Here is a 72,089-nt window from a genome sequence, read left to right on the forward strand (position 1 = left end):
CCTCTTGGAGCTTCCTTCACCTGGATCTTGCTTCTAGCCTATTAAGGCTTGCTGAGGCTTGGTGTAGGCCTTCTTTGGCCCCCATTTGTGTTCCCTTTGGGCCCCATTGTTGACACATGGGACAGCAGACCCCCCAGCCAGCTCACGTTTTTTTTTGCGCTTGTTTCAAAATCTAGCCCAAAAATCACTCTTTTTGTCATATCTCGGGCATTCGGAACCTGATTCAGGCAAGGCAAGAGTTTAGCTTGGGGATTTGGCACGCTCCGGACACAATGGTGATGTCGGATTTGCCAAATTATGATGACAAAATATTCTACAATAGATTTCAGGTCTGAGGAGATAGCATGTATTTGTATGCCTATGGCTTATGTGATGCTTCTACTGATGTCTATTGATACCGGATCACTTGTGGATGTTATGCCTCTTATGTGAGATGCATTTGGAGCTGATTTAGCTCAACCATTGATTGTTTTGAACAATCCCAGATCTGTCCAAAACAAGGCAGCCACCTATTACTTCAATTTTATACTTACAGGTCTTGGTATTTGATGCCCGATTATGCTCGGTTGGTGCCTATACATACGGGAATGTATGTCTATGGTTTGCCTATGGATTTGAGCTTGGATTGAGCACTGATTTGCTTAGTTTAAAAAGGTTATATGCTACTAGAAACTTCAGGGCTAAAGCTATTTGTGCTACAATTGGGTTATGCCTATTGGTCACGGGGTGCTGCCGGTTACTCGGTATAATGTCATGATGTATTTGGACTATGCCACATGTCTTGTTTATGCTCCGAAATGCTTTTGAGCTGAGATTAGAGCTCGATTTGGGTTTGGCTGTCACTTCTTTGCAACTGGCATTTTATCTATGACATGGTTTATGCCTAGGCTACCCAGTACGGGTTATGATGTCTTGGTGAATGCTTTATGCTTTGGCTGTGGATGGCAGTTGTTTGAGCTTGTCTCGCCATTCATTTGAGTATTCCCTTGAGCAGTTAGACATTGACTGGATTTTTCCATTATGACTTGGTTTTTTCCATTACGACCTTGGGTGCTATTGAGGCATTGTCTTGGTTACCTGTCTTTGGTACTTTGACTTGGTTTGCTTGACCTATTGAGCTCGTTTAACCACCTTTTGAGCCATTGGGAGCATCTTGTATGCTTGACCAACATTGAGCAGGAGGTTTATGCTATTTTGAGCATTTTGCAAATACTTGAGACTTTGGGATCTCTTACACTTAAATGTTGCATGGTTCATGCACTAATATCTTGGAGTTGCTTTTAACCTGAGCTTGGGCTTTGCACTCTTGTGAGCATACACCTACTAGTGTCAGGTCTTGCCAGTGTTATGTATACTTTGCCCTATTGTCCAGGGGGTATGCCTACTCACTGATGGATGCTTTGGTGACATGTTTGGGTGTTTTCTCAGGGTCTTGATGACTCTTTGGTGCTGATTTACGCCTGCTTATGATTGGTCATTTCTTGGCTGTCATTTATTGACTTGGTGCAGTGATTTGGTCAGCAATTGACTCTCACAGTACCCTGCTATCATTTATTATAGCAAGCATATAACTCCGAACTGACATGGATTTTTCATGCTGAAATATTCTGAAACGATGTATTTTCGCTAGTACTTGGTGGGCAGCAGCTTTGATGACACTTTTCTTGCCATTTTTCTCTCGATTTTAGTGATTTTTTGGTCATTTTCTGTAGTAAACAGCAAGCAGTTTTAAACTGTCTGCAATCTTCCAGCCTGCATTATGGCGAGTTTGTCCACTGATCATGCTATTTTCAACATCATAAGCTTGATGGTATGAATTACTCTTATTGGAAAAGCCAAATTTGGCAGGTGTTGGTGCAAAAATCGCAGATCAAACCTTTGAGGTTGAGCAGGCATCCGCCTGCAACTATGCTAGATGAGGAATGGCTTGAGCTTGATGAGTTATGCAAGTCCACTATTGTATTATCTCTCACAAAACATGTTCATTACAATGTATTTGAGGAAGAACAGAGTGCATGGCAGTTGTGGGATAAAATCAAGAATTCCTATAACAAGAAAAGTCCAGCGAGTCAGATGTATTGGTTGAAGCAGCTTATGGATCTGTGCATGAAGGAGAATGTGACAATGTCTGCTCACTTGAGCCAGTTCCATGCTATACTCAAGAACTTGACTTTGAAGGACATCACTTTTGCAGAGGATGTCACTCCTCTGTTCTTTCTTGGTACTCTTAATGAGTCATGGGATGTATTTCGCACTACATTATGTGCCTCTACTACTACCTTGAAATTATCTGATGTTGAGAGTACTCTTTTGCAGGAAGAGGTTAACCTTAAGAATTTGGATGCCTCTTGTGGTTGCATGCTATGATAGTTAGAGGTAGGAATGATGGATATGGAAAGCATGGTAGTTGTAGTGGCTGTGGACAGGATTCTCAGAAATCTCGGTCCAAGTCTCGTGGGAAGTCACGTAGCAAATCTTGTGGCATGAACGCAGATGTTACTTGTCACCATTGTGGGAAAAAGGGCCATATTAGGCCACAATGCCATGAATTGCACAATGAAAGGCGCAAAGATAAGGGGAAAGACAAAGTGCAGGATAAGTATTCTGATCGTAGCATAGCGCCTGCAAAGTTTAGTGTTAAAATTGAAGAGATCAATGTTATGCAACTTGAGGATATTGATGATGATTATATCCTTGCAGCTTCTTCTAGTGCTTCGCAGATGATAGAGATACACTCTATGTATGCACAATGTTGGCTCTTGGACTCAGGTGCGTCCTTTCATGTGACACCTTGCCGAGAGTGGTTTCATTAATACCGTACTATTTTGGGTTCTGTGCGCTTGGGTGATGACAGCTCTCTTGATATTGTGGGAATTAGTGATGTTAGGCTGCAGTTTCCTTTTGGCAGCAGTTTTGTTATGCAGAATGTATGTCATGTACCTGCTTTGACATGCAGTCTCATGTCAGCTAGACAGCTTGATGATGCAGGTTATCATGTATCTTTTGGAGACTCTCCATGGAAGATCACTCGTGGCAGACTTGTGATTGCGAGAGGTACTAAGGCTAGCAGCCTCTATCCCTTGATTGCATCCACTTCTTCCCTTGATCATGTTTTGTCTGTGGGTTCTATCCCACATGTATCTCTTTGGCATGCCCGTTTGGGCCATATGTCTTTAAAGGGAATGAAAATGCTTTCTGGTTTGCAGTACTTACTGCCCCTTGATTATGCATGTTTTGATTCATGTGAGCATTGTCTTTATGGCAGGTAGACTAGGTCTATGCATAAGAAGTCTCGTAGGCCACGCATGAGTGAGCCCTTGGCATTGGTACATTCGGATGTCTGTGGGCCCATGCCTTGTCAGTCTATGGGTGGTGCAAAGTATTTTTTTACTTTCATAGATGATTTTTCACGGAAAGTTTGGGCTTATCCCATTAAGTTGAAATCCGATGTTCTGGCTGTGTTTTAGAGATGGCTTGCATTGGTTAAGAACCAATCTGAGTATATGCTAAAATGCCTAAGGATAGATAATGGGGGTGAGTATGTCTCACGTGCTTTTGAGCAGTTATGTGATGATAGGGGTATTAAGCGCCAGTTGACCACCCCCTACACCCCCCCCCAGAATGGTTTGGCTGAGCGGATGAATAGAACCATCCAGGAGCGTGTACGCAGTATGCTTAGCCATGCAGGCCTACCACTGAGCTTTTGGGCTGAGGCAGTTAGTACAGCTGTGGATATCATAAACAGATCACCTTCTAGTGGTTTGGATTTCCAGGTTGCCGAGGAGGTATGGACTAGAAAACCTCCCTCTTATGCGCATCTCCGTGTCTTTGGATGTGAGGCATTTTGCCATGTGCCCAGGGACAAGAGAAGTAAGTTGGATCCTAAGAGTGTCAAATGCATTTTCCTTGGTGATGGGGATGCAGGCAAGATGGTTACCGTTTTTGGGATCCGCAGGCATGGAAAGTCATATGCAGTCATGATATAGTCTTTCATGAAGACAAGGTGCATAGGCAGCCTGAGAGAGTTGTTGAGATCCGCATGGTCATATTTTAGGAGGAGCCGAGAGCTCCAGCACAGCCAGTTGGACAGCCTACAGCTACAACAGATGCTCATGGTCAAGGTGTTGGACAGGCAGCTGGGCAGGCAGCAGAGCCTACCGTGAGACGGTCTACTAGAGACAGACATCCACCTGATAGATTTCAACCCTCGATGCATTATGTCTTGGTTATAGATGCAGGAGAGCCTTTCACTTGTGATAAGGCTATGCGCAGGGGTGATAGTCACTCCTGGGAGAGGGCTATGCAGTCTGAGATAGACTCCTTGCATAAGAATGACACTTGGAATTTGGTTTCCTTGCCTACGAGTAAGAAGGCTTTGCCATGCAAGTGGGTGTACAAGCTGAAAAGTACCCCTGGACACCCCAAGCCGGCATACAAGGCTAGATTGATAGCAAAGGATTTTAAGTAGGAGCATGGTGTGGACTTTGATGAGGTCTTTTCTCTTGTGGTTAAGATGACTACCTTGTGCTTAGTCTTGGCTTTGGTTGCTCAGCTTGACTTGGATTTATACCAAATGGATGTCAAGATGGCTTTCTTACATGAAGACTTGCATGATGAGATTTATATGGAGCAGCCTAAGGGCTTTGCAGAAACTGGCAGGGAGGAGCACCTAGTGTGCAAATTGAAGAAAAGTCTTTATAGCTTGAAACAGGCACCTAGGGAGTGGTATCATAAGTTTGATGCCTTTATGCAGTCACAAGGCTACAGCAGGAGTGCTATGGATCCATGTCTTTACATGAAGAAAGCTTGTGATGATTCTTTATTGATTTTGGTACTCTATGTGGATGATATGGTGATAGTAGGGAAAGCTCATGATGAGCTAGATACTCTTAAGGCTCGGCTCAAAAAGAGCTTTGAGATGAAAGATCTGGGATAGGCCTCTCACATACTTGGTATGCGCATTAGATGCGACAGGCATCAGGGACTCCTCTACTTATCACAGAGGGAGTACATTCATAAAGTCCTTGAGTGCTTTCGCATGTAGGACGTAAAGCCTATTGGTTGTCCATTGCCTTCTTATGTAAAGGTATCACAGGATGATTGTTCGCAGACAGATGAGCAGAGGGCCGAGATGACCAAGATTCCCTATGCATCCACAGTGGGTAGTCTTATGTAGATGGATGTGCAATCACACTAGTTTATACATCACTAGCTTTCAATCCATGTTATAAATTTTCATAAGGAGGGATTGAACCTTTGCATGTGTCTACTTGTCGTAATCAACCAAGTCCTTCTCTAGCACCTAAATGTGCTCTTGAAACTCTACAATCTATTGTTCCAAAAGTTAAACAGCTAGATTGGCTAAAGACTCTCCCACATTCTCTAATTCACATAGACCTTCACCTCCATCTTGGTTAGAATAGGGTCCTCATCACTATTATTATAGACACTTTTTTTCTTTGCAAACTTCTCTTCCCCTACCTCATCTTCCAAAAAAATGCATGAGTACTCAATTGACAAGATTGGGAGTTTGGGTACCAATGGATATCAAAAGATGCTAAGTATCTTGGGCAATAGACAATTTTATAAATACAAATTTGGGTCAAAGTAGGCACCATTGAAGTTGGTTGAGAGGGCCTTATTAATGCTTGAACTAAGGGATTGCATCAAGGTCTTGATTCGGGAGTCGAGGGCCATGGGGAAAGAGTAAGGATATTTCATGATAGCATGGAAACACTAAATTCATTTCTCTTAGACCATGCAAATATATTGCACTAAGGACTAAATCATAAAACATTCAACTTCATCAAGTTGTCCTCATTCATAGTGTAAGACATCAGGAGAGCAAGGCACAAAGGATGCTTATGTTAGAACGGGGTTGAACAATATCATCCTACACTTGTATAGTAAAATCCACTTATGTCTGCACTACCTCCTATGAATATCCCTACTGTAATTGAACTTTGGCCTCTCAACTTGGGCCAATCTAGTTTGGAGTTTCCCAACTTGCCTTTAAGACTAGGCTAGTGTAGAACTCAAAGCCAATGTATGGCCCCATGTCTGTCTAAAAACCCTTTCCAAGGAAGCCCAACATATGGCATGTTGCATGCACTAAGAACCTATCAAGACATGCAACTTGTAGCTCAAGAGTAGGGAAGATTTGGATGAGGGTAGTCAATGCTATTGTTGTGCCAAGCATTATGCTTTTTTCTTTGGACAAAGTAGGAAGAGGGATACAAGGATGCATGGGAGCCCAGCTCTCACTCTCCAAAATTGCTAGTTTGAACTTAAAGTCAGATTTCCTCCTCTTTGTCAATCTTCTCTTTAGGTTTGAGTTTTTGCAACTTTTTCTTGCTCTTAATATGTAATCACTTGATAAAGTCATAAGAGTAACATATTTTGATCAAAGGGAGATAACTTCAAGCACTTGTGTAATTCCTTTTTATGTTTCTTGTACAATAAATAGTGTATGCTTATTTTCAAAATTTTGGAATTATTTTTTCATAAGAAAGAATGGGTTTTCATACGTATACAAAACACATTCTACTTAAGAAAGAAGCCATTGATAAAAGATTAGATTGTATTGAAGAGAAACATATACATTTGTCATAGGGTTGAATAGCTAGCTAGATGATATAGCATAGAATTCCCTAAACAAATGGCCTATGCTTAGCCTTCTAGTCACGTGTATTTCTTTCTCAATCAAGATCTCATCCAATAGAGAATGGCTCTTTATATCACGTGACCTTTGTCATCGTGACTTGAAATCCATTCTACTCAAATTAAGCTCTAAGATCATACCATGTTTTCAAGCATAAGAATGTGGTGTTTTGTGACTGTTGGTCTAACTCCTTGATCTCTCTCTCAATATGAATTGATATTGGTTTTTAATGAAATGGGAAGTCATGCACCTTTATTTGCATTCTCGGTTTGGATATCTTTAATTCCATCTGTTGTTTTTTATTTTTCCCGGGTAACTAAATGTATGCTTGTATTCCTTTCAACTATTGGACATAGCCTTGATTCCAAGGTAGCAGCATTTAAGAAAGTATATTGTTATGCTACCAAATCGAATAAAGCTATCCAATAATTGGAAACATTTAACTGTGTCTAAACCCAACTTGCTTGTCATCACCCCTGCTACTTCAAGCATAGATCTCATTTTACGTATTTCTTTTAAACCAGTAGGAAGTTGAGGTTTCAATCAACTTACCTAATGAATTTCATCTCATCAATTATCTTAGTAGATGCACTTATTTTGGTTGAGGATCATCCACCATCTTCTTTCTTCTTGGTTTCTTATTTCATCAAAGGATTGGTAGGGTGACTATTGTTTTGGTTCCACAATTTGATGGGATGTGCTCAAGATTTCTTACTTCTATGTGGAGGAATTCATAGTAGGGTGAGGTTATTGTGGTTATAAATCCACCTTCTTATCATTCTTTTTTTCCAATGTTTGTTTGAGGCTATTACTTATTGTGAATCCTAAGTTGGCAAGCTCTTTGGTTTGTAGATGACTAATGCTTTTCATTCTTCTACTTGTTGAAGTTAGTGACTATCTTTTTAGTTGGATTTTCTACTTATTCTTAAGGTTTAGATGGACGCTTTGATTTTGACATTGTATCCTTGATAGATTGCACTAGAGATCTTGCAAGAGATTCTTGTTAACCTAGCTTGGCTAGCTAGAGTATCCAATATATATGGTAGTATCCTTGAGTTCAAGGTAGAGATTTTGGCCCCCATGTTGGCATTGTACTCCATCTCTTGTAGTTCCTGCCCCTTCATATGGGTCTCCTTCCTTCTCTCTTCTTGAATTATTTGGTATTTGGGGGTTGTTATTTAGACTTGATCAACCTCCATTATTTGTTGTATTTCCATTTTTCCTTGCTAGCAAGGATAATGACTTACCTAAGAGGCTTTAAGTCATTCTCATTTATATTCTTTAGGTTGAGCACTAATTGTTTTACCCTTGCTTGGTGATGTTGATTGTGTGGTTGGTTTTCTTGCTTTGGTGAATTTTAAATGGGGTTTTTCATTATGCTTTAAAGCCAATGTAAAACCCATTAATGCTCAATAATGTAGTGGATATTTATATGTGGTATAAAGTAAATTAAGAGATAGTATCAAGTGCACTCTTATTGTGGTATGGTCCATATTATCACTCACTTATGTCTTGAATGGTCTACTAAGTACCACCTCAAATCCAACATTTCGCAATGAGGCAAAACATAAAACTTTGTAAAAAGATCCCAGATTTCTATGGTCATCATGATCTTACACATTCCTTTCAATGTGAGTAAGGCTTACCCTCATACTAATTGACATTGGTATTGGTTGGCATAAGCTCAAGTTTTCTAATTAGGGTCTAAGCTTTGTAGATAAACATGTTCTTGTTTGCTTCTTGTAGGGGGTTAAACTCTACTTGTGCCTAGCTACCTACATTTATCTTTACTTCTTTCCCACACTTGTACATTGCAAGTGGCAACCACCCATCATTGTCACCTTATTCTTTACTCTTTCTATCACAACGGAATAAGGAAGGCAAGTCACATGTTGTGATGATTGGAGTTTCCAAATACAAACTTTCTCTCTCTTCTTGCTCCAACCTCGATAGCTCTTACTTGCTTCTTCCGTTTTTATGCTCTCATTCTTGCTCTGACCTTCCACCTTTCAATTGGTATCAGAGTAGGTGTTTGAGGAGTCTCATTAACCTTCACTTCAGCCCAAAAAGAAAACTTCAATTGTAGGTATTTGAGGAGTCTCATTAACCTTCACTTCAGCCCAAAAAGAAAACTTCAATTATAGCTTTCATGGCAACTAGTCATTGAGGTACACATCAATCTCATTGCTTTTTGATCAGCTCCACACCTTCTAGCCTTGATTAGAACCTTCCCTAGCATTGTTTGAACCCCCCAAGTGATCATTGAGCTTCATAGCAACTAGCAAAGGCCCCATGAGTAACCTCACAATTTTCCATGCAAATTTAGGACTATTCATTGCTCCTCCTACCTCAACAATTGACTCCTAAAACTCTTGCTACTCATTGCCCAGCATTTGGCGGTCCTTTCTGGCTTCTCTAATTCCATCTCAAGCACTCTTTAAAGAGATATTTCTCAACCATTGCTTCATAGTTTAGGGTAGATTGTTGTTACTATTTGGGGTGGCATATATTTGATTATTTAGTGCTCTATTGATGCTTGTGGGGCAAGCTTGTGATGCTTGGACGATGTATTGATGCTCAGGAAAGCTTATTGGAGAAAAACAAGCACATTACAAAGGTGGCATGGGCCTTCTTGATTGAGAAAAATATGCCAAAATAGTATTGAGCCAAAGCATATTGAATTGTTATTTGTATTATGAATAATATTCCCACCAGTACAGTTCATGGTATGACTCCCAAATAACTCTTTACAAGCAGAAGCCCGATGTATCACATTTGAAGGTATTTGGTTGTATTGAATATGTTTGATGTGTCTAGTGAGTTGAGGAAGAAACTTTATCAAAAGGCTTAAAAATGCATCTTTATTGGATATTATATTGAGAAAAAATGGTATCACTACTATGGCATTGTTATTAGTGAGTTCATAGTGAGCAAGGATGTCATTTTTAATGACATGAGTAGTTGGTATGCATCCAATAATGATGCATTGGCTGATGACGATGATCATAATGGTCATGTGCAAATAGAAAAGTGAGAATTGCACACACTTAGTGGACTAAAGACATTATCTAGTAGTGGATATGTAATTAGCCCTTGATTTGGGATATTAATGAGAAATTCCACACCTGTAGGGGTATCTTCAATGGTAGTTGGAAATGTGAAAAGACCAACCAATGTGGACAAAGGAAATAATAAAGTTTTTGATGGAAATGATGCATCTTCTAGAAATCCATTCCTTGATGGAGAGTCTAGTAGTTCTATCTTTGGATGAGCTTGGTATCCTTACTATTAGGACATTAGGTGTGCAAAGATTGCATGAAAATATAAAGACTCCAAATGAGTGATCCCATGGTACATAAGTCTAGTAGTTTCAAATACTCTATTAAGAGATTTGGTTTTGAAGGTTACCCATCTCACCATAAAGTTATTGAGGATGTAGATGTTGCATGTTTTGAGGAGTCCTTTGATCATGTACATCAAGATGCAGCTATGGCTACAATAGAGGCCACAAAACATGGGATTTAATGTCATTACCTAAGGGCAAGAAAGTTATTGACTATAAATGAGGTTTATAAGATAATGCATATGGCCAATTGGGGTTTAGAAGATAATGCATATGGTTTTGTTACCAGATATAAGGCAAGGATAGTTGCTAAAGGCCATGCTCAAACATAGGGCATAGATTATGAGGAGACATTCAATCCAATTGTTATAATGGCAACCACTAGACGTATGATTTCATGATTAATCTCCAAAGGTTGGCATTTACATAAGATGGATGCGAAGAATACCTTCTTGCATGAGGGCTTGTGTTAGACCTTTATATTATTGTTATACCTTAGTCTTACATCTTGAGCATATGTTAATATCATTAAGTCTCATATAATTACTTTGTTCACAAGTTGTTTTAGACATGTTGTTGCATATAAAGATTGCATTCTTGATGAGGAAATATGTATTGGAAAGAGTAATGAATCAATATCATAAATGCACCTTGAATTGTATGCCTATCTTTCATTCTATGTCATTATTCTTGTAGTTTGCTTTCTCTATGTTATTTCATAGTGGCGTTTAGTATATTTTCTCAAAAAAATCTGTGGTTTACCGATAAAAGAAATGCAATCTTATAACTCTACTACAAAAATGAGATTGTTTAGTGGTGGCTAAATTCTAAAAGTCTGGCAAATCTTGAAGCCATGGCATACCATGATGCTCGTTAGAGGACTGATTTTGCTTCCAATGTGTGTGCTGGATGAATACCCTCATCCATCCATTATTATATTGACCAAAAGCAAATGTAGAGATTTGAGAGAATTATTGGCAAAAACAAATGGCAAGAGTCATAGCAAAATGATGAAGGAGAAACAAGAGAATCTATAACCTTGGATGAGGAAGGAGATGCAAATACCTCTGGAGGAGTACCCTCGATGTATCATTCTCCTACAAGTTCTACTAATAAAGAGGAAGCAATACCTCTATTTCCAAACCTAACTAGTAGCTTATGAGGATATGGAGCATCGCATATATGTGTGTAGGTTGGAAAATGCACTCTATGGTGGACAAACAAAGACCTAGAGCATGGTCAAACAAGATTGAGAAACACTTATGTTTCAAATGCAGATCTCTCACTTTATAAAGGGAAGGATACTAGTCATTTGTGTGGATGATGCGATTATGTGAAGTGATAGTGAGAGTGGGATTGCTAATGTTAAGGGGTTTTTGAAGTTGAAATTTGAGATGAAAAGCTTGGGTGAGTTATAGTACCTTCTAGGCATTCAGATGATAAGATGTCTTGATGGTATATGGTTGTCCCAAAGATGATATGTCCTGAATACATGATCAAAGTATGGTGTGACAGTATATAAGCCTATTGGAGTGCCATTGGAGTAGAATGCAATGTTGAGTGATGAAACTAGAGGTGAGATAGCAGGCCCTACCATGTTCATTCCAGGGAGTTTGATTTACATGGTTGTCACAAGACAAAACTTGAGTTACATACTTGGGCTTGTTAGTTAGTCTATGCAAGTACATTGACTCGTCATTTATTGTAGAGCATGACTCAAAATTATATTTAATCGAAAATAGATTTGAACAAAACATAGCATTAACATGAAAAGTAAACAACTGAAAACATTGCAAAACTAAAGAAAAAGGAGAAGAGGAATACATCTCTATACGAGCTCACCAAAGCCTTCCACATATGACCTCCTACCTAGATGTTGGTTAGGCACTCCTAGGTTGGTAAAAACCAATTGAAATCATAAGATCCCCAATGAAGCACTTGTGGGGGTGTTAACCTATAAGTTTTGTTTGGCATCTCAAGCATGGACTTTTGTTATAATATCCTCAATTAACAACTCAACCAATATTCTATGTGATGCTAATTGTCATTCTTTCCAACACAATTTGATAGAATGTTACTACCACCATTCTTTGCAAAAACATTTATCTCAAATATGAGAGTATGAAACTGTGCTATCTTCTCATTATTTAATCCTAAATTGTATTGGCTACAAAAGTGTTGTTTCCCTACTGGCTAGTCTTTTGTTCTGCATTCTCTATATTCTCTAAGTATCAATTTAATTGGGTCATTAGAGCATCCTAAATACATTGTTTCTTATTCGAATGTTACACTATATTTATTGTCACCATTTATCAAAGAGTGTGAGTTTAATTTTTTCCAACTTGATACTTGCAGTAGTGTCTTCACGTTTTCTAATACTTTGTTGCTATTTATTTTACTACAATTCCACCTAAATTTAATAAAATTTTGTTGGTTTTCCACCATTATTGCTATTTATTTTACTACAATTCCACCTAATTTTAATCAAATTTTGTTGGCTTTCCACCATTATTGCTATTTCTCTTTCTCTTCTATCTACCACCATTTCTAATTCTCTTTCTCTAAATTATTTTATTTCATTATAAATCGGTAAATTTTCCTATGGTCCTTAGTTCACCATGATTAATGGGATTTATTTGCCTTTATAAAAAATGGTTTTTTCAACAAATTTGCTTCCTTTAAAAAACCAATCACCAACTTGTTATTGCCTATAAATTCCCAAGAATTTATTGGTCTCTCCATATTCATTGTGATCAATGAAAGCTTGCTAAATGAAAGAGGAAGACCCCATCCTCATCGATTGTGTTTAATTAGATGACTTTATACATTACCTTAGGTTTCTAGTTACTGTTAGTCTTACTTCTCAACTACTTTAATATTGGCTTTGATTGAATTGTGATCCATAACATTTTTCCATCCATTGATTTTAGTGAAAGAGGAGACCTCACAAGCTTGAACAATATCTTCTATGTTCTATGTAGAAGCATCTGAGTATATTAGGTCACTTATAATTAGATTTGTGCCACATGTAAGTAATTTTTACATGCATTGGTGATATTGATTGTCAAATTCGAAGGGAGAAGCCCAAGTGAGAGCATGAGCAATGGAGGCGTGAGCTATGGCACAAATGGAGCAAGAGAGCAAGCGAGAGAGACTCAAGATATGGGAACTTTAATAGTCACAATGTGTAACTAGCCTCCCTTATTCTATCAGTCTCACTAAAAGAATAAAGAATGAAGTGACAATGATGGGTGCTCAACTTGAAATGTACAAGTGTGTGGGTACTCTCAATGTAGTGAATACATGGGTGACATAGGCACATGCACCTTTACCTCCAATAACCTCCCACTTAAAGACAAATGCACTTCTAATGATGGAAGAACAAGAAAAAAGTGATAGAGTTCAAGTGTACATAAAGTACAACAAGATGAGGAAATATGCCATCTCATCCAATGCCTATCATCTTCTTAAGGGGAAGGAAAAATGCTTCGTTGAGAGACTTTTAGTGAGCAAATTTGCAGGATTTTGATAAGTTGAGATCTGATAACAAGCTCAACGGGCTTGTTTTCAATGACCTCTCTGATAAAGTGGTAACACACTTCAATGTATATTGTCTTCACATGGACGATTGGGTTCTTAGCCAATTGAATGGTACTCATAGAATCTGAATGCAATGTAGGGACCATATCAATAATATCAAGGTCTACTACTAGACAACCTAACTAGAGAGCCTCCTTGCGAGCCTTAGTGGCTATAATTTTCACTGTCTCTATAGTAGAGAGAACCTCTTTGCAAGCCTTTGTGGCTATAGTATACTCTACCTCTATAGTAGAAAGGGTTGTGCATTTCTACACCTTAGACATCCAAGAAACAATACCTCCAATAAAGATAAATATGTAACCAGATGTGCGGACTTCCTTTTGTCTACATGTCCTGCATAATTAGAGTCAATGTATCCCACAATTCTTGTATCTTGGCCACCATAACATATGCAAATATCTGTTGTGCCATTAAGGTACCTCATGATACCCTTCATGGCATTCCAATGTCGTTAGCCAAGTGTAGCCATATAGCATGCCACAACTCCTACTACAAATGCTTTGTGAAGGGACAAGTGGCTAGCATACCATATATCAAACTATCCACTACATATGCGTAAGGAATCTTGGCCATCTTGGACTTCTACTCATCATATTGCAAACAATCAACCTAACTAACCTTAATTTGAGAAAGTAAAGGATAGTCAATTGGCTTCACATCCTGCATATGAAATCACTCGAGGACCTTCTGGATGTAGTCCTTATGGTGACAAGTAAAGGAGCCCCTTAGAGTGATTGCGTGTAGTGCACATCCCAAGGATATGTGAGACATGTCCCATGTCTTTCATCTCAAAACTCTTCTTAAGTTGACTCTTCAAAGCATCCAACTCATCATGAGCACCCCTAGCAATCAACATATCATCCACATAGAGTACTAAGATCATAAGGCTACCATCACATACCTTCTTCATATATAAATACGAATCCATATCACTATAGATATATATGTGTGAATGCATGAAAGTATCAAATTTGTGATACCATTCCCTAGGTGCCTACTCAAGGCCATGAAAGCTCTTTCTCAACTTGCACACTAGGTGCTCCCTGCCTTTTTCTTCAAAGCCCTTAGGTGCTGCATATAAATCTCATTATGCAAGTCCCATGCAAGAAAGCCATCTTAATATCCATTTGATAGAGGTCAAGATATACCTGTGCAACAAAATCCAATACCAAGTATAGGGTAGTCATCTTGACTACAGGAGATAAGACTTCATCAAAGTCAACACCATGCTCTTGCGTAAAACCCTTAATCCAATGCCAAGTCATTATCCAATCAAACAGATCTTGTCATGTTGTCATAGGAGTGGAACCACTCTCAACGAGGGGCAACATGAAATGAAGCCCCTACAAGGCATTGGTCAATTGTGAAACATCAAGAGAAGAAGCTACAAGTATGAAATCATCATCAAAGTCAGTGTACATGACATTAATCTCTTCAATCTTGATGCTGGACTTGTTATGAATAATGTTGCGATCATCATTATTTTCTTGCACTTTTCCCTTTCCCTTTTCCTTATACTTGTCATCATGCATATTATGGCACTGCAGCCGAAAATGACACTACTTCCCACAATAATGACAAGTCAATGTAGACTTATGGCCATGGGATCTACTACAAGACTATCCATGGGATTGAGAACAAGACTTCTAAGATTCTCTCCCAAGGCATCATTATTACCACTCTTAGCATTATTGCCTCTCACTATCAAATAATGAGAGCTATGGAAAGCATCAACATTCTTTTTGTTAACCTATTCATTCAATAATGTATCCTCTACATCCTATAATTTCAGTCCATCAATACGCACATTTTCACACATAGTAGTACAAAATGTATCCCATGATTCAGGCAATGTAACCAGCAAGAGCAATGGTTGAAGATTGTCCTTAAAGTTGACCCCTTAGTTATGGCTTTGCTTTTCCACCATTGATTTGCTTATCAAAAAGCATAATCTTTCTTAATGATTTTTACCAAATTGAAGGTGCCATGCAACAACTTGTAAAACAAGGTGAACATTTTGGGGCTACCTCTAGTACCACTTCAGACTAGTACTTCTCTTTGTCGAAGGTCTTTAACTTTGGGCCACTTACATCCTAGGAAAGGTCATGTCACATGGCAAACAACATTTAAGTGTAAACTAACTTCAAATATCTAGACAATTGATAAATACATACAAAATAAATTTCAGCATAAACATTGATAGATAAGTCCCATAAATACATAGATGAATGGCACTAATAGACATTTGGTAAATTTTTAACCTATAAACACGGAATTATGTGATGTCACCTTGCCCCCCAACCCCCGTTAGCCTACTTTCAAGCTTGACAAGGCGACACATTCGATAAATTTTTAACCTACAAACACAGAATCATGTGATGTCACCTTGCCCCCCCTCCCCACCCAAAAAAAAAAAAAAAAACCCTTAGCAAGAGCCAGATGTGGTAAGCTGCTTTCAAGCTTGACAAATCAAGACATCAACTTGCTCTTGTTATTTTTCTAGTAATAAGATAATTAATTGCCAGTCAACATCCTTTTTCTCTAAAAATCCTTTCTAATTACATGTTGTCAAAGATCCACTCAATGTTATTATAGTCTATAGGCTACTAAATCAACATTCTTTCTTCCTAATAATTCCTCCTAATTATATATTACCCAACATTCCACATAATCGTCTAATTATAAGTTGTCAATGAATGTTTATTTGTAACGTTTCTCCAACATTCATTAGGTTTGATTAACAGTGTTCGTTTCTAATCTATCTTCCAATGTGCAAAAAGATTACCAACATTCCAACCCAATCTTCTTTCAAGGTTCTAACCTTTGCACTATAAAAGCGAGCCCTGATCCTAGGGCCTTCTTTGCATTGGTGCACATTACCTCTTATTTGGCTCTTAGAGCATGATGTCGGTGCATGGTTGTGATTTGAAGCTGAGCATATCATCAAATAGATGATAATCTCAAAGCTTGTCTAAAAATTTTCAATAATTATTGTCTCAATCTTCTTTTGTGTGTAGGTGTGATTATGACTGCAATGTGCAACATGAAGGCATGCTTACACATATTCAAACCCACGTATCAAGACACATATACACATATATCTCTCTTCTTATATCTCTTTGATAATTGATGCATCCCTTGTTGTTGTTGTTGTTCTTCTTCTTTTGGGTTGGTAAGTACTACGGATAAAACCAATCTCAACTATTTCATTCCCAAGTTGATTATGAAGAGAATGTTCTTTATCAAATTACGTTCTCACAATCCACTTGCCATCCATTCTCAAACGCTCATTTCTCAATGCCACCCCCATGGCTTCATGGTTATGTTGAAATTTGCCTCACCTACCTCATCTTCTTCTTTAGAACTCTCTCTTCAAGCTTGGCTCCTAAGTTGTCGAGCCCTTCCCATCAAGCACCTTCATCTACACCTCACACCACAGCGAGTGGTCATAGTCCCAACCCTCCACATTCTCAACCCTCAAAACCCCATGCCAAACTTTCAAAGAAAAAGTCCCTAGAGCTCGATAACAAAGTGTGAAATGGTGCTTCATCCAAGAAACAATGTTTTGCAAAGAAGAGGGTGTATTGAACCCCCCGTCGACAATAATGACTATGACAACAAAGGCAAAGGCAAGTGGAAAGACTTTTGGGTGGACCAATTCATTTATGTTTGTGGCAACATGAGTAAGAAATTTGGAAATCCTCAAAAACATGGAGTGAACCATTGGGAAGTGGCATACAAATTGTCATCAACTTACCATGATTTTGACAAAGATGTTGAAGCATGTCAAAACAAGTGGGTTGTAGTATTAGGCGAATGTAGGATATATAAAGCTCACAATTCAATTTTAGGAAATGATGTTAAATTTTACGGTGGTGCTAGAGGCACAAGTATGATGTTAGAGGCACATAACCCATAAGCACAAAGGGAGATGTGTCTCCAAGCTAAAAAGCTATAAAACAAAGTACTTGCAACCCTCAAAATCAATCGAGTCTCTTTCATGCCAACATGATTCCTCGTTCTTCTTCTTTCCCCCATAATATCCTTCTATTCTTGCTAAACCATGTTTTGCAACAAATAACATGTGACACCCTAGCAAGTAGCATGACATAGTTCATGAATACTACCACAATAGGGCATCCATCAATTGTGTCTCCCATGCTACATCTACTACCTCCAGTTGTAATATGGGTGCTTTGGGGGGAGAGACAACTATTGATGGTTGGAGATGCCCAAGTAGACTAAAGCAAAGCTCAACAATCTTTGTCTTCATCTTGCCATAGCACTTCAAAATGTGAGGACTCTTTGGCCAACATGGTTGAAGTTGGTCAAGCACTTCTTGACCATTTTAGTCCTCACTTTGATAAGAGGCCATTGAGACTAAGCATTTGAATATTCTTGCACAATTCCAAGGCTACCATGGCTAGATTTCTTAATCGTGCTAAACGAATTCAGTTAACTTGTAATATTCTTCACTAACATAGATGTGCGCATGTAGGTTGTAATGGCAATCTCCAAAAGGATGGTTTGTTTTGTGCAAGGTTGTACTCCTTGGTAATCACAAAGCTGCTTGCATTTGACTAGATGCACAATTGAGCAAGCTTTATGTTGAAGGCAAGGTTTTGTATATTGTTTAATAGATGTGACATGGATCTACATCATGTGCTAGATCTTGAAGTTGCTTGTGTTGTGTTACATAATAATTTCATATGCCATAGTGATGCTTTTGACATGAAATGGGTACGTGAGGTTGAGGCAAGATTGCAACGTGGGAGATCCATGGAAGAGTATCAAAGAGTAATAACAAGCACAATTGTTGAGATACAAGTAATTCATCCCATACAAGCCAAATACATAATTGAGCGAGCATAAAGAGATGCTAAAGGTGGTGGTGGAGCTATACGGAATGGCATTGGTTTCGAGGCTGATTAGCCCAACAGTATTGCAAAATCTATGTAAAAGAAAATGCAATGAGAAAGTACATCAACTCTTTGGTGACAACATTTTGGAAATGGATGTATCATGATCATTAAAAAATGTGTTACTTCATGTATTTCTCAACTATGGTCTTTGTTAGTTGATGTACTCTCTTTTTCTGAATCATTTTTGTGATAAGAGTTCGTTACATATTTTTCTAGCTTGAAAGTTATCATGTGACTTATTAATAAGCTTGCTTTTCAATTCTTCACAAATTGCACACATATATCAAATAAAAAATCTTGTTTGTTGAATGTTTCACTACCATTGTGTGAACATAAGGGCAATGGAACATTGAAAAAGTCTATTTTGCTTATCTTGTGTGAACTTAAGTCAGATGGCATGGACACTTTTGGATCATAGCCCCCTTAGAAATGCATTTCCTAATCATTAACTTCCATTGTCGTCTATGAACCTAAGCCTTGGGCGGGTTTCATAGAAGTCCATATGACTTTGGTGTACATGAGTTTGAGTTGACCTATCATGCATAGAGGCATTCAGAATGTTGTATGCATGAAAAAAATGATTGACATATCCATGCCACCTAGGCAAATTTTTTACAATCAAATTTGCTAGTAGAATTTGAACTCATAGGTTGCATGACACATGGAAGCTAAACTTTCATTGAGCCAATCATGTTTTGGCGAAATCTATTCGAATTGCAAAGTTTGATTTACATCACTTTGGCGTTTATGAAAACATAATATTTGTTTTAAAAAAGGGCATCTAGTTCGTCTTGAGTTTGGACTAATGTGCACTAGGCCTTAGGTTCCCATGAGGAAATATTTGGGTGTTGGCTTCCCTATGATGTCACTAATGTGGTAAGCCAATGTTGTAATGGTGTAGGGTAGATGGGCCAATGGATTGGCACCTACAAAGAGGCAAGGTGGTCTTCCTCCATGAGAGCTCAAATGCTAATTTCTTACACCGAGTGCAATTGCACAAACCCCCTCGACATCCTAAAAATATATATTTCACATTTGATCCACTCTCACACCCAATCAAAGCAAAAAAGGGAAAAAACGTTGTTGATAAATAGCCATCAATAACGTGACTGCGAGAAGCTTGGAAAAAAATGCAAGATAGAGCCAAAAGATTGGTGGTGAATTTAATCGTGCATAGCCAATCAAAAGGCTCATTTGCCTTCATGCTACCCACTTAAACCCTTCACTCCTACCATGTTATGGGATCTCGACTACTTTTTAAAATTATTACTCTTTTGGGGTTCCCCAAGTTATAGGCCCCTATATGGTTAAAGATACTATCTCATAACTTTGGTTCCATAATTTGAAGTTATGATTGTGTCTAGTGTATCATTAGCTAACAATCCAATTTCAGTGGTCATAGTTGCTTAGGAGGAGACCCGAATCACTTAAAGATTTTCAGTCTTTTGCTCTAACCAACTAAGATACCTAAACTGGTACATGAATGGTAGATAAACCATTGATATTATTATCTAAGATTACTCAACAAAGCATGTATTAATGATTAAAGCTAGCCTAATAGGTTATGAAATTAGTTTGTGAAAAGGACTTTAAACTAGGATCTAGATAGCTCCAGGTTGGGTATTGGCTTCCCCAATGATGTCACCAGTGGGAAGCCACTGTCGAATCTAGATTGGTCGAGGTCACAACTTACCGGCCAACCACTAGATTGCTGCCAGCCCACCAAATGTAAAGTGCAATCATGAAAGGGCATATGTTCTGAATTTTAATGTGAAGCTGCTGCTGGCGGATCTGTTTGCCTGGTCTCGGGAGGGAGACCGATCTGTCTGGTCTGATAGAGAGAGAGAGAGAGGAGGTCGCGATCGCCATAGCTGCTCCGTTCCTGCAGATCGTCCTGTTGTCTTCATCGCATCTCAGCTCGCTACAGGTAACAGATCGCGTGCGACAGAACAGGGAAAACAGATTTCTTCTCCACCTCAGCGAGAGGTGCGGCGGTAGAGAGAGAGAGAGAGAGAGAGAGAGAGAGAGAGAGAGAGAGAGAGAGAGAGAGAGAGGATGAGTTCGCGCAGATCGGAGAATACGCAGAGGGCAGCTGCACCTCTGGCGAGCTATGAGTTCGACTTTGGATTGGGCTCTGCATTCAACAACAGATCCTCTTCCAACTCTCTCAACGCCCAGAAGCAGCAGCGTCCCCCTTCTTCTTCCTACTCTTCTTTCTCGGGGGGAGGGGGAGCAGGAGCAGGGGATGCTGCAAGAACAGGTGGTGGGAATGCCAAGCCTGCGTACGTGTACTCTTCATCGACATCAGCCTCCTACTCGTCATCTCCAGCTGCTGCAGCATGGTCCTCCCAGAATGCCAGCCTCAATGCCCCAATGCGCTCCATGGTCGGTGACATCTCTGGCAAGAGCTGGGCATCCATGCCTGCTCCACCCCCCCAGAACACGAGTACCACGGAGAAATCTGGCCTGGTTGGGGGCCTAAGCCGCGGTGCCACACCTGATCTGTTTGGTGATCTTCTCATAGGGTCAATGAGCAGGTCCTCCGCCCCTATAAAGCATGCCTCACCATCAGTTTCCTTTAACATGGATAGCATGATGGCCTCTCTACCCAGAGGAGCGGCAATGAAGGATGCCATGAAAGCGAAAAGTGCTGATCCCTTGTCATCCTCCGAAATGGGGGATTTTATCTCTGGAAGCACAAGCATAAGTGCCACTGCTGCTGGTACAGCTACCTCTTCACAATCCAAGGACACTTGGAGCACATTTGCTTCTGGACCACCGCCTCCTGTGAAACAGGTCACCAAGGGAAATGAAGATCCTTTTGGTGATTTTCAGGCAGCTCCAACTGGGAAGCCTGCAACTGTCAGGAGCACTCCCCAGGATCCATTTGCAGCTTCTTCCCAAGTTAATGTGGATCTATTCAGTAGTTTCAGTAATCCGTCAGGATCAAATTCTACTGATTTTTTCAGTGTTCCACCCCAAGCAGGCTCCAGTAATGCAACACAGAAAGTGGATAGTAATGCAGATCCGTTCTCTTTCTTAAATGTAAGCAAAAGCAGTACACCCACACGGCACAATTCAAATGGATCAAATGCTGCAGATCCCTTTTCTTCTCTTCTCGGCAGCAGTGTGTACTCAAATGCTGCAGCGGATGTGTTTGCCTCCAGATCATCAAAAATAGAGGACCCGATTGATAAACTCTTCTCATCTACGAAACCTGAGACTGCTGTTTCTTCTCAAAACTTTGAGACATTAGCAGATGATTGGGGCATGGAAGCAGATTTTGGGGGGGAAGAGACTGGCAATACAACAGAGCTGGAAGGTCTTCCTCCTCCTCCTCCAGGTGTTTCTGCTATGCTGGCAAAACAGAAGGGACTAGAGAACTACAAGCAAGGTCAATTTGCAGATGCGATTAAATGGTTGTCATGGGCAGAAATGCTACTGGATAACAGTGGAGATAATTCTATGGTGATAGAGGTGTTGAGTTGTAGGGCTTCTTGTCTAAAGGAAGCTGGGGAATACAAGAAAGCGATCGCCGACTGTAGCAAGGTAATATCTTTCCATTTGGCACAAGTTTTTAAGGTTGGACCTTTTTCCAGTATTGAGTATCAGAAACTAAATAGCAATCTGACCTGGTGCTAATCATTGTTTGGTGTGGTCCCATCATCTAAGCATTTGGAATGAAAGTATATGGTTTCAAGAGAGATGATGACAGGTGGAATTGTTGAGCTAGCCTTTCATAAGGAAGGTACTCCTTTTAGTTTTATGTGGAGGGTATCGCAGTTATAAAAATATGTTATTCATAAACAATAAAAGCAGTCAATCTGCAATGGCTGGAGGATCAATGATAATGGTGTAAATGAATGTCCAACTTTAATGTGATGCGAATTTCACCATTCATGTATCCACGAAGATGCTTTGTTGACTTAGCTGAAACATGTATCACATTACGGGCATAATATTGCATTACACAATGCATGCAGTACAGAGGACTTAAGTTTTAAGCTTGTTCTTGGAGCACAACCACCCTCAAAGATACCGTGCTGAATGAGGAAGGAGTAACTTGAGCATAGATCAAGGACCTCTTAGAGCAGGGACTGGTTCAGGTCCTCTCTGTAAAAAATCAGTATGGCAAACACAGAGAAACATAAAATGTCCCATGACATGATGAACACAATTCATGGAATGCTCAAGGACAATGAGTTTGTTGAAGATAGCACAGTCATCGACTGCAGGTACCTATCCTTATGTTTGGACCAGGATCTTGAATTTATGGATCACTTCTACAACTTTATTGCTTGTAGAGCCTTTCTCAGTGGAGATTGAGGCTTCTTGATGACACTTCTTGGATGGTATTGTGTGACATTAATGTGACATTAAAGTGATATTTAATGTGACATTAAGGTCACAAATATTGAATGTGACATTAAAGTGTCATTTAATGTGACATTAAGGTAAATCAAGGGGAACACGCACGTGGATGACCGTCCGGGCTCTTGGGTGCCCGAACGGGGTTAAGGGGGGCCTAGAACTAAAGAGAGTCCAAGAATAGTAGGACTCACCAAGGTTTGACGGCTGGCAATTGGATCACGATGGTTTGGCCAGCAATATACTAGGCAAGGTTGGGAGGTGAAAGAAAACACTCGTGCTCATTTATCATGACGGTTTTCTTCTGGCTTCATCGTCTTCTTCTGGGTCATCTGTCATTGGTATCTCTGAGGATGTTCAACAAGGAAATGGAGCATTAGGGGTTGCTCAAACTAGATTCAAGTGGAAGAATTTTACCATTGATAATGGTTATTTACTCTACAAAGGTAGGATATGTGTCTCGAAAGATATAGAAATAAGGCGCCAGATACTCTTTGAGTGTCATGATACCCCTAGTGCGAGACATCCAGGAGTTAATAAGACTTATAGTCTTATTAAAAGGCAGTTCTATTGGCCTGGAATGAATAAGGACGTCCTTGACTATGTAGTCAAATGTAATAAATGCCAAGTTAATAAAGCTGAAAGATTAAAAATGGGAGGACTTCTCCATCCACTAGAGATTCCTTCGGGAAAATGGGAGAGTATCTCCATGGACTTTATTGTTGCTTTATCTAGAACATAGAGGGGGCACGACTTTGTGTGGGTGATTGTGGATAGGTTAACCAAAATGGCTAGGTTCATTCCAACTTCAACTGATGTTAAAACACCAGAATTGGCTAGACTGTTCGTAGAGAACATATACCGATTGTATGGCCTTCCGGCAAATATAGTTTCTGATCGCGATAGAAAATTTGATAGCCAATTTTTGCGCGCGGTATTTAGGAAATTGGATACTAAACTTAGCACGAGTACGGCGGATCACCTGCAAACAGATGGGCAAACTGAAAGGGTTAACCAAATTCTTGAAGATATGCTTAGGGCATATGTAAGTAAAAGGCAAACTAATTGGGAAGAGTATTTACCGATAGCAAAGTTTGCATATAACAGTGCCAAGCACTCTTCCACTGGATATAGTCCATTTATGTTAATGTATGGGTTTCAGCCCAGAGCTCCTTTTGCAGTAGGACTGCAGAAGGAAAAGGTTCAGGCAGCTAAAGACTTTTTGGAGGATATGAATAGTATGTTAAAATTTGCTCAAGAAAATATTAAAAAAGCTCAAAACCGAGCTAGAGCATATGCAGCCTCTCACCGAAGAGACATCTCCTTTGAAGAAGGAGAATTGGTCTATCTTAAGATGCCTGAACAAACTAAAACTATGAAAAAGGGGCAATGTCCAAAGCTTTCACCAAGGTATTGTGGTCCTTTCATAATACTTAAAAAGGTGGGAGAATTGGCTTACAAGCTCCAACTACCCTCCTGGTAGTAAAATACATCCAGTTTTTCATGTAAGTAAATTAAGGAAGAATCTGGGTGATTTGGATAATCTAATCTTAAATGATGACATTGAGGAGCTGTTCAATGACCAATCTAATCCACATGAACCAGAAAGAATATTAAATGTTCGTAATAGACGAACAAGGAATACTATTTATCAAGAATGTTTGGTTAAGTGGAAAGATTGTTCAGAAGAAAGCTCAACATGGGAGCGAGTAAGTACTTTAAAGAAAAGGTTTCCCGATTTACAGTTAGACCTTCCAAGTATTGTTTTCGAGGACGAAACCGATTCTTAAGGGGAAGGAAATGTGACATTAAAGTGATATTTAATGTGACATTAAGGTCACAAACATTGAATGTGACATTAAAGTGACATTAAGGTAAATCAAGGGGAACACGCACGAGGATGACCGTCCGGGCTCTTGGGCGCCCGAACGGGGTTAAGGGGAGCCTAGAACTAAAGAGAGTCCAAGAATAGTAGGACTCGCCAAGGTTTGACGGCTGGCAATTGGATCACGATGGTCTGGCCAGCAATATACTAGGCAAGGTTGGGAGGTGAAAGAAAACACTGGTGCTCATTCATTACGACAGCTTTCTTCTGGCTTCATCGTCTTCTTCTGGGTCATCTGTCATATTGGTTGTGGTCTACCTGTGTTATACTAGTGATCTGCTGCCTTGCTTCATTGGTGATGATGATTGTGCAGTTGGATTAGTGATGGTGATCTCTTTAGAGAGGGCCAGTGTGTTCTCTTTTGGCATGGCTAATTCTGTTTAGATGGTGGACAGATTGCTGCTATATCAACCTATGACTCCTTTGTCTGACTTGGATGCCTTGTCAGCACATCATGTCATGGTGGCTTCGGTTATAGAGAGAGGGGCATGTCTCCTATGGCATGTTCATGCATGTTGAAACAGCTGGTGCTAGTGCAAGTGTTCTTCCTTGGTCTCCTCTACAATGACTGTGATTCTCCTTTGGTGGATTTCATGGCTGGAGGGATGCTTGTCTTGCAGTAGTGGAGTGAGTCTTCTTGTGTTTTTGGGCCAAAGAGTGTCAAAATGGTGCGAAGCAACGGAAGCAAAGAGACAAAGCTGATAGAACTTGTGTAAACACAAAGGCTGAAGGCAAAGCAATAACAAGTAAACTTGAAGAGAATGAATTTGTGAAATGGAATTCATATACCAAGACTTAAGAGTGCATACAAAGTCACAGGTTGTGGCAATCGGCAGAGTGCCGTAGTCGCCCTCTCCAGTAGGTAGCAGTGTGCTTGTATAAATTAATGACATGCGATGAAGGAGAGTGAGCCAATATATAGGCTGAATAAATACAATAAAATGGGTATGCTGGCCAGTATTAAGTGTGGCCACAAATCAGGTTGGTCAGCAGTAGATGCATTTTCTGTAGAAAAGAAACGCCCTTTGATTATGAGCCATGTCACCCAAAATATGTACAATGCTACCACCCTTTCTCAAATCACGGGTGAGCAATATAATAAAATGTATAGTGACAAATGATGTACCATAGTACATACAACAATGACAATCAAATAGGACCATGGATATCTAAGTATTGGGTGATCAAGCCACCATCAAGATGCCTCAAAAAGACATTGATATTGATGTTGATCATGTCAATCCTTGACCATAGAGAGTAGAAATATTGAATCTCGATGTTAGTCATGAATTAGTGCTTGGAATAGATTGCCAAATTGTCCCCTTGTGAGAATAGACTAGAAGCAAAAATTGCTTTGTGTCAAACATTTCATCATGAACCTGAAAGACAGACCGACTCTGGTATTTAGATTTGCAAGACTTAGTTAGTGCATGTAGAAATCCATGTTCAAGGTCCACTAAAACATACACACGGATGAGGCTTGTAGACCCCACTATAAAGAAATGCCCTAACACAAACACAAATACAATCATATGAAAAGCACAAATTGATAATAAAACATGGTTAGGGTTAGGGTAACTCAAAGACAATGAAGACAATGAATAATCTGAAATGAATGACTACTAAATATATAATGCTCAATGCAGCAAACACACTATGCAATGAATGAATATTGAACCTCGAACTCTCGTGTCTCAAGGACCGAGGCAAAGATAATGAGCTAGAGAGTGTGTTGTACATTGACAGATCCCGAAATGCAGCAAGGTAGTCTCCAAATACATCTAGTAGCAACAAATGTAGTAGTGTGGATACTCAATCTTTGTCAGACAAGTAGAGGCAAGAGAACTAGTAAATGCAATTCTGGATGATGACATGGCAGCTTCGAGGAGTACAAGAACAACAAAATGCAAGTTTCTTGATGATCACGAGTAGGTGATAGTTGGTCAACAATAGAAGATATCAAAATGCAACTAGTTGGGTAGTCACCCACAATAGGCGATAGCTATAGGACAAGTGCCATGCGTAGAAACATGTCGCCAATAGCAAGTGCAAACCTTGGGATTGATTGATGGCAAGTGACAAGTGGTATGGGCAAGGAGGGATGGTAGATAGGTATTAGATGGTAGGAGATAATGATAGGCAGCTTTGGTTAAGATATTCTCTAGGAATGGGGTGTGGACAATGAGGCTATGGCACTTGCAATTTGCAAAAACGAGATTAGGTTGAGTGGGAGGGTAGCTTGTCTATTTGTAGAAAGTTTGGGGCCTCCCAAATTAGGGTTTACATGTAGGACACTGAAACTCTCTTACACCACAATGTTTAAATTCATTAATTATTGAGTTTTGGGGTTGCTTAATTAATGTTATTGATTTTTTAAAGCTCAACACCATATACCAATGCCACATCAACGATCCAATCAGCTGATGGTAGCAGGTAGCATTTGCCAAAGGAGAGTCTGAGTGTGAAGTGGCCTTTCAGTTCGGATCCATAGGAGTAGAAATGGACTGACAATCCTCCATCTCAAAAGTCACCAAGAGCTCTTGTACATATCTCAACTGAGAGATAAAAATCCCCCTCTTGAGTCTAATAAATCTCATGGCCTAAAAATAAATGGAGAAGTCCTAAATCTGTCATCTTGAACTTCTAATGTAATGATGCCTTCATCCTTGTGATCTTCTGGGCATGGTCACTTGTAACAATCAAGTCATCAACATACAAAACAAACAACATACGACCACCTTTGAAAGTATCCACATAGAGTTGCGGATCGGCCTTAGAGCGCCGATATCCCAACTTTGCTTGAGAAGAAACGAGTCGATCTTCTCATTTCAAGTATGCGGAGCTTGCTTCAGGCCATACAAGGCCTTCTTCAACTTGTAAACCTGTCCATTTGAGGAACCAAAGCCAAGAGGCTGGTCTACATAGATCTTCTTGAAATCATTGTTCAAGAAGGTTGACTTCATATCCAACTAAAAGACGGGCCGTCTCCTATGACCAGCCAAGGCAAGAACAACACGGATCGTCGCCATGCGAGCAGTGGGGGCAAAAATATCATGGAAATCAATGTTTGGGCGTTGAGCAAAGACTTTAGCAACAAGGCGGGCCTTGTGCTTGTCCAAAGAGCCATCACTATGGTACTTGGTCTTGAAGACCCATTTGACACCAATCATCTTCTCATGAGAGGGACAAGACACAAGGTACCGAGTGCCATTCCGCTCAATAGCCTCCAACTCAGCTTCCATCGCTTTTCGCCAATGGTGAGATTGTAAAGCATCCTTCACAGAGGTAGGCTCTCTATCCTGCATAACATGGGACATCAAACAATAGTTAGAGTAAACAAGCTCCATAGAATGTGCTTGGTTCCTGCCGCGGTCCATCTTGCCACTCCTCAAAGACCCCCTCGATCCTTGAATCTTGGAGTGTCATGGGCTCAACGAGGAGGTAGGATCTTACCTTGGCGGCGCTTGCCATTTGCTGAAGTTTCTGGAAGGTCTATCGATGATGGAGGAGCAATTGGTGACTTTGGTGGTTGGGAACTAAGCTCCTCATCCGAATAAGAGTCCTCAAGAGTCATAAGCTCTAGAGGAACAATTGTTGGGGCTCAGCTATCGCCAGGATCTCCAAGAACAAGGTGGTCCTCACTCCCCTCTGGGGTTGGAACCTCCATGAACCGAACATCATGGCTTGTGTAGACATCTTGCTTAACAGAATCATACAATTGGTAGCCTTGAGACTGCGAGCTATAGCCCACAAATACCTGTCTTTTGGAAGTCGCTTCAAATTTGTCACACTGTGTCTTCGGGATGTGAACATAGGCATCACACCCAAAGACCTTGAAATAAGAAACATCAGGCTTTGACCCAAAGTATGCCTCATAAGGAGTCATACCAACAACGGAAGTAGGGGAACGATTAAGGATGCGAATAGTAGTAGCCACAGCCTTGTCCCATAGACACTGAGGTGTTTGACAATGCTCCAGCATGGTACGGGCCATTTTGATCACATTGATTGTTCCGCTGCAAGATGCCATTCTCTTGAGGGGTGTTTGTATTGGCAAACTCTTGGTGAATACCACGATTTGCACAAAAACAAGCAAACTCATTAGAAACAAACTCTCCGCCCTTATCCGATCGTAACGTTTTCAGTTTCCGTCCCAATCGGTTCTCCTCAAAGAGCAACCAATCCTTAAAGTTGGAGAAAGCCTTTGACTTCAGCCTCAAGAAATAGGCCCATGTCATCTTGCTGTAATCATTCACAATTAGCTTGAAATACAAGCTTCCTCTAAGGGACTCTGTCCTTATGGGTCCACAAAGATCGGTAGAAACAAGCTCCAAGGGTGTTGAAGACCACCTCGAAGCCTTGTTGGGAACAACATCACGAGTTTGCTTTCCACGGATGTAGGATACACAAGGCTGCTGCATCACCACAATATCCGGCAAACAAACTGGCCCTTAGACACCTTTTGAAAGTAATCACAATTGAGATGGCCAAACCGAGCATGCCAAAGTTCGAACTGAGTTTGAGAGGTAAGAAGAAGACCGCAACTTATAGACTCCATTCTCCTCATAACCTAAAGAAAGAACCTATCTCGATCCTCGATCAAGAATTCGAAAAGAATCCACATCAAATTCGACCAAAAGGTGGAGGGCACTAATCGTGTGCTCCAAGAGAAGATGATATCCCAAAGCCGGCACATAAAGTACCTCAAATGCATGGGCACCACGATGTCCATGTGGAATAAGATGCATGTTGCCCCTTCCCTGAATAGGAATAGACGAACTATCACCAATGAAAATCTGACCACAGAAAGGCCGCAAATGAGCAACATCTGTCGAAGGAGTCGTGTGCCAGGAGACACCATTGTTAACAATCCACTCCCGAGTGAATGGGGTTGTTGACGTAGCATCAAAAGCCGTCAGAGTTGAATCCTCAACCACCTCCAAATGGAGTAAAGCAATTGATGAAGGAGCAGCCACCGCTCCGAAATCCTTTGAAGATTTCTCCTTCTTCTCCTTGTTGGGGCAATCCTTCTTCCAATGACTTGTTTTGCCACAAATATGACAAGTAGACTCCTTGTCTTTGTCTTTCTTAGATTTTTCCTCCTTCTTTTAGTCCTTCCCCTTCTCCTGAGAGGATTGACCAACCAAGGCCTCAGTTTTCGAAGCATTGGTTTCTTTCAGCTGCTTCTCTTGGTCCAAGAGCATAGGAACCAACTCTTCCCATCGAAGAGTCTCAGAGTCCCCTGAAGCAATCAAGGTAGAATAAAAACCACTGAAGCGAGGCGGTTGCTGTGAAAGGAGAGTTATCGCCATGTCTTTAAAAGTAATCACCTTCTCTGCGTTTTGAACTTGCATCTAAAGTTGCCTTAGCTTGTTGATATGCTCCCGCATGGATGATGACTTGTTGACACTCATGGTCCATATTTGCACTTCTTAAGAAACTTGCTTCATGACGATCATCCGATTATACATTTGATCCAACTCCAGCCATATCTCCCAGGCCACCCTCGAATGCTCTATATGAGAGATAATAACTGTAGTACAGGGGAAAAATAAAAATGAGCGAATGCGAGCATTGAGCTTATCCCAATGTGCCGGAGCCTTTGCCAACTCCACCTTCTCACTGGAAGAGAGTTTGGACTTGTTGCGCGGAGGACGATGGATAGTCTCCATAACAAGCTTTGCCAAATCATAGGACTCCAATATGGCAAGCATCATGACCTGCCAGATGCGGTAGTTCTCACCATTGAGCTTTTGATTTGAAGGAAGAGCCGGTAGGACATGCACCTTTTGGTCCATAATCACTTGAAACTCTGTCTCGGCCTCAAAAGACATCTTCACCTACAGTGCCTGCACAAAACACAAAGAGCAGCCCCCTTTGATTGTGAAAATACAGCTTGCTAGGGCTATGATTCTCTTGTCCCACTCCTTCTTCACCTGCCGAAGGCGATGAAAAGGTAAAATCTGCACTGGAAGGCCCAAAACACAGCCTTCTTCCTTCTCTAACAGCAAAAAACAGAAGCGGCTTCAGCAAATCTTCTCTTTTCTCGCATGTCTACACTCGCCTCAACCTTGTTCTGATGCGCAGCCCACTTGCTCGCACTTGAACGCTAAAAACGCAGCCTTGTGTCGCGTTGAAATCTCCTCTTCAGATGGGTCCACCCTAGGTGAGGTCCTTCAGTGCTCTGATACCATGTCAGAGTGAAGCAATGCGGAAGAGAATGACCAAGACAAAGAGTGAATAGAGAGAGAGAGAGAGAGAGAGAGAGAGAGAGAGAGAGAGAGAGAGAGAGAGAGAGAGAAACACAAAATCTGAACAGTGAAGAATGCTGTATAAGGATGCAGAATTATACACGGGTGCAAAGAGAATATCTGCGTATGTCTCCACCTCGAAGATCTCAGTATTTGTCAGCCCTGAGGGTAGTCTCCACGGTCTGTAGCTTGGAATATGTGGGACACAACTAGTTGAGACTATTGGAGAAAAAGCCTATAAATAGGCTGAAAGTAATGGCAAAAAAAAATACAGGTTGGTTGCAACTAATACAGCTGACTGCTGCAGTCCGACTACAGGCCACGTGGCACTTGGCTGATTGCCTGCCATATGGTGCCTGCTTGTTTGGGAGATGACTAGCTAACACCTAGGTCTGCAAAGGTCGGTGTGAACCAACTCAAGCGGTGTAGAAGCCCTCCAAGTAGCAATCTGTTGTTGAGGTTGCCTATTCCGCTTGCCCTCAAGCAACTGGGGTGAAAATAAGCAAGAGGGGAGAGAGATGAAGCACTTAAGAGCACACATACAAAATCAATGGAGACTTGAGAGCGCAGAGAGATATTATTATTATTCTTTCTTCTTCTTCCACCCAAAAGAACTAAGTTTACAACATGATAAAAAACTAATATGAAAGTACGTCGTATGTACATGCGGTCACTAAGTGTGAACATGCTAGAATGTTACCCTTTGCTTTATGGGCTAATAGGACCACTCATATGTAGTTACAGGGTATATGCCTCGTGAATTAATGTATGGACAGCAACTAATCATGCCTGTTGAGGAGACTAGTGCTACCTGGAGTGTGTTACCATGGGAAGAGGGTTTGAAAAGAGAAGAGTCGTTGGTCCTACGTATTAGATAGTTAGAAAGAAGGCTTGAAGATATTGAGACAACCATGAAAAAGCTGAAGACTGCAAGGATCAATAACAAGAAGAGATTTGATAAGCGACATAGACTTTGACCACGAGCTATACAGGATGGGGATTGGGTGCTGGTTTATGACGGCAGTTTGGAAAATTAGCATAGTGCCAGTCGGAAGATGGCAAAGTGGTGGTTTGGTCCATATGTGGTAAGGTTTGTTTTTGACAATGCTACCTATACATTAAATGAGATGGATGGGACAGCTCTAAGGATTCAAGTGTTAGCAGAGTATTTGTCAGCTTGTGTGAGTCTGAGCTTGATTTGGGCTGGGCATTTTTATTAGGTATTTTAGGTATTTTCTGGTGTGGCATTTTATGCCATCGGAGCATTTTTATGCACCAGTCGGCCAGCATTAATGCTGTCCGACTAGCATTATTGCTCCCCACTTTTTCAGCCTATTTATACTCAGTGCTCCTCCTCAGTTAGTATCATCATCATCATCATCATCATCTTCACCATCTGCAGACTCTGTGGAGAGAGGAGCCAGTGCCAGTGCTAGTGCCCACGCAGCTAGTGACTCACTGTTGTATGCGACTGTCTCATGTTCAGATATATGGATTCCATTTCCCGTGCATACATCTGAGTTCTCATCTGTATTGTGTTCTTTTCTCTTTTTGTCTTGTGTTTTAGCAGTTTATTTCAGCACATGTTTATGCTTTCACCGCTGCTCCACTTCTGATATGGTATCAGTTTTTAGGATTTGTGTTTCTGTTGTGTTTAATTGCTGATTTCAGGACTGTTTTGTACCCCTGCTGATCAGACGACTGCTGTCGCAGCCAGGCGACCTGTTTTGGGGCTGTTTTCAGCCTGCGTTTTTTGTAGTCTTGCCATCGCCTGCTACCTACGCACCCTCTGCTGCCTGTGTTTTTCATCTGCAGCTGTTGGCGACAGTTTTCTACCTGTTTTTCTGCAGTTTACAGCCTGCGTTTTTGCTGATTCAGCATCTCTCGTGGCTAGATGACTGTTAATTCAGGCCGTTTTCGCTGTTTTTGACAGTTTTTGACTGATTTTTTGACTTTCTGCAGCAGATTTTGTCTTCTCTTGATCAGCTTTTGGGTTATATTGCATGTGAACTCTCATTTTCTGCAGTCTGTGCTTGTGTTTTGGCTGTGTTTCCTCTCTAACTTCCATCTCTTCTCTACTTCTCTTCTTATCCTCTTCATATGGCTCCTCCTTGCACTTCCACTGTGATGATAAGTTACATGGACCTGATTATCTCACATGGAGTGCTGTCATGAAAGCTTGGTTTGTGCAGAAGTGGTTATGGTACATCGTCTGCGGAGCCACTCCTCGTCCTCTCCGTCCTTTTCCTCTTCCTGAAGCTTTGATGAGGACAACCATGAGGAAGCGGTGCTCACATGGGACTCGGACGATGCCCGTGCTTACTCGGCGTTGCTTCGGTGTATTTCTAAAGCGGTCTTACCGGCGGTTACCTCCTGTAGGACATCTCCTGAAGTATGGCAGAAGTTGCAGCAGATGTACAAGGCACCTTCCACCATGCGGGCAGTCACACTTTATGGCCAGCTCCAACAGATGAAGTTTGAGCCGAAAGATACTATTCAGTCTTTTTTTTTCTTCGTGTTACGCAGGTACAGGACCAGCTTCGGCACATGCAGTTTGCTCTTCCCGAGGCGCATCTCGTCGGGACGGTCCTCTACAAGCTCCCCCCGGAGTTTGATGGAGTAGCCAATGCTTTGCAGGCGCAGACATCATCGACTCTTGTCAGTTTTACACACATGACCTCGATGCTTCTTGAGCATGAGATATCCTTGAGATTACAGGGACGGCTTCCGGCTCATTATGGAGGCGAAGCTTATGTAGCTTTAGAGAGGGGTGACGGGAAGAAGAAGTCGAAGGCCTAGTGCTACCACTGTGGTAAGAAGAGACATTTGCGGAAGGACTGTAAGAAGTTAGTGGCTTCCAGGAAGGAGCAAAAGACGAAGCGGGATGTTGACTCTACCGATGAGTCCTCTCCTTCATCAGACTCCGACTCCGATCCTCCGACCAAGGTGAAGTCCAAGGCGCGGAAGGGATCCTCTTCTTCGGATCGCGGGAAGGGCTTGGTGGCCCCTTCCTCAGCTGCTTTCTAGTGGTGGTGATGAGGTCATCCCTCACGACTCTCTTGTGCCAGAGAGGGAGTGTGAGCGGGTGTTCAGATGGGGCAGCCGCGCCTCATCTATACTTTTATACAGGTGCTCAGGTTCCAGAGAGGGACGTCCCTGACGCATCGATTTCGGTCTGGCGGAATTCAATCCTGGAGCTGGGATTGACATCTAGGTTCATGATGAGCTGGTAATCTGACAAAAAGTGGGAGGCTTTCGTCTGGAGCTCACATGAGGGGACACTTTGGTGGTCTAGCCAAAGGTGGGGAATCCATGGTCACCTATGTTCGGGGGCATTTTTGACAGGATGGTCTTGTATGCTACTGCGAGACATTGGTGATGGATACAGAGACATGCTATGATCTTCTCTATTTTCAGGTGTTTGGTACGATCGACATCGACATCAGGTTCTCTCCGAGGCACCTTGGTGGCGGCTTGATCACCCACTGCTTGGGTATCCATGGTTCTACTTGGTGGTTCTATGTTGTATAGTTTCTGATCCCTTTTCATTGTACTATTGTATTGTATCAGATCACCCATGATCTGAGAGAGGGTGTTAGCAGAGTATTTGTCAGCTCATGTGTGAGTCTGAGCTTGATCTGGGTTGGGCATTTTTATTAGGTATTTTAGGTATTTTCTGGTGTGGCATTTTATGCCAGCGGAGCATTTTTATGCACCAGTCGGCCAGCATTAATGCTGTCCAACCAGCATTATTGCTCCCCACTTTTTCAGCCTATTTATACTCAGTGCTCCTCCTCAGTCGTATCATCATCATTATCATCATCATCTTCACCATCTGCAAACTCTGTGGAGAGAGGAGCCAGTGCCAGTGCCAGTGCCAGTGCCCACGCAGCCAGTGACTCACTGTTGTATGCGACTGTCTCGTGTTCAGATATATGGATTCCATTTCCCGTGCATACATCTGAGTTCTCATCTGTATTGTGTTCTTTTCTCTTTTTGTCTTGTGTTTCAGCAGTTTATTTCAGCACATGTTTATGCTTTCACCGCTGCTCCACTTCTGACATCAAGTGGTTGGAAAACGTATCAAGCTCTTTAAACGTAGGGAGTCTTCAACATATGAATTAATGGAGTTGGATACTAAGCATGAATATGAGAATATGGAAGAAGAGATAGCAGAAGAAGTCATTGACATGGTAGAGGATACTTCTTTTGACACTGTAGATCCATAAGATTTTGGCACATGCCGGAGGATGTGTAGGTTAGGAGGGGGTGGATGTCATGGGATTTTATGTTTACAGTGTGAAAAATGGAGATGCTATGGATCATGTAGGTCTGCATACTTGGTCTACAAGAGCTTCAGGATAGGCTACAGTACATAATACAATGACCCTTTAAGCTCATTTTTTCTTGGAAGTCACTTAGTTGAGCAAGTCTACTAGGTTTGAGCACGGGACATGGTATATGCTCCTGTTAGTGGCTTACGTAACTCAAGTGTGTTTGTGTGAAACTTTGGTGTTGTGCGGGAGAGAACAGGGAGATCAGCTTGATTTGCACTGCAAATCACGGGCGTGGGTTGCAAGGAGAGAGCTGGACCATAGGTGGAGCTTCCAAGGGCATGCAACTGGAGCTCAACTCAAAAATGGGCAAGATGAAGGTAAAGTGTGTCTAATATATGCATTTTGGGGAGTGAGAAGTAGAGCTATGGTGCTGTCTTGAACTGGGAAGAACAGGGAATCCATGACCAGCAAGGTCTCTTCTTGTTTCATCTTCATTCTAAGGGCTTTTCTTGATGCTTGGAGCTTGGTTCTTGCTTTCCAGATCTAGTGTACCACTTGGAAAAGCCAAGGAGTGATTTTTCTTGGTCTATGGGCTGTTTTGGACTGTTCAAAACTGTCATAAACAGGACAGCCCACACAGTCCACTCAATTTGGGAGAGCTTGCAAGTGATTTAAGTGAATGTATGCATTGAATACGGTCCCTAAACAGCAGGGCAACCTTGGGCATTAATTAGAGAGGCTTATGATTGGATTTGTATGCATTTTGGAGCCTTGATTGAGGGCTGGAATACACTGTTATTGATAGGGCTGAAGTGCTTATTTAGCTTTGACGGGGATTTGACAGGAGCATTTGATATCTGTCTTGGTTGTAGTGGCTTCTACCACTACTAGTTTAAAGTTTTCATGTGATTTTGAGGTGAATACCTATAGCAGTCAATGGATGGCAGCAGCATGGATCATGGATTATGTTATGTCTTTGTGTATGAGCTGAGCTATTGTCTTAGTGTGTCTTGGGTTTCGACCCACCCTTATTTAAATGTATTTGGTCATGAGCTATGATTATGAGCTGATGTCTTCCATGTATTACAAGATGTTGAGATAACTTGATAGGCTTCACCTCTATCAGTTTTCTTCTACATCTTCTATTTCTTCAAACCCCTTCTCTTTCGTATATTCCTCTCCTTGAATCTCCCTTCACCCTACTGTCTCTTACCCTCGAGGTAGACTTTTGACTCCAAACGCTCTGACACCGTAAATAGAGAGAAGGTTAAAGCCCAAACTTGATACATAGAGGACTTTGGCTGTAGAAGAATGCCGATTGGGCAAGAAAGGAATGGTCCCCACTCCATGCACGAGGATTGAAGAATTGTCACCAATGGTGATGAAGCCTCCTTTGGATCGCATATCCTAAAGGCAATCTTGTCGATAAGTCATGTGGAAAGAGGCCCCACTATTTAGGAGCCAAGGCTTTTCCTCAGAAGAAGAAGCAAGAGCCATATCCTCCACCTGAAATAAGCGTACGAAGACAAACTTTGTTGTAGCAAGTGTGGCTTTTGAAACCTTGGACCCCTCCTTTGGTCTCAAATGGGGTTACTTTTGCCAACACTTCTCGTGAGGATGAGTGCCCTTCCCACAGTGTGGACACTTGGGCTTCTTCTTCTTCTCATCCTTGGAATCATCCTTCTTGTCCTCCTATTTCTTAGCATGTGGCTTTTGCTTCTTCTTGTCCCCAGTATTTGTAGTAAAAGCCTTCGTGGGGCTGGATCCACTAGTCTCCACCTCTTTGAGATGCTCATCATGCTCCAAGACAAGTCATGAAGCTCCTTCCAAAGAAGAGTATCTCGGGTCCGCAAAGTGAAAAGGCTGGTATAGAAGACATCATACTTAGTAGCTTAGGTGATAGAATCATAGTCATATCCTTATCATCCTTTGAAGGGACGCAAGCTCATCGCGCATATCCTTGAGTTTGTTTAGGTGATTCTTCATGGAAGGAGAGTCATCAACATCGAGCATTTGGTGCTTTTTGTCTTAGGAGATCTTGTGGGCAAATGTTTTGATGGTAAAGAGACACAAGCTTTTTCCACACCTTTGTAGCAGTCTTCAATTTGCGAACATGAACCAAGACATAATCGTGTAAACTTATAAAGAGGAAGGATCGTGCTCGAGAGTTGAGCTGATCCCAAATGGCTGTAGTTCCATCAATGACCCATGTGGGGGTCTTCCATGGGTATGCTCCACCTTATGTGACCATAGAGAATAGTTAGAACCATCCAACTTGTCTTCTTTGGGCACAGAAGGAAGCATGGACATCTGTACAACAGGTGCCATGTAAGGCATCTTCAAGTTGGTAGACCGTGACTTATGAGAAACATGAAGGGAGGGAGGAGAGGGGTGCTCCAAATCGGGAATTTGCATAGGGGACTTGGAGATTTGATAATCTCATCATTGCTTAGAAGAATGATGAGAAACCTTATCCTTTGAGTTAGTAAAGCCGAAAAATTGGTATTGAGACATCTTCTAGAACTTGCAATCACCCAAAAAGGTGTGTTTGACAATCAAACATCATGAAAATAGAAGGAATCAGTTGTCATTTACACCCAAATGTTGTCACTTGGACCTAGAAGCTATCGCCTGCATCCAAAAAGCTGTTGCCTACAATAAAAGACTGTCGCTAGGGGCAAAAATGTTAGAAAAGCAATCAAAATCTGCATTTAGTAGCTAGATGCAGTTGCTTGGCTAGAAGGGATGTTGCTTGGGCAGCAAAGGATGCTCGAAGCAGTGGAGTGCAATCGTTTAGTGCCAAGAAAGTTTGGAGAAGGTCCCCTGACAATTCGGGGTGGTATTCATGATGAAAAGCTTTTCTGTGATCTCTCATTAGGCAATGATACCATGTGAGAGTGTGCAATGGAGGAAGGAACTCCAACATAGAGAAAGAAGATAACATGAAGATAAAGGAAAAAAGAAATTTGCACTAATTGAAATAAGTGTTGTATACAATCATGCAGCCCGAGGTGTCAGTGAGGAGGGCACTAGATTTGGCTTGAAATGATGATGGCAGCAATAGCATTGGAGACGGAGGAGCATGCGCGCAGTTGGTGGAGCAGCTTGTAAAAGATGATGACCGAAGTGTAGGAGGGGGCAGCTATAAATAGCCGAAAATGCTTTAATCTGGTTAACCTGAAAATAGGGGCCAAAATATGGTAGACCAGCTGGTAATAATGATAGGACTGCAATAAATGAAGTCTGTGTTGTGAGGACATGTATTTTTGAAACCTCACTTAACATGTGGATTAATTTTTGATCACATGGTTAAGTAAATGTTGCATATGTGAGGTGTAACTAGGATTAGAGTAAATTTACGAGCCGGAGATCTGAGGAAATTATGGGATGTCAAAGGCAAAAGTTGCCATAAGTTATGCCGCATAGGTACTTGGTGATATCTGGTGTCAGTTGTTGGCCTAGGTCATTCATTTGGCCATAAGTGTCAATTGGTTACACTAGAGAAGTTGCGTTTAAAGGTACTTAACACCAATTTGATGGTCAAAGATGGTGTAGAGACATTTGGGAATGGAAGTTGCCTAGCCAATGTAATTATTAGTCAGTTGGATTATTCTTTTGGGCACCAAAATAATTAATAGATTAATTTGCAGTATTTAAAGACTGAAAATTAATATTTAATTATGGATAATGCTGGAAAAACTATTTGGGAAGGTTGTCACTTGTCAAAAATGCCCATACAAGATTGAAAAACACCTTAGAGGCTGGAGAGAGGCATTTTTAGTGCATTCAGCTTGGAAGAGAGAGAGGAGATGTACTGGTTTGATCAGCAGCCATTGGAGGACCTTTGAGGTAGCCAGGGGTAGGAGAATACCAATTAACAGCAGGTGGCAGTATCTATAGGTTGTTGAGGCAAGAAAGCAATAGTAAATGATTGATTTTCTTTAGTTCTTCGCAAAGAAAGTCTGAATTTTCTCTCTCCTCAGCATTCTCCCTCATCTCCCAGCCTTTCTATAGCCTTGCTCCAAAGATTACAGTATTGAGATCACTAGAGGTTGAGAAATTTCAGATTTCTCTGTTGTAAACCCTAATCTGTAGAGAAATTATGGTTTAGTAGCAGCTTCGGGAAGTGTATTGGAAATTGGAAACTCCAAGACATGGATTCAATAGGGCTGAAGTTGTTTTTAGTCAAATTCAAGTGGAGGGACTAGCAAATCAATGAATTTGGGGCATTTTTCATCTCCATCAAAGCGGGTAAAGGCCAATTGATTGCCCGAGTCAAGGGGCAAATCAGGTTGGAAGACTTGTTGGTCATTTTAGAGATCAAGGGGAGTTGGAATACCAAAAGGAATTGGTAAAATCCCATTGTACATTAACTTCTTCTTGAATTAAGTTAAAGAAATACTAAAAGGGGCGTCAGTATTGGGGTCAATAAGGTGTCCATTGTCCAAGATTGTAAGTTAATTTACATTTCTCAATTTTGTAATAAATGTTGTTACAGTAACTTGGTTGTAATCAGGGAATTACCACCTATCCAAGGAAGGAAGGTTGGTTTTAGTTTGACTGCTTAAAAAAATGCTATAAATAATGTAATGGCAATTTGGACAGCGTGTGACTAACCGGAGAGAAAATTTGACCGATAGGCATAAGAATTGAGCCTAAAATGAGAGAAATGCATGCTAAAATGCCAAAGGTCCCTTGCCTTCGTCAAACTATGATAGGAGCTTACAATCAGGAGATGACAGACTTACATCACTAAAAGTAATATGCTAATAGGTGGATTTGAATTGGAGTTTGAGGGAGAGGATGACTCGGCAGAAGAGTTCGGATCCTACTTCTTTTGCTTTTCCTTCTTCTCCTTTTTCTTCCTTGAGGCCACTAACTCTTTACAATCCTTTCACAAATATCCCTTCATAGTGCAATGATAACACTAGACCTTAGACTTTTTCTTCTTGTCATCCCTCTCAAAAGCTACAAAAGTCTCACTAGAACTTGCATAATGAGACGGAAGCTAGCCTTGGAGACACAAAAATGTCTCATGCTCAAGCAGCATGGAGGACATATGGGTAAAGCTCATAGGTGTCGAGGATGTCTAGGCCCTCAAAGCATTGGCCACTCCATCAAAGTTTGGGGGGAGCTTGTAGAGTACAGTCAAGGAGTGCCTCTGGAAGAGTAAACTGCATGTGTCAAAGCTGGTCCTGCACCTGTGTAACACCTAGCAAAACTAATTGAATAGTGTCCTTAGGCTCGAACTTCATGTGTTGTAGTGTCCATAAAGTGTTACTGTATACATGGTGGAAGGTGCCTCATACAACATTTGAAGCTGACCCTACTTGTGTAGATGTCTTGCGAAAGGTCATATCCGGTAGAACTTTTTTAGAAGAATATCGAAGAAGAGTAGAATAGGCACGTGCATCATCCGTATCCCATGTAAACATAGCTTTCTCATGATTATCCTTATCAAAATCTTTTGGAATTGGAAAAGGATGCTGAGAACGTGGGGCAGCTCCATAAACAATGCACCATAATTGCTTTTGTATGAACTGGGCTTTCATAATAGCACTCTAAGCTAGATTGTGCTCCCAAATGAAAGCTCTTGTGATGGTAAGACCTGAGGTGGAGAGGCATCGATGGCCTTAATGAACATGGTGCCTTTACATGAAGACACCAAAACATTGTAAACATTCATTCGGCGCATATCTGGCCATCCATCGCATAATATCGTGCATCCATATTTCACCTATGTCTCCTTCAAGGGCTCCAATTGAGCCTCTATGGATGCTTTCTCCTTTTGAAGCTCCTGTCTGCGTAATGTATCTGCGGATGGACCTTCCCACTCACACCCTATGCGGCTTACTGCCCTGATTGTCTTCTTCCATTGATGTGTAGTGGCCACATTGAAAGTGATAGCACACCGAATAAATAAGCGTGTGAGTTTCCTAGTTGCCTCTACAATTGCCTGCCTTTGAAGTCCTGCATGGACACTTGCACCATGCAAGGAGCCCTTTTGCCCACCACCACTAGAAGATGGCAACGGGGTCCTTTTTGCACGATCCGATACAGATATGGATGCACTTCTTTTTGATGGGCCACTGGCACCTCCAATTTGGCTAGCGCCACTAGGCCCACTAGCCTCTCTTTGCCCCACTTGTGCTTCATTAGCCCCATGTGGCGTTGATTCATCCTCTTCTAGCTCAATACCCATACGCTTTCGGCGCTAAAGATGGAGACTTACTATTACTTCTGCCGGCACATTTGCGCAAGGCCCGATGTCTTTGTTGGGAACGCAAGCCAACTGGTCTTTTACGCGCGCTACACTCCTCAAATTCTCCAATCCACAATAGTTGCACTGCTACTTCTTTGATCTGTCGGAGCTCTCATATCCCTTGATTGGAGTGACGTGCCTCCAATATGGGTCTGGCGCCATGATATGATTAGCCTTCAGGAGTTAGGACCTAGGTAATGGATTAAAGGAGGAGGAGGAGTCATCTGAAGGAGAAGGAGAAGAAGAAGAGCTTAGAGGAAGAGGAAGAAGAAGGAGAAGAGGAAGAGGAGGCGGGAGGTGGCTGCTGCAGGTCCGAGGTGGAGGAGGGCCGAGACGAGACTCGAGAGCTGCGCAAGCGAGACGAAGTGGGGATTCTCCCGAGCGAGACGAAGTGGGGAAGGAGAATCACGGCATTGGATAACCACGCAAAACGGGGTTGGGCCGCAGGATCCCGAAACGGCATGCTCCCGTTTCCATCTTGGTCTGAAATGGCCGGTCCGTTTTGGACTTGCTGAAATGCCGTTTCGAGGTACATAGATGTACACACCTTACATTGACACTTTAATAAGTGTCCACACCACACAAATTACATTGGGTGCTGCCCATAGAATCGCCAAATTCTAACACCCCCTTGCAATGCCAATGTGATGAAGTACAAGGATGATAAATCACCAAATGGTAACAAGTTTAAGGACTTTCAAAAAGCCTCAAACTTCTCGCGTGGTATTGCCTTGGTGAAAATGTCTCCAACATTTTTCTGTGTGGGTACATAAATCAAGCTGATCTCTCCTGCATAGCATCTCTCTCTGACATAATGGTAATGCACATCTATGTGTTTCATGCGAGTATGAAACATAGGATTTCGTGCTACTGCAATAGCACTTTGATTATTATAAAGAATGCGTGTAGGACCCTTCAATGGGGTGAAGCAGCCGTTTGAGAGGGAAAGATTGAAAGATACACTTGCACCATAGTGGAGAACTTGAAGAAGGATGGTAGACAAGGTGAAAGCTGAGGGTGCCCAAAGTTTGACCTCAAGAGAAATTTGAGAAGCCACTAGCTCCATCTCCATGTCGGTAAGAAAGATATGCTTGATCTTGAACCTCATCAGAGAGAACATGAACCTAGAGAGAGAAGGGAAGAGACAGACTAAAGAGAAATCAGTGAATGGATGAACAAATCTGCACTATCCTCCACATTTCTGGTTGCTCAACCTTAGCAGCCATGAAATTTTGATAGCCACTCTCTTGTGCACCTAGGTCCTAGGCACATACTTGAGGTTGACATTGGATAGTCCCAATCACTTGGCAAGCCGTTGTTACCAAGATGTGGTTTTCGAAAGATGCATCAATTGTATAAGAGCTGAAATTACACGTGTGCACGTGTGTACCCGCATGCACATTCTCTCTCTCTCTCACTCCCACTCCACACCCACATTCACACTTGTGCACACACACATACTCACACTCACACTCACACCCATGTATGTGTGCCCACATGTGCATACTGTTGAGCAGCTAAAGTCATTAACTGCATTTGTATTCCATAAATTCCTATGTTGGTTTTCATTTACAGCCCTAAAAAGGCTTTGTTTTTACTATTTACTCGAGATAGCCAGGGTACCATGCTAAACAGTTCAGTGACTTATGTGTCTATAAATAGGGCATGGGCATTTCTCTCTTCACCCCCAACACTCTCCCCTCATTCTTCATCATTCCCCCCCATCATTTATTGATTAAGGTATTAATCAAATGTGCAAGGTGTTAGCACATGTGATGCACATGGCAGTTATTTTATGGTAATAGACCAAGGATCTCGAGGATGCAGTAAGGCAAAAGTTGTAACAAGTTATGCATGATAGGTACTAGGTGGTACCCGGTGTTAGATTTGGGCCTAGATCAATTTATTAGCCATAATGTCATTGGTGACATTAGGGACTAAGCAATAATTTTTTAATCTTGGAAGACAAATTGATATGGCCAATTTAATTATTGGCTAGTGAAATTAAATTTTTGAGTACTAGAATAATTATTAAATCGAATTTCAAAAATAATATTTTAAAAATTAATTTAATAAGCTAGATAATGCTGAAAAATGGGATTAGAAATTACCCATGTAAGTGGAAAAAACGTTTTTAGGGACTGGTGGAGTTTATTCCAGCCATCGTGGGAGAGAAGAAGGTTGTTAGAGGGCAAGGAGAGGCTGTTGATGTGATTTGCAGCCACTAGGGATCAGGTCCTACATCAAGTGAGCAATTTGGAGCCCTCCAAGAGTAGATGACAGCAGCCCAAGGTCCTTCTGGTGCAGGTGACAACATACGGGAGGGGGCAACAATCTTTTTAGTGGTCCTAAGCTTTAGGTGACAACTTCCATGGCTGTTTGAGCAGAGCAATAATAGCTTTTCAACGTTTCTTGCGATGAAACCCTAAAATTTCTCTCTATAGTGTTCACTCTTATCCCCTAGTCATTTCTCAAGTTATCTTAACATTTTCTAGTAGTTTGGGCCATCAAAGGAAGAGATTTCAGTCAATCTTTGTTGTAAACCCTAATTTATAGCAGAAAATATGGTTTGACAACCACCTCGAAATGCGTGCTCAAAATTGAGGGCCTAGGGCTTGAATACTAGCAGTTGAAATTTTAGGAATCTAAGGGAGACTCTATTTGCGTTCTCTCTTTGTCTCCTCTCTATGTTCACTTTTCTCTTTCCATTGTATAATCTCACATGGTATCAAAGCCATGTGTGGGAGCCGGAGTTTTGGAAGAGCATGTTGTTCGTGACGAAACTTGTTGGGTGCCTTCTACATGTGTTGCAGACCTTGCATTCGGAGTCAAGTAGCGCAAGGTGGCATGTTTCCAGCCCTCAAGCGTTGCATTTAGTAGGGTAAATCTTCGTTTTTGGCCTTGGGTAGTTTCTCAAGCTAGGCAAGCTTCAATCTACATTTGGGTAGCTTCTACTAGGCTAGGGGATCTGTTTTCTGCCAATTCAGGCCTGCGTCTCTAAAGGCAAATCCCTTATATTCTGCGTTTTTGGGTATGCTGGAATGGGCCTCTATATCATTGGCGTTTTTATCTACGTAGCCCTTGGTACACTTGTTGTAAGAACATGCCCTACATTGGTTGGGTTTTCTGCCGCATTGTCGGGCATGTTGAAATAGGCCCCTATATCACGGGTGGTTTTATATCGGCTTGGTACACTTGCTGCAAGAACATGCCTTGCAATGGTTAGGCTTTTTGCAGGTAGCCCCCCCCTAAATCTACGTTTTGCTGCTGAGAATCATCGTTTGTGTTGGGCAGCAGCTCTTCTATGCTGTGTGTCATTGCTCTTTGTTGGGCGGCTTGTTTATAGGTGGACAAAATGGTTACCTTGCTATGTTGCATATTGGCTGGTCATTTTTGACCAAGGCAACTTCTTTTCAGTGCTAGATGGCCTCTTTTTCAGGCCAGCATCAATGCAGATTTGCATTTATTGCAGATACACCATTTCCAAGATCCCCTAGTACATTATTAGCCCTTGGATTGGCTGTGATTATAGGCAGAAGACTTGTTTTATTCTACATTTACTATTTCCTCTTTCTGCCTGGTATTGTGTGTTTCCTTTGGCATCGGATACTCCTCATCTACCTTGCCTTAGTTAGTCTTCTTCTGTGGCCTAACAAACCTCGATTATTTGGAGGACCCCTATTATTGGTCACTTTCATTCCAGTGGCAACATCTTCTTTGTTTTCTTGTAGGAACTTTATTGAAGGACATCTATGGCCAACGTGTATGTTCGTCCATGTTCAATGTATCCGTATCGTCGCTGAGGTTTGGAGGATATTGGCAACTCTCTTCTGGATCCAAACATTTGGGCATCCATTATCTCGAGTTGAAGCTATGACAACTTTCTATCGCAGATTTCCCTATGATGAGGGATCATATCCATAGGGCAAAGGAGATTAGAGATGAGCTTCCATTCCTTGGTATGGACATTTCTTTGAAGGACCTAGTTGTGACACTTCTCTCACATCTTTTGTCATTGACATATGATGTGTTATGTACGAGTCTTCACACTTCTTGAAGTGAGGAGACTCTCACTTGGGAGGAGCTAGTCCCATTGGTGCTTGAGCAAGATGCGCATCATAGTGTGCCAGATTCTTGCGGAGCCTATGCATATGGTTGTGTTGATATGGCTTTATCTTTAGGTAAAAGACCAACCAAGTAGAAGAAAGGGAAGAGGAAGAAGTTGGAATCATCTTCCGACTCTGATATGGATTTTGTGGAGAAGCATCAAGGATATCCCATGTGTGGGAAGACCTTGCACCTCGAGGAGAAGTGTTGGAGGACATACCCTTACCTTTATCCATGAGCGAAGGGTGGATCTACATTGGAGCCTTCGTCTACCTCTCCTTTGTCACCCGCTATTATCATCGAGTCCGTGTTTCTACACATTTATTAGGCGATGGAGCCTTCTTCGACTATCTTGTCTTTTGAGCAGCCTTGGCTCATTGCTAGTGGTGTATTGAGTCATACGACTCCCCAAGGTGGTTTGTTATACAATCTCCATCCATTAGATGGATATCGTCACTACTAGTGACACTTCTTCGGTGCTTGTTAGTGGTGTTGGCACCTTGCTTCTATTGTCTAATCGTCCCTTAGGCTCCGTTTTTTAGGTCTCACATGTTTCAAACTTGGGCTTCCCTCTTCTCTTTTTTAATAGCCTTCCTAGCCTTGCGACTTATGTTGTCTTCACTGAGCAGGCCATTTTTGTTGAGGATTCTTCTACAAGAGCCACTTTTATGACAGGTTGGCAAGAGAGGAGGATATCTGTGCTCCATACCCCTTTCTTTGCGTAGGGTCCTTTGAGGTAGCCTTCTATTGCCGCACCTATTCCCGCTTGTACACCATTTATCCCACAGGCTCCATCCCATCCCCCACTATCTCTGTTGGTGGTTTCCTCATACCTCCCTTCCCTTTCAAAGGGGGACGATAGTGGTGATGCGGTTGTGGATTTCCTAGCCCTTTGTGTTTCAAAGGGGGCTTCCCAAGATCGTGAAGAGTTTCTTTAGAGTTTCCAATCTACTTTGGGCCATTACTTTTTGCGGCAACCTCTTTTCTTTGTCATTGAGCTGCCATCCCTTGTTACTCGGCCCTTGGTCCCTGTTGTTTCTATGCAACTTATGGTGCCTTTGATAGTTCCTTGCTATCCTCTCATAGTTGGGTTAGAGACTTGGCTCACCTATCCTCGATTGGAGTTTTATGGAGTGATTTGTTCGAGGCCTCTCCGTTTTCTTTGCCCTTTAGTGGCCTTTCACTTGATTGGATTTTTATCTGGAGGGATTCTTGCTCCTTGGTTGGCTTTCTTCATTGACAGACTTCATCAGCATTGGCACTCTTCTTGCCACCCTCGGATTCACATCTCCTTTGCTCTTTTGCCACCTCTAGGATCTAAGAGGGTGTGTTAGCAGTCATATGTGTCTTGTGTGGTCATCTCTTGCCTATGAGCTTGAGTCTGAGTCAAATAAGGACATTTGGAGCTTTGACATTGTATTTGCCTGTCATTTTATGTGTTTTAAAGACTTTAGATGGAGGGCATATAAGTGCATTTCTTTTTGTACACTTTTGGCTTTTTTTAGGGGTTTGATCATATTTAGGGTTTTGCTACTTTTTGCCTATATATAGGTGGCATGCCTTCCCACTCTCATCATCCATTGTCCAGCATTGATCCTTCGTGATCAGCCAACCCTCCCCATTCTCTCATCCCCTTGCTACTGTCTAGCACCCACATTGATGCTTCAACATGCTTACTGTTGCAACCTTGTACCTTCAACCATTGTAGTCACATTGTTCCTTCTCTCTCCTGTGTTCTCTCTTTGTGTTCACTTTCCTCTTTCTGTTGCGCACTCTCACACTCTTTTTGTTGTCATCAACAGCTTTGCGGATGCCCAATCCTTAATGGCCAAATTTGAAACCATGAATTTGTACCATTCAGCATTTTTGGAGCAAGAGGGAAAGTGCACAGAGAATGCCTCCAAAGAGAACCAAGTAAAAAAGGGTTGAATTTGAGAAAGATTGTGCCTTTGAAAGGTTTTGCAGTGGAGCTTTTAAAGCCCTTCCCATTTGAGCTTTGGTCCTGCTTACCAGCCGGCCAGCAGGTCTGCTGGACAGCCACTCTGCTGCACTTCTGCCATGCCTTCTATTGCACACGTGTGCCACACCACCACCAGGCCTGTGCGTGTGCCTGGATGTGACTTGGGCAGCGCTTGGTTTTGAGAATTATAACAACTCAAGTAGGGCATTGATAAAGGAGAAGAGTATCATTATCCAGCAATAGTTGATAAGAGAAAAAGGCAGAAGTGTCCTTGCTCTACCAGGGTAGATCAGAGATATGTTATGTGCAAGCAGCTCCCAGTCATGCCTGCAATGCTGCATGCTCACACTGAGTGAATTCTCAGTTTTGTCCGACTAAATACAGTTTCTAGTACTGTTGATCTTGTTAGTGCTGGCATGTGTCTTCTAGACTTGGAATCTTGTCATGGCTTTACATGACTTCTACTTTTATTGTTAAGTCTTTTGAAATGTTTGGTTGTCCTTTTGCATTTCTATGTTCACTTGCTCTTCTCCAAAAAGGAGCATTTGAGATTCAAGTGTAATGTTAAATATACTTTGAATAACTAATCTTCTTACTAGTTCTTCAAGATGACATAATCAAGTAGTTCAGCTGTATGTTTTTGCTATTTGGCTTAAGGTTCTTGCTTTTGTTTATAATCAGCTTCATTGAGAATCTTGAAGTTAATTCAATGACTAGATTCAGTGATGAGCTACAGTGACTTTTGTTTGGTGTTCACTCTTGACTTCTCTCAGAAAAGGAAGAAACATAAACACACAGCACAGAGATGAGGAAAATGCAGTGGACTGCTTGGTGCAGTTCGAATTCTTGTTTTCTGAAGTTTCCCTCCCTGCCTTCTTTCCCTCTTTTTGTTTCCTTTTTCTCCTCCAGAATATATAATACTGCCCTTTTATAGATATCATATTTTCTGCAGAAATGGGCTCTCATACTACATTTTTCCTGGTTATTCCAGTGGTCTTTCCGATATTTCTCTCCTTTTGTTCCAACATTTGCAATCTTCTTTCATGAAGATTGAATATTTCCCTGTTACAGGCTTGTTCTCTCATGCTAGGTGGTTTTTGATTTGCAGGTGGTTGAACTGGATGGAGGGAATACGGTAGTACTACTTCAGCGGGCTCTTTTGTATGAAAGCACTGAGAAGTATAAGCTAGGTGTTGCAGATTTAAGGGAGGTTTTAAGAAGAGAGCCTCAGAATAGAGTGGCCAGTAACACGCTTTCACGACTTGTAAAGATGGCAGAGTGAGTCAAATCGGCACAGGCACTTGCTAGAGCTTTCTGTGACAACTAGAAGCAGCTGTATCTAGGATTTGAGGGCATAAGTTGATTTGCACTTGAGCCTTAAGTAAGTGTGTGTTCTTGGGGAGCAGAAGACCCACTGAGGGGTAATTTGGCTGTTTATCTCCGTTTGTTTGGTTGTTTTATCATCTTGTCCTCGACTTGACAGATAGTTGATGCAAGCACACAGTCTTTCGGCACAGCTAAACAGTAAGCCAAAGGATTGCCTCTAGTACAGTAGCCCAAGTGTCTATGTGATCTTTAGGTCATTCATTGTGCTGAAATTCAACACTATAAGTTGTATGAGGTCATAGCAATACAAATGTCTTCTGGGCATCAATGTAACATCAATGAATATCTGTTTACTTTGTTATTTTCAGTAGCCTTTCCTTGGGCAGAGTTCAATAGCACTTAAAGACCAGATCAGGAATTTGAATGCATCCTTATTTTCTAAGTTTTGTGAAGTAACATACAAGAATGCTTCGTTTCAGCAAAGATTTGCATTAAGAAGCCATAAAACAAGGTTAGAAATCTGGATGCATCATTAGTCTGCTGGCAACAAGGAAACTTAGGTAATGCATTGTTTGTCTATAGGCAGTGTTTCAAGCTGATGAACAAACTTGTTTTCAAGATGTTTTATAAATTTTTATTAGTCCTCTTCGTTCCTGCATATTTTTGCTACATGTTACTTTTTCTGGAAATTGATGAGTTGGTGTCTCCAAGAGCTAATCAGATTACATTGGATGAGATGGCATCTCTAAACTAAGTCACATTAAATTGAGTCGATGTTCTAGAAGTAAGATTAGAACGGAAACATTGTAGAACTGAAGATGAGAACATGGAAGAAAGACACAAGAATAGGATCATGGATCGTTTTAATAACACATGGAAGAAACAAGGATAGGATAGAGGTGATAGGATCATGGACATTTAGATCCTATATAATGGTTACATTTGCTCTATTTTATAATGATTTTGAAAGCTTTCAAAACAAGAAAACTTAAGGCATTTAGCATATAGCATGTCAGCCTTCTATCTTTTGCTCTTCTTGCTATTCCTTGAACTTTCAGGAGTATTTGAGATAGATAATTGTTGAAAGGAATGTGTTATTGCTTCAAAGTTGCCTCCGTGTTGAGTCTTTAAACAATTCCCATTGTAGTATACTTCGCCACCTTCCACATGCTGAGCCCTCTTGATTGGTCCTCTCAAAGACTCCTTACCATAAGTAGGTTATATTCTTTTTAGTCCTTATCAAAAAAAGATAAACTTACTTGTCTTCCCATGCTCTTATTTGACTATTTTTTATCTCCATTTCTAGTGCCACATCCTTGTAGCTCAACAACTATATATTTCCAACACTAAATGTCATTCTTGAAATATTTGTATATTTTCTATATTCTAATGCCTAAGAGACTTGCAAATTTTCATGCTAAATCCCTTGATGTTTATTATATATAATACTTGGTACTTCCATCCTTTCTCATTTTCCTTGTCATATGTAATGCTTGAATTAAATAAGAACATGAAATGTAATGTTAAGGTCTTGGGATTGTTATGTTTGAAGTTCCTTTAAAAAGATGTCATTAACATTTTGACTCAATGATAATTTTTGTAAAAATAATTTCAAAGAATAGTTTATATTTATATATGAAAGGCCTTAGAAAGATGAGTCAAGGAGATGGTTCATCTAACCCACAAAAGAACTTACTAAGATACTAAAGAAGTAGCAAATTTGTCTAGTTGCCTCTCTAACATATCTATAACCTCCCTCTCCAATATATAATTAAAAAGATATTTGCTTGAAGAGTGGTTGGGAAAACAATGGGAATGATGACAGTTATAGGATCTTTCAAAGCCCATAAAGGGTATTAAGTGCATTTGATATCACATTTGGGGGAGCTTGCCACATGGCAACTCCTTTATACACAAGGTCCTATCAATTGCAAATGGGATTTAGAGGATGACACCTTTGCAGAGCAACAATAGAAGTTAGGAAAGAATGGTGAATCCATGGACCTCGACTATGTAGTGGTGAAGAGTGATGGGGTTTACATGGAAGCCATCGAGGAGGTCTATGGGGAGCCCAAGATCATTCTTAGATGAAAAGAAGGCACATATTCAACCATGTTGAAGTGTTTCACATGCATGTTGTGCTCTCTTTGTAGAATCTCAATCAGAGGTTTTTTGACTTCACTATTGCTATGGTTTTCTTTTTCTTTATGGGTAGAACAAACACAAAATATGAATATACTCCATAGCAATTTTGTTTTGTTGGGTGTGGCTTGTTCTTTGCTTTGATCCATCTGCAACAAGTACGGGATGCTACTTGGGTCTATTGTGGAATATTGTGGTAATTGTGTGTACATTCTTCCATGGTATCCTCGCTTTTCAATTGTTGATACCTTTGTATGTGAATCTCTAGTGTGGATATCTTTCTTAGATTTCTTGGATTGGATGGATGGTGAAATCAATACGCTTGCAAAATTACTTGGCAAAGTGCTATCCATTTTTGTAGCATCACACATAATCATTGGGACAAAGAAGAATGCATGTATGCTCTAGGATAGGAGGTGAGACATCGGAGCACCTAAAAGTATTTGACCTCGAAGCTGGGAGGTCACAAACAAGGTTTGCTTTTGCCTTCTTGAATGCATGCTAACAATGTCACAAAAGGGGTCACTTCACAAATGGTTGTTTGCACACGATAGCCATTGTAAGCCCCATGCATACACCTTGCTAATTAGTATTTGAAGTTGGACATGAGATTGGGGATGTCACTATCTATAAGCACATGGTTAAAGCCCAACTTATGTTACCATTACTCATCCTAAACTTAACTACTCAATTGCAAAGCTTATAGGAAGCCTTAGTTGCACACTGTGAACGGAAACATGTGATACGTCAAGTCAAGAATATGCGTATGGGAAATACTTTAAATTGATTGGATACTCAAATTATGATTGGTTTGGTTGTGTTTATGATAGGCTATCAATTGCTAGATATGACTTTAGTCTTAGTAGTGGCATGATCACTTGGACTAGCAAGAGCTTATCTATTATTTCTTTACGTGGCATTGAGAGAGAGTATAGAGGTGTGGGGTTAGATTCTTGTGAAGTTATGAATGGATTTACAGCTATAGATTGATAGGCTAGTTAGATCCTTTTGTAATGGCATGAGTATGTACAACTTGCTACTAGCAATCTAGTGTATCATGCAGGGATAAAATATAAAGAGATACTAGCAAGAATATAGACTCCACTCATGTGAAGACTAAAGATTAAGTAGTTAACATCATTACGAGCATTAGGTAAAGATAGTTTGAGCTTAAGGGAGTGTCAAGCAAGTCAAAGCTCAAGTACATATTCATTGATAGGTTTATTTTAGTTTAGTTTTGTTAGTTAATTTCAGTGTTAGTTATACAACTTTTTAGCATTGATCCAATTCAACTCAATAGTGTTAGAATAGAGAAAGGAGAGCACTCTACTCCCATTCTTAGTCTCTTTCTTCCTATTTTTCATAATCTTTTATTGCGTACTTTGATAAAAAAGCCATCTTAAATATATGTACTTAATTAAAAAACTTGCAAGAGTTAGTTACATCTAAGTACTTAGGACAAACATTCAATCACAACCATTTGAAGAAATCAAGAAAAATTTATGGTAATATACATACATCAATAATAATGATAGGCACAATAGGAAAGTTGCATTTCTACTCCAACCAATTGAGGATAGCAACATACAAGCATTGAAGCCAATTTTTGAATAGATAGGGAGACTAAAACAATTGCATTAGAACATATTGCAAGAAAATTATATGTAAACATGTCTCTAGACTAGAGGGCTTTACACTTAATTTTTCTCCATGCATTGTTGTGGCAATTACTTGCAACCATGTTTGGCTAAGTTTAAAAGAGGTGAGCAAATTTCTCCAATAAAGTATATCTAAAGTCTATGTCCAACTTTCAACGCATCTAGCAATATTTTTGATGGGTTACTATGTGCAAGAAATTACAAGTAAATGGTTCTTGGCACTCTCCCTCAAGATCAAATGAGTGAAACACATCATATTTAAAAATATTTAGCACAAAGTGGTTGGTTTGCACTAAAGTAGATGCACTTTGTAGAAAGACAAGGGGCTCATGGTGCAAGACCAATTGCCTTTTGATGCATTTTACCACAAAAATTTGACCAACCTTAGAGGAGCTTAAGGGATATGTTCTGGAGGAGTTTTTATATCATCCTAAGAACTTGACTTAGGTTAGGTCATCATAAGCACATAATCAAATTGTACTAACAAGAATTGACCTAAAGTAAGGTTAGATGTTTTGGTTATATGATATGTCTGAGGTATAGAGGTGTTTAGTTTTGGATGTTATTTGGCTTTTTTTGGATGAAGTCCTAGCATCTACTTTGTATAGATGTTGGATATGTTTCTCATGAAGATCACTCACTTTATGTTTTTTATGAAGATCACTAACTTTATGTGAGGAAGGGTAATGCAACTTTGGTCATCATAGTCATCTATGTGGATGACTTGATTACTAGAAATGACAATGATAGTGGGATTGCTAATGTGATGGGCCTTTTGAAGCATAATTTTGAGATGAAGATTTGGGTGAGCTAAGATACTTTCTTAGTATTAAGGTGATTAGATTTGATGATGGTATATGGTTGTATGAAAGGCAATATAGCTAAAATATGTTATCCAAGTATGGTATGATAGCATGTAAGCCTCTTTTAGTGCCATTGGAGCAAACTATAAAAGTGAGTGGTGATGTTGTAGATGAGATAGAAGATATTATTATGTTTAGGAGGATAGTAGGGACTTTTATTTATATGACTATCACAAGGTCATGCTATTGGAATTGTGAGTGAGCTTATGCAAGTGCCTAGGAAGTCTCATTTGGATGCGATTAGATGCATATTGAGGTATGTGAAGTACTCCTTGCATTTGGAATTTTTGTGAGGCATCTAAGAATGTACACGTGTTTGGATACACAAATGCAAATTAGCATGGCAGCACGTCCCATAAAACTGCCAACGAATTCATGTTTTCTCTTGGTAGTGTAGCGATTACTTGGAGTAACAAAAGCAAACAATGGTTGCTTCGTTGAGTATAGATGTTGAGTATAGAGGTGCTGCTAGCATGTCAAGTGGTATGGCTACAAAATTTAATGGGTGATTTGGATGTGCAACAAGGAGATGGTTCAATTGTCATTCACTCAATGACAACATGTGTAGTATAGAGTTGGCTAGGAACCCTTTGTTCCATGTAAGGATAAAACACATTGAGGTGCATTATCATTTTGTGAGAGAGAAGATACTTGCAAGTGAAACTTGGTGTGTGTGAGTGGATAGGGTTAGGTAGGTGACATTTTCACAAAGGCATTGAGTGTAGAGAAGCTTTGGGATTTCAAAGCTTACTTTGAATTGTAGAGATGTAGTTGAGCTTGAGGGAGAGTGTTGAGATGGAAAGCTCAAAACATGTGGACATTGATGATGGATCGGTTGGTTAGATGGATGCACACATCTACACTTAGCACATTCGTGGTCATTATGATCCTCACATGACCACTGAATTATCACTTATTATATTTGGTTAGTTACACCTACCCATAGCTAGCATAATTATAGCACAAGTCAATTAGTATAATCAATTCTACATTGTTTAACTTAGTATACTACTTTCCTTTATGTTGTGTCTGATCTATACATTGTATTGTGTGAGAAAAAAGGAAGAAAGGCCACAAAGAAAATGTTTTGGTCTCCATCTCTCTTTTTGTATTCTTGAGTGAGCTTCTTCTTATCATGTGTTTAGTGTGGTAGTTCCCCCATTGTGCAATTCATGACACACAAAAGTCCACATGATGTCATAACCTATAGATGACCATGCATGCAACATATGGAGTCCTTAATTATCAAAATTTGAGGATGTATGGGATGTGCAACTCTCAATACTGCTATCAATCCTTTAGGAGGCCCCCAACCTTTGATCCTTGAGACCAACTTGACCAATGTTGATTTCAAGCTTACTAATAATACATCCATTAGTGAGACAGAGTGCACATAACATGACAAGTATAACAAGGAAAGCACTGTTGCCACTAAGAAGGAAAGGAGAAGAAAGAAATGAGGAACACTCCAACCTAATGGGGCCATCATATGTTGGAACTATAGTCAACTAGAGCATGTAGTCACTACTATCTAACACATCAAGAATCCCTCTAACTAAAAGCATTTAGTTGAGATGCTTCTAATGTGACATGACACACATGTACCATGACTTTCCTTGAAACCAATCAACCCCTAGCAGTCATGTTGGATTTAGAGGGTGTAATGCTTTAATCCGAAAGGTTGGAACCACCAACATTGACCCCGATGACAAGGAGCTTATAGCACTTGCCTATCTTAGAGTCGGACCAAGTATGAAATGAGAGTAGGTTTTGGACTTTTTTGCTACATAGTTATATGAATGGACATTGCAAAAATAATTAATTAAGGCAACTTTAAAAAGTATTAATGAAAAATACCTTCTCCATAATGGAAAAAGTCAAAGGAGGCTATGGGCATGCCACATTGATAGAGATGATAACTAAATGTATATTGATATCACGTAAATAAGAGCTGGATATGAATAAGAATCTAGGATTTAAAATGCAATATATAAATATTAGTGAAAGAAGAACCTTTAGAAATAAGTGAAGACAAAATGAGGCCTTTATGTGTAAAACTTAGATTGACCTCTAAGATTACCAATCACTAATGTTCCATTTATTGTCTAATTAATGGAAAAAAGGAAATAATCCATAAAAGAACCCAAAAATCTAGAAAATACTAATGTGGATCACCATTTGCCTTAACAACTTCAAATAATAAGGGGCTTTTGATGTCTATGTCTATACTTTAAAAAAGGACCAATCAAAGAGAAATTGGACCAAATGAGAGATAAATGACATTAGGAGGCTACTCCTAAATGCCAATCTTATAGAATCATCAAGTGACTTAGTCACTAACCTATTACAGAAGAAGTTGCTTGACAACATAAATGCCCTTCAAGCTGGGATCCACATGGCCAACACACTACTTGTGGAACTAAGCACAACACCTAATTCCAAAGTTCAAATCAAAATTTCCTTAATTGGTAAGAAAATAGAAAAGGATAGAGAAAGGGATGACCCTTATAACTTCATAGAGCAGTTTGAATAAGTTTGTGAGGCTAATAACCTCACCTCAGATATGAAGAGGGAAGAAGCCTTTGGCTTATGGTTGGGCAATAAGAGAAGAACATGGTTCACTTGGTTAGATGTGATTGAGAAGTCCCATTTCTCCATTTTCAAATACCTATTTATCATGCAATTTGCTAAAGCCCAATATGGAGACAACCTCATCATACAATTCATGAATTTAGAGCAACAAGAGGGAGACAACTTGTGAAACTATGTCTCCAAAGTCCAAAGGCTATACAAACAAATTTCTACTACTAAAAGCCTAACATCAAGGTCATCCCCAAAGCTTTTATAAAGGTATTCAAGATGAGAAAATTTATGAAGCTATGGCCATGAACTCCATATTCAATAATTCGAAACTCAAAAATCTCTTGAATAAAGCAATGCATATTGACAACCTACATCGAGAAAGGAACCATGATAAAATATGCAAGTTAGGGAATGATGTCACATCCAAAAGGGCCCAAGACTTTCTCATAGCCTTTAAGTAGTAGTAGTTAGAGATAGCCTCTATAGATGCCTATCATATCCAAGGTCATACACTAGGAATACATACCCACCATAGATTAGTTCCCGGTACTATCTTAGGCCTCCATAACTAGCCCTCCCAACCTCTACTGAGCCAAAGCAAATCATGCAGAGAGCCAAGATCAAGCCCTTGGGCATATTATGATCCCTACCTTGATTTATCACTCATCACCCTTAAGTAGAAAGCTAGCACAACAAAGGCCATTGTCTCGTTTGTGCCTCTTAGTCTCTTTGGAGTAGAGATGATAAATGATGAGGACATCATACCTATCTCTATGCATGCTATCATGTAAGTATAAAGTAAAAAAGAAGGCATAAGCATTCATGACCCCACCACCACCAATAGATCCATCTTAGGAAAAACAGAATTAAAAAGATGTGAAAGAGAGCCCCAACTAAGGTGACACTATAAAGTGAGAGGCTCACCACATTGTCCACTAAGAATGATGCATCTAGTGTAGAGAGTGCTATCATGGTTCTATACAAAAAAAGATTGCAACATCCAAGGAGAAAGAGTATCCTAATGCAAAATGGCAATTAGAGATAATAAGCAAAGTCAGGTAGTGGGTTTAGGAACAAGTAGTAAAATTAGAGTTTGAAGTGACATCTGACATGTGTATAATAGGGCTATCTAACATTTTACCATTATCTCAACCAATTTGAGAGCATGCGAAAACATTAGTCTCTAATCCAACTAAACAAATGTGCCTAAGTTTGGCAAACATAAGGAAAAACCATAGCTAGAAAAGTGACTATAACAAGGTAGAACTGAGCTTCTTTGCCACATTGGCTTCAACTAGTGCAACAATGCAATTAGGGATGCTAATGCAAAGTTGTCCTAATATTGATGTACTAACCCCTTTAAAAAAAGCATAGGAATCATCATTTTCAATCACTCTATGCTTGAAGCCTGGGAAAGCCCGCCTATAGAAGGTATGCACTTCAACCTCATGGTGGCTGATAGATACGAGGTCCATCGTTGGGAGTGATGAAGGAATGGATTATCAAGATTAAGGGGATAAAGTTCACAATAAATTTTGTGATTATGAAAGGTATTACAATGTGTGGTTGGGCCACCCTTGGATACAGAATGCTTGAGTTATCGTAGATTAGTCTTCTTGGGAAATAGGTTCAAGGTGGTTAGCACAATGGAGAGCTAGAAGGCCACACTTGTTGACATGCATCCAACTTGCCTATATTTTAGGAGTTACTTGGGAAAAATGAGAGTGGAAACGGGCCAAGCTGCACTAAACACTTTTCAATTACCACAACCACCTAGTAGTATCACTAATGAAGTAGGAAGAACCAAATGATGATGAGTACAGTGACAGCGAGAGGAAGACTTTTTTGATGATTAGAGCGAGGATAACAAAGTTGATGAATTGAGAGACTACAACTCTAATGGCAAGGTGATAGAGCAGATCCTAGTGGATCCCAATCCCTAGTAGGCTATTAAACCTCTAGTGGATGCTGGAATAGTAAGGGTGAAGTAAGAGTTAGAATAGCTTGAGCATTTAGAGATCCTAAACCATGAACGATCAGTGCATAAGGTCGTAGATCTCATCCCTACTCTCAAATTCCTTGCAATGGTGAGAGGTGATGACAATGACAAGGACTTTCTACGAAGTCAAACTTACTATGCTCAAAGTATGATGCTAGCACTGACATTGATCCTAAGATCATGTAGCCTAGCAAGTCTAAATGGTCAAAGAGGGACTTGTCTAATACATTTAAGGAGGTGGATACTGAATGATACTCAGAGGATCCAAGATCTTGATGAGAATAGTCAAAAGAACCACACGATCTTCCAAAGACATTCATGTTCTCTAGGATGGGAGATTGCATCATTGTGACACTTATCACCACGAGGGAAGGAAAATCTAGCAAGCCCAACAAGGGACTAATAAGGAGGTGAACTTGACAAAGGAAGAGCAGCCTCCCAAGCCAGTATATGTTGCTAATCTCTCAAAGGAGGACAAGAAAATGCTCATGAAGCTATTGACCAAGTTCCAACCTATAGACCCCAACATTAAGCCCACTAAGCAAAGACCTTACCTAATGAACCCTAGATTAGTGCATCTTATACCAAATTTATACGAACTTCTCAAGATACGATTCATTTATGAGATAGAGCATATGGATTGAGTGTCACCCATATAAGTGATACTCAAATATCATGAGTGCACAACAGAAGAGAATCAGGAACACAAAGAGAAGTAGAGAGAGAGAGAGAGAGAGAGAGAGAGAGAGAGAGAGAGAGAGAGAGAGAGAGAGAAAGTAAAAAACAAAGGAAGAATACTACACTAACTAAAGAAGAATGTTGATACAATGATGATGGATTGAATACTCTTTGCATGTAGTCCAAATCGTCAATGTGGGAACCGGATCATGCTAATGATGATGACAACACCAAGCACAGAGAGTCAGGGTGTCAAAGTGTGCACATACAAAGGGAAGACTAAAGATTGGAGAGTATGTGTGTTTGCCAATTGGGGGGAGGGGGGGGGGGACTACCTATAAATAGCCATAAATGCCCAAATCTAGGTGACCTACACCAAGAGAGACCATAAATGCTACTAATGAGAAAAAAATGATTTTCATCGAAGAATAAAATACTAAAAATTAAGGAAGACCTTGAAAAAATCCAAAATGACAATAACAATGTCCACAACAAGTGTAGATAGACTCTAAAAAGTAGTAACTAGCACACACAGGAAGCTGACAAATAAAGAAAATGCACATAAACTGCTAGAGATCCTATGCCTTTGTCAGACCTTGATAGGAGCTCTCAACCAGGAGATGAAAGACTAACATAACTAACATAGACAGGCTAACACCCCTTCTTAGATCATGGGAGCATCTGAAGACCTAACAACCTCATGTGATGAAGCATAGAAGCCTTGGGCGGACGTCTTTGTGAAGAGATCCGTTGCATTGTCCTCCATGGGACAGTAGGTCACCGCGAACTCGGAATTCAGGATTTGCTCTCAAACATAGTGGTATTGAAACTTGATGTACTTCGTGTAAGCACAAACATAGGGTTCTTTGCTAGAGCTAGAGCACTCTGGTTATCCACATATAGGTTCCTAGGTCAAGGCTAAGGAAAGCTAATCTCTGCCAACATGCCATGAAGCTAAATTGGCTCCATAGCTATAGAACATAATGCATGATACTCTGTCTCTATAGAGGAAAGGGCCACAGTAGGATATGAAGGGAGTGATCCTAGAGACATGAGCGAAAGCAAGAGCTATGGTAGTAGGAGTAAGAGCGAGAGAAAGACACACACAAGATGTGGGAACTCCAATAGTCACAATATGACCGGCCTTCCCTTTATTCAAATGTCGCTGAAAGAATAAAGAATGAAGTGACTGTGATGGGCCACCTACAGTGTACAAGTGTGCAAGTGTTGTCAATGTAGTAATACACAGGTGGCTAGGCATAGGCGCCTTTAGCCCCAACAACCTTCCACTTAACGGCAAATGTGCCCCTAGTAAGGAGAGAATAAGAAAAAAGTGACAAAGTACAAATGTACATAAGTACAACAAGATGAGGAAAGACGTCATCTCATCCAACACCCATCAACTTCCTAAGGAAGGAAAAACACTATGTTGAGAGACTTTTCATTAGCAAATATGTAGGATTTTGGTCAATTGAAGTCTTGACAAGGTTAACAGGCCTTTCCTCAATGACCTCTCTGATGAAGTGGTGATGCACCTCAATGTGTTTGTCTTCACATGGAAGACTAGATTCTTGGCTAACAAGATAGCACTCATAGAATCCGAATAATGCAATGCAGGGACCACATCTATAATACCAAGATGGCCTAACCAAAGAGCCTCCTTGTTGCAAGCCCTCAGTGGCTGCAACATGCTCAACCTCGATAGTAGAGAGGGTCGTGCATTTCTGTGCCCTTGATATCCAAGAAACATCACCTCCAGTAAAGGTGAAGACATAGCCAGAGCTGGATGCCTACATGTCCTACATGATCAGAGTCAGTGTAACCATGACTCTTGTATCGTGGCCACCATAACATATGTACATTGTTGTTGTGCTCTTTAGGTACCTCATGATACCCTTTACAGCATCCCAATGTTGTTTGCCAAGTGTAGCCATATAGCGTGCCACAACTCCCATTGCAAATGCTATGTCAAGATGAGTGGCTATCATGGCATACATCAAACTATCACATTGCATTTGTATAAGGGATCTTAGCCATCTTCACCTTCTGCTCATTAGAATTGGCATGAATAACCTTCACATGAGAAGGTAGAGGACAACGAATAGGCTTATCATCCTACATATGAAACCACTAAAGGACTTTCTAGATATACTCCTATGATAGATAAAGGAGCCCCTTAGAGTAATTGCGTGGTAGATAAAGGAGCCCCTTAGAGAAATCATGTGTGATGCACATCCCAAGAATATGTGAGGCCTATCCCATGTTCTTCATCTCAAGCTCTTCTTGAGCTAAGTTTTCAAGGCATCCAGCTCATCATGAGCTCTCTTGGCAATAAGTATATCGTCCACATAGAGTACCAAAATCATAAGGCTGATATCACAAGCCTGTTTTGTGTATAAACATAGATCCATAGCACTATGGCTATATCCCTCTAAATGCATAAAAGTAGCAAACTTGTGGTACCATTCCCTAGGTGCTTGTTTAAGGCCATAAAGTCTCTTTCTCAAGTTGCACACTAGGTGTTCCCTTCCTTTTTCTTTAAGCCCTTAGGCAGCTGCATATAGATCTCATCATGCAAAGTCCCCATGTAAAAAATTTGACTTTACATCCATTTGATAAAGGTCCAGATCTAGCTATGCAACCAATGCTAGTACCAAGCATAGGATTGTCATTTTGACCATAGGAGAAAAGACCTCATCAAAGTCATCACCATATTCATGCTTGAAACCCTTAGCTACCAATATGGCCTTATAAGCATGCTTGGGCATCCAAGGATACTTTTTTGCTTGTATAGCCACTTGCATAATGGCAATGCCTTCTTGCCACTATGTAAAGGAACCAAATCCCATGTATGGTTAGTCTATAAGGAGTCAAAATTTTGATTGCATAACCTTATCCCAAAAGTGAATATCATATCTGCTTTCCCACAACAATGACAAGTAAGACCAGACTTACAGTCATAGGACTTATTGCGATACTTTCCATGTGTCCTAGACTTAGACCTGTTAGAGTCTCTACCACACCCATTTCCATCCTGCCATCCTCTCACAATCAATGCATGGGATGTTCAGAAGCATCCACATTCTTTCTCAGCCGCAATGTTTTCATGTTTGGCACCCCCCTTTTTGGAGTAGTCTAACCTACAATTTTTGCACTAAAATCTACCATATCTGGGTCTTCCAATAGTTGTAATTGGTCCCATCCAATTTCTCAATATTGAAGATAGCATTCTCTCAAAAACCACTAGCCATAATGAGATGAAGCAAGTACAAAGAAGGGCAAGAAGGGGCTGCTGTAATATCCTACAAATCAGCCCTAAAACCATTGCTAAATCAAGCGCGAGAGTAGAGATACTGCCAAACTAATGAGCTGTCCACAAGTTGTAAGCAAAAAACAATCAAGTCTAAGTGAGTGCCCTCAAATAAAATGCATGAAATTGAAAAGCCAAGTTGTTGTAATAAATTGCAACAATATACCAACAACCAACTATGAGCAACCAAGAGGAAAGAAGCCAGAAACAACTAGCACTATAAAGACTGTCATGACTGTGATGTGTCAGAAGCCATACATACAATAGGCATATATATCATGCATAGGGTAGGTCTCAAAGGTAAATGAAGAGAATTTCCAAATGCATAGCCCACTAAGCAAAACTCAATACATAACCAAAAATCACATAAATACCACTGACAACACCCTAATAGACATAAGTATCAGGTCAAAGCTAAAATATCAAATCAACCCATGATAGGATAACCGCATCCAATAAATATCGGGAGAGTATGTACATGCCACAATGAGTCCCACTATCTCATTGTAATAAGTAAGCTCAACTACATAAACCAAATGCTCTATAGTACATCCAAGTGCCAATGTGGCTCAGTACTACATAAAGTTGAGTAGCTCCCACTGAAGCAAAAGTCAAATGCTAAATGAGCAAGAAAAACTCAAAACATCATGTGAATGGCATCCAGACATCCAAGATCCATTGAGCATATATCCAAAAGCATTAAATACAATAGATTCTTCAAGCCCATAATTGCATAAGCCACTAAAGTAACCAAGGCTCATAACTACAATCAATATTAATGTAATGGAGCTCAAATCTCAGCTCAAAATCATGCAATAGCATATTGAAAAGTATACATAACAACCAAAGTAGCAGTACATCCATTGAGTATCCTGTAAAAGCATCAATGAGCATGAGACAGAAGCTTTTCACTTGTAAATGCTTGTTGCCATGTTATTGTATCATTGAAATGATAGTGAAATTTGAGCTATATCAAGCTCAAATCAGTCCCAAAATCGTAAGCATACCATCCGAGTACCAAAATATCATGCCCCAAGTATCAAACATACATTATGGAATTTATTATTTGCTATCCAAACCAAAACAACTATGTTTTTGTATGAAACAAAGAATAGAAAACTGCACAGAATGAACTTTGTGTGCCTAGATTTATAGGTCTCATTGTGATCTTCATTTCTAGCTATAGAATGCCTAAATCCAATACCATATGCAAAAGTTATGGCCAAAATATGACAGTGTTGTGAAGCTACCATAGCTATTAACAACTTCTATAACATGCTTTGTATCCACTCAAAATGGATAAAATGGTTGCTCCTCATCTCAATAAGCACTCAATAAGGCTCAACTAAGCCTTAGGAAGCTCCTCAACTTGTGGAGAAAAGCTTTAGCTCATAGTTTCAATGGCAGCCATGGATTCTTCACCCCAAGGTATGTGATGAACTCCATCTTCTTCACAGCTTCTTCCCCCCTCTTGAGGCCTGATCTAGGGGCTTACTAGAGTTCATTGAGCATTGCCACAAGGCCTACTAAGGCCAACACCTAAGGTAGCCCCTTCAGTAGCAGCCCACGTGATGTGCCCTTTGGCATTCGGGGCAATCATCTTGGGTATTCCTTGGCATTTGCATTGGCCTTGACATTGGCTTAAGCCCTTGACATTGAGATTAGGTAGCTTGTATTCAATTCATTGACTGTGTATTTAGCATATAGTCTACAATAATAGGGTAGCCCCTTGTCATTGAAGCCTCTTGCTCATTGGTGATGCATAAATGGTGCCCATTCATGCTTGGTTGATGCCCATACATTCAAGGATGCTTATCCATTTCTTTAAGATCATTTTGGAGCTAATTTAAGCATTGTTCTTGCTCAATTTATCAGAGCTTTGGCTACTCTAATCACCATAGATAGAGCTCATTTAGTCAATGGAACACATGACTATTGCTTTTGGGGTGCTTACCAATTACTTGGGTTGATATATTGATGCTTGTGATTCATGTTACATGCTTTCCGGCTTGCTTTTGAGCTAAGATTGGAGCTTTGAATCTTGATTTCTTACTGATGTACTTTATCTTCAACATTCTATAATCTCACTATTTATATGAGCGATCACCTTTACTTGACAGTTCTTTGCATTGAGTTTGTGGGGACAGTTCATTACTTGGTCAGTACCCCTTGTTTTCAGCTTGATTTGACGATGGTTTTTTAAGGTTGTTTACAATAATTAAAATAGCCTACTTTGATAGTTTGTGCATTTGTTTGCCTTCATTATGGTTGGTGGCTTGTGTGATAGTGCTATCTTTAATATTGACAAGTTGGATGGCACCAACTACAACTACTAGAAGGCCCAAATCCGGCAAGTTTTAATGCGAAAAATGCAAGTTAGGCCTTTGAAACATAAGAGTGTTAAGCCCGAACCTATTGATTTAAAGGAATGGGCTGAATTAGATGACCTATGTAAGTCCACCATCATATTGTCCCTCTCCAAGCACGTATTCTATAATGTTATCTCTAATGGGCAATCCACATGGGAATTATGGAAAAAGATTTTGCAATGTCTATGACAAGCAGAGCCCATCGAATTCTCAGATGTATTGGTGGCTGAAGCAACTCATGGACCTTCACATGAAGAAGGGCACTTCTATGTCAGCTCACTTAAATGAGTTTCATTCCATTATCAATCATTTGTCTTCATAGGGGATTGAATTCAAGGGCACTCTTCTTTCCTTATTCCTCCTATTTACACTTCCTGAATCATGGGATACCTTTTGTACTACTATATGTGCCAACATACCTACTGATGGGTTACAATTGCAGGATATAGAGCGTGCACTCTTGATGAAAGAGGTTCACAAAAAGAATGTTGATGCTTCTCCCACCTCTCATGCTTTTGACAGTTAGACATAATACTGGTAGGGGTGGTATTGCCCGCCGTGGGAGAGACTCTCAACAGTCTCACTCTCATTGATGTGGATAGTCTCGCAGTAAGTCCCATGGCCATCAGCTTTCATTAACTTATCATTACTATGGGAAAGCATGACATATTCAATCATAGTGCCATAAAATGCATGAAGACAAGCACATGGAAAAGGGCAAGGGTAAAGTACATGACAAAAATGATGGTCACAACATTATCCCTAGCAAGTCCAATGTTAAGATTGAGGAGACTAATATTGTCAATACTAATTCTAGTGATGATTTTATACTTGTAGCTTCTTCTCTTGATACTTCACAGCTAACTAACACTTTGTCAAGGTATACTCAGTATTGGCTGATAGATTGAAGGGCTTTCTTTCATGTGACCCCTTATATAGAGAGTGGTTTCACTCCTATTGCAATATGACTAGATCTATTCGTTTGGATAATGACCTAGCATTGACGATAGTTGGCATGGGTGATGTCCAATTATAGTTTGGCTCAAGTTGCATGTTTACCCTTCATGATGAATGCCATGAACCAGCTCTCACAAAGAGCCTTATTTTTGCTAGCATTTTGGGTGATGTAGGCTATGTAGTTTCTTTTGGTGATTCCTCATGCAAGATAACATGTGGGAATCTTGTCATTGGACTGGGTGATAAGTCCAATACTCTCTACCTATTGCTTGTATATAGGTCAATTGACTATATTTTGGCAATGGATGCAGTTCCACATGTATCTTAATAGCATCATCACATTGGGTACATATCCTTGAAAGGAATGAAAATGCTTACCCATTTACAGTATTTTTCGCCCCTTGACTAAAAATGTTTTGAGTCTTATGATCATTGTTTATATGGCAAGAAAACACTCAATACACATAAAAAGTCTAGTATGACACGCATGGGCGAGCCTTTGGCTCTTATTCATTCAAATCTGGTCCCATACTGTGCAAGTCATCAGGTAGTGTGAAGTATTTTGTTACTTTCATTGATGGCTATACACATAAGATCTAAGCATATCTTATTAAGTAGAAATTGGAAATCTTGGTTACATTTCAGTGTTGGCTTGCTTTGGTTGAGAACCAATCTAGGTATAGGTTGAAATGCCTAAGGCCAAATAATGGGGGTGAGAATGTCTATAAAGCCTTTGAGCATTTTTTAAATGAGAGGGGGGTGAGAATGTCTATAAAGCCTTTGAGCATTTTTTAAATGAGAGGGGTGTTAAGTGTCACTTGACTACCTTGTACACTCCACCCCAGAATGGTATAGTTGAGCATATGAATAGGACAATTCAAGAGCAAGTTTGCAGTATGCTTAGCCAAGCAGTCTTACCATAGCATTTTTGGGCTAAGGTCTTGGCTATCATGTTGTAGAGGAGATATGGTCTGGAAAACCTCCCTCATATGCTCATTTGCGTGTCTTTGGTTATAAGGCTTTCTATCATGTACCCAAGAACAAGTGCAATAAGTTGGATCCTAAGTCTAGGAAATGCATCTTTCTTGGTTATGGGGATGCAGGTGAGATGGGCTATCACCTCTGGGATCCACAAGCTTAGAAGGTTATCTACAACCATGATATTGTTTTCCATGAGGAGAAAATGCATAAGTAGTCTGAGCCTATCGTTAAGGTACATAGGGTGATATTTTAGGAGAAGCCTCCTACTACTATACAACCATCTAGATAGCTTGCAACAACATAGTTGATGCCCCCATGGGCCCCAGGTCCCTTATGCTCCACAAGGTGTATAGGCCACACAGCCAATCTTGAGGTAGTAGTCTACTAGAGATAGACGACAGCCTACGTGGTTTGAGCCCTTTATGAATTATGCTATGGTGACTAATGCTAGTGAGCATCTTACTTATGATGAGGCCATACGCAAAGGTGATAGTCACTCTTGGGAGAGGGCCATGCAGTTAGTGTATGCCTTGCTGTTGTAGAAAAATCATATGTGAGATTCGGCTCCTTTGCCTAGTGACAAGCATGCTTTGCTATATGCAAGTGAGTGTACAAGTTGAAAGGTACCCCTAGATGCCCCAAGTCGCGAGATACAAAGCCAAATTGGTTGCTAAGGGCTTCAAGTAGAAACATGGTGTGGACTTTGATAAAGTCTTTTCTCCTATTGTGAAGATGACTACCCTATGCTTGGTATCGGCTTTGATTGCTCAACTTGACTTGGACCTCTATTAGATGGATGTCAAGACAGCTTCTCTTCATAGGGATTTGCACGATGATATTTACATGGAGTAGCCTAAGGGCTTTGCAAACCTTGGCAGGGAACACCTAGTGTGTAGATTGCAAAAGAGTCTTTATGGCCTTAAGAAGGCACCTAGGGAATGGTATCACAAGTTTGATGTCTTTATGCATTCACAGGGATATTCTTGCAATGATATGGATCTATGTTTATACATGAAAAAGGCATGTGATAGCAGCCTTATGATTTTGATCCTCTATGTCGATGATATGTTAATTGTTGTTAGTGCTCATGATGAGTTGGATGCCTTGAAAGGTCTGCTCAAGAAGAGCTTTGAGATGAAGGACATGGGACGACAAGCCTCACATATTCTTAGGATACACATTATGCATGATTTCTCTAATGGACTCCTCTACTTATCACAGAAGGAGTAGATCTAGAAGGTCCTTGAGCAGTTTCATTGACAGGATATTATGCCTATTAGTGGCTATCCTTTACCTTCTCACATGAAGGTTAGTCATGTCAATTGTTTGCAATTTGATAAGCAAAAGGATGAGATGGCCAAGATCCCTTATGCATCTGCAATGGATAGTTTGATGTATGCCATGGTGGCCACTCGTCCTATCATAGCATTTATAGTGGGAGTTGTGGCATGCTATATGGCTACACTTCTCGCAAACAACATTGGGATGCCATCAAGGGTATCGTGAGGTATACTTGAAGGACACAACAACTAGGTACATATGTTATGGTGACTAGGATACATGAATCCTGTTGAGATTCAAGCTCATGTACCTTTGGTTTGGTTTGGTTATCTTAATTGAATAAGGTTTGGTTCACACTGACTCAAACATGGTTATATCTAGGTTACTTTACTTTTGTATGTTTGGTTGTATGTATACAAGTTAGAGCATGGAAGATAGTGGAAGTTTGATCGGGAGCAAGGCTGCTCTCCTTCTTGTCTAACCTTTGTCCCTCTCTTTCTTTGTTTTGTTTCATGGTATCAGAGCTTGTTCATCAAGTTTTCATTTGAGAGGACTGAAGTCCTATGTAAAAAGTCTGTGAAAAAAACACAATGCCATAGCCAGAAAAATAGCATCACATTGGAGTGGACATTGCAGGAGCTATAGGCATCGGATTAAGGTGAAGTAAATTGGAAAATTGTGTCTCATCTCACAAGGAACAAGCTGAGTATACTTGCTAGAGCTAAATCATTGTTTAGAATCCACATGAAATCAATCATTGCATTAAAAAAATTTGTTCCTGTTTTCATCCATATGGAAAATTCTACAGCAGTTATTGTGTCACTCAAAACTGAAGGATATCTACCTCATTTGCTTAGTGATATTGAAGACCAAATGGAGCATCTATTCCCTCACTAAAATAGCTTCCAAATGAGCTATTACATGTTGATTTACAAAAACTTCAGAGGCAACCATTGAAGCTGCAAAACAAAGCAAAGGAGTCCTCAACTAGAGTGGACTGCACTAAAGCAATTGGAGTGACCAAACGAAGCAAGATTGAGCTAGGCATTCCACATCATCAACTTAGATTTGAATTGCAGACATAGACCAAGTAATATCCATCACACACTCCATTTAAATCAACTCAAAACAAGTGGACAACAAGGCATACAAGCTATCCAAAATAGTTTGACTATTCAGCAAGGTTTTGACCAATTGAAAATTAGCTCGAAATTGGTCTAACAAGTGGAGCAACCACTGGAGTTTGATTTGGCGAGTATTCAGCTGGTCTAAACTCATCAAATATATGCTAAATTTGCTGCAAAACATAGTAGAAATTTAGTGGTTGTTGTTGGAGCTATCTGAGCTCTAAATTGGACAAGTACAAGTGGTCAGGTATATAAATGTCACGTACACATACTTGGGAACAAAGCACATGTATTGGCTGAGAACGCAATAATGTTTATTGCTGCAAATTTTCAGTAAAGTTTGGTTGTGCTACATGTCATTAAAGTGCATTTCTTGGCTATTATTTTGAGGTAATTGACTCTACACATCAAATCTTGTTTTGCAAAGCTGAAGACTTTGAAATGGCAAACACGAGAGAGAAGGATACTATCATCCAGATAGTAGGTGAGAAGCTGGACTACAAAAACTTTGTTTTATGGAAGTTCAGGATATCAAACTTCTTGTTTGGAAGAGGCTATTGGGATCTAGTCATAGGTCTTGAAGATGAGCCCAAGCTACTGGAGGATAGACCTCCAACACACGATCAATTGAAGACACATAAGACATGGTTGGAAAAGGCTAGCAAGGTCTTGCATTGGATGTCCTCATGTGTGTTAGGCACAAAAGCTATGAAAATTGCAAATTGTACATCACCAAAAGCTGCTCGGGACTTATTGATGAAGAATTATGGCCATGTCACTCATGCAAGAAAGACACAATTGAAGCAAAAATTCAGCCACATATCCAGGAATGGAAGGTCTATTGAAGACTATGTGAGTGAAATTAGAACCATTGCAGAGCAACTAGGTTCAATTGGAGCTGAAGTTGAGGATGATGATCTGGTGGCCACTACCCTCCATGGTCTTGGAGAGGAGTACAAGAAGTTTGACACTTCCATATCAGTGGGTTAGGAGTAGTCTGACTTTGATGAACTTGTGGCACTTCTTTTGCATGAAGAAGTGAAGCTTGGACTCCATGCAAGTTCCAGTGGGTCTAAGAATAGCAGGGACAATGTCTTCTACTCAAATCAAAGCAGTAGAGGTGGAAGAGAAAGGTCAAACTTTAAAGAAAGAGGGGCTGGAAATGCATATGCAGCCCGTGGTGGACATCAAGGTAGTGGATGGAAAAATAGGCAGCCTCGAGCAAATAGAGGTGCCTCTAATGCTCATGGAAGAGGGGGTTACTCATCTAGAGGAAGAGGTACTTGACAGCAGCCACAAATGAGCCATGGACAGCAACCAAATGCAAATAAGGATTGTCATTATTGTGGCAAATACAAGCATGTAGCTAAAGTAGATTCACCTTGCACTGATAGCTTGGAAAGTGAGTTTGGCATTCCATCAGTTGTGACTCCTGGTGTGAGACATAGATATGTACCACCTCATGAGAGAGGAGAGTCTCATACTGCACCTTAGTTGAGGAGATCAGAAAGAGTCAGAAAGTCTATGGTTGGATAGGCTTACATACAGTGGCTATACAGTCAAGCACTATGTATATATGGCAAAAGTCACTAGCTTCAAGGAACTCACAAAGTTTTTTGAAGCTATTTTGGATGATCATTGGTGTAAGGCAATGGATGAGTAATATTCAGCATTGGCTGAAAATGACACTTGGGAGGTCTTCAAAAGGGTTGACTATGCTCTAGACCACCTATACAAGCTATAAATGCAAGCTAAAGATATGCACTTTGAATATTTGGGTTGCTCCTTTGCAATGAAAATCTACTCTTTTAAAAGAAATCTCTAGAATGTGTCCTCATCTAGGTGATGATACCATGTGAGAGTTTGCAATGGAAGAGAAACACGAATACAAAGAGAAGCATAGAGAGAGAGAGAGAGAGAGAGAGAAGAGGCGGAATATGAAGGAATAATACTACATTGGAGATGGACTAATTAGTCATTGCACACAACCCAAAGTGTCAGTGTGAGGACACTAGATTTGGCTAATGATGATGGTAGCACCAGGCATGGAGAGTCAGAGTATCAGAGTGTGCACCTATGAAGGGAAGATTGAAGAGTAAAGAGTGTGTGTCTGCCAAGTGGGTGTGAAACTATAAATAGGAAAAGCATAAAAAAACTAGCCAATCTTATCTTGAAGAGGCATGCCATAAATGCTGGTCACTAAATATAAATGCCAAAAAAAATAGGGGGGACCCAAAAAAAAAATACTAGATGACAATGACAATGTTTAGAAAGTATAAGCAGCAAACTATGGAAAGCATAAAACTGGCCTAGGAATGCACACAGAAAGCCAACAAATAGAAAAAATGTACCTAAACTACCTAAGCTCCTATGTCTTTGTCAGACTCTGATAGGAGCTCACAACCAAGAGATAATGGACTAACAAGACTAACATAGGTAGGCTAATAGAGACACTGAGTGGCTAGCCCATGTGCAAATTAACCAAGAGCCAAATCAGATGAGGGGTGGTAGTTAGTTCATTCAATGAGAAGGGTACCAATTTGGCCATGGGAGGGTAGTGATCAATTCGACCGTGGGACATTGTGGGCCAAGTAGAACATTGTCAATAGTCAACCATGTGTGGGGAGGCATGCTAATTTAGAAGGTAGGGTGGCTAACTTGAGTGGCAATCAAATGGCTCGTGTTGTGGTTGCCAAATTCTCAAATCCTAGGCTAAACGACTGATTCATGAGGCTAAGGCCTCAATTGCTAATCACTATGGCCAACTATGGTAAAGATTTGTGCCCTTTGATGGGCCATATTCGTGAGCATAACCTTGAGAGGGTGGATTGATGAAAGAAGAACCTCAAGGTTTCATTGCATGGATCAAGCCATCTAGGGCCAAGTAGTGAGAACAAAGACCTCTAGCAAGGCAAGATAGAGGATGCAAAGGGAAGGAGCAAAAAGCTACAAATTCTTATAAACCCCCAACTTCTCAAACCCCTTACTTCTAACTCATGAGCAAGCCCTTTACAAATCCCACAAGATGTGCAATAGAGATCAAAAGTTTAGATTTTTCAATTGTTTTTATTGTCTAAAGATTATTCCTAAGGTTGGCTAACTCCTTAATCTACTTCAAATCAAAATTTTCCAACAAAATTCTTTGAATTTCTTCTACTCCATCAATCCTACCCTATCTC

The 72,089-nt window shown here is 40.5% G+C and overlaps 1 protein-coding gene across 1 annotated transcript; it reads left to right on the top strand.

The window, feature by feature from the left end:
- The first annotated feature begins 20,239 nt into the window (after window positions 1-20,239).
- LOC148027734 (Tetratricopeptide repeat (TPR)-like superfamily protein) lies at window positions 20,240-49,394 on the top strand. The gene is made up of 2 exons (XM_087689430.1): window positions 20,240-22,075; window positions 48,745-49,394. Exons 1-2 carry the CDS (start codon window positions 20,582-20,584, stop codon window positions 48,916-48,918), a joined length of 1,668 nt encoding a protein of 555 aa, XP_087545556.1. The 5' UTR covers window positions 20,240-20,581; the 3' UTR covers window positions 48,919-49,394.
- Window positions 49,395-72,089: the final 22,695 nt, after the last annotated feature.

The sequence above is a fragment of the Lygodium microphyllum genome, chromosome 12 (genome assembly GCF_053477565.2).
Source record: "Lygodium microphyllum isolate KBCC chromosome 12, Lygodium_microphyllum_v1.1.10, whole genome shotgun sequence".
Lineage (NCBI taxonomy): Eukaryota > Viridiplantae > Streptophyta > Polypodiopsida > Schizaeales > Lygodiaceae > Lygodium > Lygodium microphyllum.

What these genes read in the sequence shown, in the direction of transcription:
- LOC148027734 (XM_087689430.1), top strand. Translation starts at nt 20,582, where the DNA reads ATGAGTTCGCGCAGATCGGAGAATACGCAGAGGGCAGCTGCACCTCTG. An exon ending in CGATCGCCGACTGTAGCAAG is followed by an intron (nt 22,076 to 48,744) that starts GTAATATCTTTC and finishes TTTGATTTGCAG; the next exon opens with GTGGTTGAACTGGATGGAGG.